This window comes from Dermacentor albipictus, chromosome 8 (assembly GCF_038994185.2).
Source record: "Dermacentor albipictus isolate Rhodes 1998 colony chromosome 8, USDA_Dalb.pri_finalv2, whole genome shotgun sequence".
NCBI lineage: Eukaryota > Metazoa > Arthropoda > Arachnida > Ixodida > Ixodidae > Dermacentor > Dermacentor albipictus.
Genome location: NC_091828.1, coordinates 112,954,318 through 113,026,406, shown reverse-complemented (window position 1 = coordinate 113,026,406; position 72,089 = coordinate 112,954,318). Strand labels below are relative to the sequence as shown.

Here is a 72,089-nt window from a genome sequence, read left to right as displayed (position 1 = left end):
ACGCCACGCCGCCAGGCGCCGCCAAACGCAATCGCGGCAGGTTGAATGAGTGCCCGCTCGCTGGCTGCTCACAGCAGGTGTTCGTAGTAAAACGGCCGGCTTCATTCACGAAAAAAAGGCCCCACGGAGCCGGTCCGCATCCCTCGGCAGGCACCCCTCCCCCCACAAAACCCCACCGCCGCCGTGCACCCCTCGGGCGTACAGCTGGCCGCAAGTGGATCGACCGGTGTGCGCGGCGCCGGGAAACGCGCGTGCGCGCACGTCAGCAAAACCTCTACAAGTCGTCTTCCCTCTCTCCTCTCGAAACCGCAGCGAGCGTTCTACTAGCTCCGTTCGTCCATGAATGGGCGTCAGTTGTGTGCGTGCGTTCGCGCACTCTCGCGTCATGGCCAGGTTTACATACTCGGCGCGCGTGTGCGTTTAATTGCGGCCGATCCGACGCTTACGCCGGGCGCGCTTGGCGCAACGCGTCGCGTCGTCGGGCGTCTCTCTCGCGTCTGTGCGTGTGTGTGCGCGCTCAAGACGCCGTCTGCAGAGACTGCGGCCGTCTGCTTCTTTTACAGTGTATAACACATTATGCTAAAGTGCTGCGCTTCGCGTGGGCCATGCGGAACAAAGGCCCTTTAGCAGACACGGTGACGGCAGAAATAAAGATGGAGTGCTTCTTCGTTCCGCGAGAATCCCTCGGCCATAGTATACGGACGTGCTCAAAATGCAGTGCGAAACAACGAATAGCCAGTGTAACGGACGGCTGTCTGCACGTCCTTTGTTCGCCTCGTACATCGATCATCTCTGGCATTCACGCTGTTGCAAGCGCGCAAGGCTCGAGCAGCGCGTTGTCGCCTACGGACAAAATTGCGACCCGGCGATTAGGGTTAAGCTTGCAGACGACAACGACGTCGCTGGTGCCAGTTGTTCCAGTATTCCTTACTATGTTTCTAACGTGCAAGAACAGACGAAACAGAAATCGCCGTGCGGAACGCATCTGTGATTAGGGTCAAGCTTGCAGACGACGCACTAATACGGGACAGGTGTCTGTTCCGGTTGTCTGTTATCCGAGTAGGTACAAAAAAGGGGGGAGGGGTGGGCTTCAATGTTACCCAGCCTTGAAAGGGCCGGGAAAGAAAGCATCCCATTCGCAGCGATTCGCTGCGCCTTTCAAGTTGTGCGTTGTTCGTCGCCGACGTGCGGCGCGTAGCAGACGACGCCACCAGGATGTCCCGCGGAGGCGTTCGAAACTAGCGAGCAGACGATGCAAGGCGTTGTCGTCTGCTTCTCTCCTATTCGGCTAATAAAAGTAATAACGAAAAAGAAGTATGCCCGTCTCTCCCCGATGGCCCCGCTGGTGCGTGGAAGCAAAGCCCACGCGTTACTTGGGGCTCTCCTGCACACAACCGACGGTTGTAAGAAACTACGCAGGAATGGAGTGAGTATACGTGCTACTACGCACGCGGTCGCATAATACACGCTCTCCGCCATTCCCCCTTTGGCGGCCATAAAAGAGAGAATCGCCCGTTCGCTGTCTGTGTGGGAATCGTATCGAAAACAACGTCGCCGCGCCATGCCGTCGACGTTTTTGAAGGAAACCCGGCTTGCGCGGTCTTTTCTGAAGTGCGTTCTTGTGTAGGTGTGTCCCCGAAAAAATGAAAGAATGTGCGCAAGAGATGCCACAACCGATGTGGAAATCCGAAAGTCGCGCGAATCGATGATCCCTCGCGGAACCGCTTTAATTCGAAAGGAACTGGAAAAAAAAAGAAATCGGCGGATCCCAAGCACTGTGGGAATCGATGTAAGCGAAGCTCTGTATGCCGTCTGCTTTGATTGACGATAATTAGCGGTGATGTTGGTGGCGAATGTGTAATTTCTTCGGCGTTTAGTGGAAGACTCCGGAAATTTCGACCCCCTGTGGTTCTTTAACGTGCACCTAAATCTAAGTACACGGGTGTTTTCGCATTTCGCCCCCATCGAGATGCGGCCGCCTTGGCCGGGATTCGATCCCGCGGCCTCGTGCTCAGCAGCCCAACACCATAGCCACTGAGCAACCACGGCGTGTCTTACGGTGGTACGTGCCACCCTGCTCGTTCCCTCATTTTCCTTTCTATCTATTCGTTATATTATAACGAATAGATAGATAGATGGTTTGGAGACATATTATGTCTCCAAACCAAATACGAATTATTACTTAAGGCTATCGCCATCATGGCGCTATCGCTGAGTAGCTATTGCTATAAGTATCGGTACGATGCTATCGCTATGAATAGCTGCTTATTGTGACAGCTGTTATGAAGAAATCCTATTGTATACAGTGATAGCTGTATGTCGCTATCACTGTAAAAATGTGTTTTCGACGTGTATCGCTCTCTAGCTTGTCACAGTGATAGCACTCGTCTTAGGTTTGTTTACGGCACGCAGTAAAAGCTCTCAGCTAAGGACCGTTCTCATGGTTATGACGATGGTAAGGAAAATAGACGAAGTTTCACGAAAGATAGAAGTGACCCCTCAAACTGCATATGCTCTCAGAGAGGCAAACATAACGGCGAAAAATACGACAACTACGACCACAGCATTACAACGACAACCTCAATGACGACATGACGGCTCACGTGTCTTATACCATGGATTGAACAAATCATAGGTGAGAACAGACCAGAGGGATAGACAGTTTTTTAGCGAGCTAAGCTTCTATTCAAGGAAAAAAGATTAAGATAAGCCAGATGATAGCGCAAGCAATATACACCACAAAAATGGGCTTAAGTATCCTTAACAGCTATCGCTGTAGCGTTGATCTTGCGGCTGTGGAAAAAGATGGCATCCGCAGGAGAAGCGCGTGTGGCTAGAGACCGGATCCAGCAGACAGCTACAATGATGTTAATAGCGACAGAGATCAGGATAAGTGGATTAAGTACCCTTAGCAGCTATCGCTGTAGCATTGACCATGAGGCTGCGACAAAAAGTGGTCGAAGAAAAGGCGCACGTGGTCAGTAACCAAACAAAACGAGCAACTCGGCCGACTCGGCAGGTTGACGCAAAACGAAATCCGATCCCGTTTCATTTGCTCGCAAGTTCTCGAGAGAATCGGAAGTGCCTCGCGGTACGCCATTGGCGAAAGATGGCGAAAATTCGGCTCGGACCGTCAAAGCTAGAAGTCACGTTCTGTCACGGGCACTCTTCTTGCGTAGCAAGAGCTGAGAGTGAATTCGGCAGACGTCGGCCAATCGCCTTCACCCCACTTGCGTGCGAGTGAAGTGGCGCCCTCTGGCCTGCTACGGCTCGCGCCTCCTCGACACCGCATAACGAACGACATGAATGGACGGGCCTTCTTTCTCGGTCAGAGGTTCTCGTGCCCGACGTCACTCTGCCGGGATCGCACTCTCACGAGAGAAGTGCTTCCGCTCTCCCCGTCCGAGCCGAAACGTCGCCGTCGTCAGGCAGGCTGTGGGTTGGAGGTCTGGCTCAGGCGTAAGCCCACGGAAGAGGTCATGCGCCGGTTATCCTCGCCGGGGTCTTCCTCCCAAGCAGGGCGGTGGAAGGAAGGGAGGGCGGTTGGGGTTATCCCGCTTATAACTTAAACTTCACTTTCTTTCTTTTCTTTTTTTTCTGCCTTCCACCGACCACGACGACTGTCACGGCCACGCTAGAGAGTGCCATTCGATGCCGTTGTAGCGTTCTGAGGGCGTGTCCAGCCTGCTGCTGCTTCTTGCTTCGGTTCAAGAAGCGAATGAGGTAGGGGGGGGGGGGGGAGGGGGAGGAGTAGACGGCGACGAAGACGAAGCCAGTTCTGTTGCCGACGTTAGTACGCACGCCGGCGAGCCGAAGAAAGAGGGCGAGTCAGTCGTCGAGCCGCCGCTCCGAGCCGAGCGCACACTAGGGTCCCCGGCGCGAGCGTTGTGCGTGCGTGCGTACGTACGCGTACAAAAAAGAAAACGGCGGTCGCCGTAAGGTGGGGTCGGCGCTGTTGGGAAGCCGTTGCTGCAGTGGCGGCGGCGGCGGCGGAGACTGCGTGGGCGTCCGGGGTGCCGTGTCCGCCGTCACCACGGCGCCGGGGCTGCCCACACGCTGCTGTGGCGACCGACGACGCCACAACAGCGAAGAGCCCTCCCCCCCCCCCCCCCCTGAAACCAGCTCCTTTCCCTCGGCAAAAAACGGCGTCTCCCGCTCGCTCGAAAGAAAGAAGACCCCGTCGACTCCCTTATCAACGCTGGCCGCTGGCCCCCCTCCCTGGTATACCTAGCTGCCTGCTGCCCTTACGATCGAGCGACTATACAAACGGAAGGGGGGTCAGGTGGGGGGGGGGGGGTAGGCGGGGCTCTGGGTGGCTGGAGCCTAGGAGGAGGAGGAGGCCCTTCCTTCCTTCGAAGAGTCGAAGGGTCCGGCAGGTCGACAGCACGAGGGCGGACTCGTTCGTTTTCGAGCGCTGACGAAGCGGTTCAGCTAAAACAGCTCCGTGATCAGTAACGACGATGATGACATCGCTAAAGTACAGCTGGGCGCGTTGAAGCGATGATATCGTGAAACAGCACGAACGGCGAACGCGGAAGGGGAGCCAACGACAGGACAAAGCGCTGACTCTCAATTGAAATTATTGAAAACACACGCGCGCACGCAGGAAAGGAAAAGAAGAAGAAGAAAAAAATAGTTTGGGCAGTTGCTCCGGTTTTGAACTCATTTACGGCGACTGCATCAGGCTCACAGAGCGGACGCCGTCACAGGAACAGACTTTTCGTCAAGACGCGCACAACGTCGTCCTTGTCTGTCACGTGAACAGAGTACTGAAGCTGTGTCCTCCAAGGTATATGCGCTGACATCCCCAATTTCGGCGCCTGCGCGAAGCCGCAAAAACCCAACACAAAGGGTCAAGTGCCAAAGTTGCCGGGATGGGTGAGTGTAGCCGAGGATAGCTCAAACTGAACAATCTTGTTTTTCAATGGTTAGTTGCTCTTATCACAATGTTTGACGTTCGCAAAAGAAGGAATATAACAGTTGTAAGTAAAAAGCCCGAAAGAACAGCATTCCGCTCCATGAAAATAAATTATACTTGTACTATTGGATTCTGAACCAAACGAATTGAAAAGAATACGGGGAAGCGCTCTGTATAAGGATTGCACATCGCACTGCCACAGCAGTGCGATGTGCAATCCTTATACAACGGTGGCGACGCGCGAAAGCGTCATTTCACCGCCATTTCAGTCACTAATTACGACACACCGTCAGCAAATGTGGTAAAGTGGCAAGGTTTCATTCCAAGGTGTTGCAGAGTTTCTTGAAAGAAAGCAGTGACAGTAAAAACGTCATTTCCGCAATTTTAGTATGTCATCGTAATTAAGGAATAATTCAAGTTTGACTTACAGTACAGTCAGTAATGTCGCAATTTTTTAAATGAACATAGTTGAGTCACCAGTCCTAACCGCACGTACAAGTTAATTACTGGCTGCCCACATAACGAGGAACGAAAAACTACTGCTTCACCGTTGCTGACTGAATGCGGCACGTCGAACATCCTTTCAGACGTGGTTGCTGCCTTTGGTAAAGTGATCATCATTACCGGCAATACTCTGCAGTTTGAATTGAACTGCAGTAATTCAATTGAAAAAGTAGAGGGATATCAGTTGGTCCACAATATATTTTCCGTGGTTTCTTTGCTTTACACCAGCGCCTGCTGCTACCACTGCTGCTGCACATTTACAACTTACATGTTCTTATTGCACATTCACTCACGCAACTTTACGCAATCATATGAATTTGTAGCACACACTTTTCAAAATATTTGTCTCTGTAAGCATATTACATTCCTGTGCCATCACGTGCAACACTACGCTATTTTACAACATTTGTAACTCACTCTTTGTAACTCATTTTCTTCATTAATCTTTTCTTTATCCAGTACGGTATAACTTGCATTTCAAGTCTGCCTTCCCTTATCTTGAAAAAAAAAAAGAAAGATGTCTGCCAGTGCAGTAGGAAGAGCGCTTCCCCGTATTCTTTTTAATTCGTTTGGTATAGAATCCAATAGTACAAGTATAATTTATTTTCGTGGTGCGGAATGCCGCTCTTTCGGGATTTTTACTTAATACTGTTATATTCCTTCTTTCCCGAACGTCAAACATTGTGATAAGAGCAACTAACCATTGGAAAAAAAAATATTTTTTTACTTAAGTATCTGATGTTGGAGCGTACGTTAAAGATCTTTAGCAAGAGAGAGAGGGATATAAGGAAGAACACTTTCGTGTTAAAAAGTAGCGTAGAAACCTGCGAGTAATTAGCCTAGTCTTGGGGCCGTTGTTTGATTCGCGTTAGATAATGTTTCTTTTATCTCCGTTGTGTCGCTAACGGCGTGAGCAGTTGAGGACATATTGAAATGGGGTAGTAAGTTAGTTTGTGTTCGTAAATTGCGCCTCTGTGGTATAGCACAGTCTTCGTTTTGACTGCGGCAGGCGGGCTGCTTATTCAAGAAGTGGCCTCCGAGATCGCAATGGCACAAGATGCGCTCGGCGCAGTCTCGGAGGCGACGGGACAGATGAAACGCAGAAATGAATATGCGGCCTGTCGACTCCACCCGGAAGTTCCCCGCGCTTTCTTTTCTGTGCTAGTTTTATAAAGAAAACTGGAAATTCCAATATAGTGAAAGCGAATACATAAAAAAATTGGCAGTGGCTTGGCTCGGCTATGCCAGGATATACGTAGCGAAAGCTAAGGCATAGCATGGTTAGCCTCGGTTAATCTTGATTGCGAGTCCAGGTTAGTCTGGTTGTCTGGCTATGCTGCGGCGTTTAGCCAGTCGTTCGGCGCGCTGTTCGTCTGTTTCCTGGGCGATTCGTTTCCTCTTCATCTCGTTCCGATGTCGACTCCAGGCCTCCTCCTGCTTATCAGAATTGTCGCCATCCATACTGCCGCCTCAACTGTGGTTGTGGCGCGCACGAGCTCTCCTTTTCGATCCTCCGACATGTTATCAGGCATGCGACGCAGCTGGCGAAGCGAGCGGAGGAGAGCGCAACGATGAGGAACGCGGTGTGACGTCATGTGCCTCCTCGGAGCACGGCCACGGCGAAATCGCAAGTTCGCGGTCGGTAAAGCTTTCGCTTTAATAACCTAATATCCCTGTTCAAAGACTCCTCAACTGCTTAAGCCTTCGAGGTTAGCTCACACGCGCCCCTTTCGCACAACTTCGGGAGAATCTAAATGTCACAGGGCAATCTAACTGAAGTTGCGCGCTATGTAAGTATATCTTTCATTACCTCACTAGCTACTCTGGTGATCTTTGTCTCACGCCTGGTACTTTTGCACCAATTTTAAGGAAAAACGCGCATTGAAAGCGACATGACACAGCTTTTCGTTGGGGTCGTAAGTCTGTTAACTTAGTGTATCTATAACGCGAGACGCCGAACAGGCGAAACAGGGAATTCGTCATTGATGCCGTCACCTGTTGCTGTTGTAACTGGTTTCAATTGCTTCGTTTTTGTTTTTAAGCGACGAGATCCAATTGGACTTATTTTTTTTTCTATCCGACTTCCTGCGCGGCTTCGCTCGGAGTCGGCGCGCCCATAGGCAGAAACTCCGAGCACGCCCGAGGCTGGAGAAGCGTATTTGCATATGGGACGCATTTCCGACGCGGCGTGCACAGCACGTCGTAGACTGTAAGATATTTTACACCCCTTAAAGTGAAAAAGGGTGTAAATGTGTCTACAACTCACACCCACAGGGTGTTATTTACATAAAGGACACCCTATTGGTGGGAGTAATTAGCACATTTACACCCTCTTTACCTTTAGGGTGTAAATTATTTTACAGTGTAGGGGGCATTGACCTGCCGTCGCACAGTGATCGCGCTGTCGCAACGACTCAAAATACGTACCACGGCGTTTGCAATGCCACCTGTAACGTTATAGTATACGCTATAGTATACGCTATAGTATACAAGTCGGGTCATCGCCGAGCGTAAAATGAAGGAAGCCAGCGTGCAAGCATTTGCATGGAAAGGCTTACTTTCTGCCGCAATGGATGGGAAAAGCTCTATATATCGTATACGAAGGCAAAGCACTCCAGAGGAAAAAAAAGAGTCCCTCGTTCTCATCCGCGTTAGCTTGTGCTGAAGGACAGAAAACACGAACGCCTCATTTACAACAGCATAATAATACAAAGACTGAGTGTCAAATTCTGGGTTTTGCAAAATTGAAACCCATGCGCGGGGAGGGGGGGGGGAGGAACCACACTGATTCATTGTCTCATCAAAGAAGCCTAAAACGCCTTCTAACTCTGCATGACTACTTGGCGCAGTAACACATGTTGAGAAGCGCCGCCCCCTGTGGCTTTCTCTTCGCTGCCGCAGGAACCTAATTGTCCGCCAGGGTATTGTAGGTGCCGCAGCGTCACGCCAGAAAGACGCCGCAAATGCGCGCCATGTGGTTAGTGCTCTGGCTCCGCGCGCTTTGTCCCTGCTCTAGTAGTGCCGCCAAGAATGTGTCTCACGTAATTACCGCTTTGAGAGAAGGCTTTAGGTCGATACTTCCTGTAGACCTAAGCAGGCCATCGTCATCGTCATCATCGTCATCATCATCAGCTTATATCGCATCCACGACAGGACTAAAGCTGCCTTTCTGTCATAGACTCCGTGGGATAAAAGTTGTAAAAACAGGGGTAAAGAGGGCCCTTTACTCCTGCTTATATAACATTGATACCAGGCTGTACCCATCTCCATGGCGACTTGTACTAGTCGGTCCATCTGTCTGCCCCCACCTTGTCAAAGACAGGTATAATTTTTTTTCGTCAATTTCATCCTTCGTTGCGCGGTCCTCGACTTCTTCTCAAGCTTCCATGTTACCCTCCAAGTATCTGTCCCTTAGGTTAGTACAGTCGACTCCCGTTAACTCGATACTTGCGGGATCACAAGATTTGGAAGAGTTATCCGAAAGGTCGAATTAACGAACGACCTCAATGAGTGAATTCAAACCTTTTCCATTGCTCGAAGTAGCCTGCCGGCGGGGACAGATTTCTTCAATATTACAATTACTATACATGTCATGTCTTTAGTCAGTGGCGTAGCTAGGTCGTCTGGCACCCCGGGCCCATAGGTCTTCTGTCAGCCCCCTCCCCCCCTCCGGGTGTAGACCGCGGAAAGAGGGGTGTCTTCAGACGTATATGACACCTCCCCCCCCCCTACTGGCTCCCTGCACCCGGGGCCCACGGCCCCCCGGCCCGGGCCCCTTGGTTGCTACGCCACTGTCTTCGGTCAGTAGCCCACAGACCTCAACACTGTCGCTGGTGCTGACAAAATCCTGGGGAACAGACATCAGCCCGGGTGCAGCGCAGGTTGTTATGATCATCGCAGGACAGGTTGCTGCCGTAACCGACATCGCTTAGAAAAGATATAGCACCATCTGAAGAATGTCTTGTGCTTTTAAGCTTTTAGTAGCCGCTGCACATATGTGGGGACCCCCCCCGGTGGGGGTCGAAATAACCAGAGATTAGATTTAGAATTAGATTAGATTAGATAAAAGAGTTAGATTAGATTTGATTGGAAATAAATGAGTTTTTCATCCATAGTGATGTAGGGTTTCTGGCAGAGACCTTCCAGTGCGTTCGTATTAAGCGAAACGTTGAATTAAGAGATGTCAAATTAGCGCGAGTCGACTGTATCGCTGGATTGCAATGGCTGCGAGCTTTTCTTCTCAAAGATAACGGTATAAGCTACCGGTCATGACTCGGCAATGCTTGCCGTGTGCGCTTCAATACATCTTTTATTTTTCCGCAGATCTGAACAGGTGTGGGCGGACAATTAGTTTTACTCAGAATACGCCGAACCGGAATTTCAATTATGTTTGTGGTCTTGTACAAACCGAACTCTGCGTGAGACTAACTATAAGTAATGCGCAGGTCCGTTGCAAGCCAGTACGAATATTAGATACCTTTGGCATTTTCGTAAACGTACGTAAACCAAAACTGCTTGAAAACGTCACACTCGCAATTTATTGGCATGCGTTTCGCGTGAGGGAATAACAACGTTAAAACTACACTTACCGCCATGCAAAGAAACAGCTAGCAATGCTTTTACAGCGAACGTATGTAATTCTACATCGCATGTAATGAATGGTACGTCCAACAATTTACTCTACAGTGGCTGTAGCCCTATAACAACAGTTCGGTGTGATTTAATACCACTCCTATTTAAAAGAAAAGAAGAGCTCCGGTATAGCCAAGTGTAAAACAAAAGCAATTCGTTGTTGCAAACAGCGGCGGAAAACATGCCATCTAGAAGTGATCAGCTAGTTAAGTTCATAGCTGTTTGTGATACGATGTATATGCCACTTTTAAGCCCCTCCATGACGTTTTCCGGCGACCAGTTAAATAATAAAGTAGAAAAAGATAGAAAAGATTTTAAAAAGCCGGAGACGCGTCGATCAAGGGCCTTGAATTCATTAACCCTGTGTCAGATTTTTGGCAAATAATCGCCTCATACGCCATCACAAGCCATTGTTTCCGATTCGTACTGTCGCAGTTTTCGTTGAAACTTTGGCACGGCCGACCAACAAACTGTACAATAATTGAGTTAGGTGTCCCGGTTTTCCACTTCCGCATTGGGTTGGCTTAATTTTCGTCCACCCGCCGTGGTTGCTCAGTGGCTATGGTACGTGTTGGGCTGCTCAGCACGAGGTTGCGGGATCGAATCCCGGCCACGGCGGCCGCATTTCGACTGGGACGAAATGGGAAAACACCCGTGTACTTACTTTTAGGTGCACGTCAAAGAACCCCAGGTGGTTGAAATTTCCGGAGTCCTCCACTACGGCGTGCCTCATAATCAGGAAGTGGTTTTGGCACGTTAAACCCCATAATTTAACTTTAATTTTCGTCCTTCGATTGACGATTGAACAGTTTCGCGATTAACAGTGAGCTCCAGAAGAGTAATTTTGTGGGCTGTGGCAAGCGCAACTGCTTTCTCAGTGAAATTCCCACTGCGTCCGGCCTACAGATATATATTTTGCCTCCGTCATGATTGGTTTACTTCAAGTCGGCTAGAAGGCGATGAAACAACGAAAGGACTATACGAACACGACAGCGAACTCGAAGTCGGCGGTTACGAAGACCGATGTGCGTGTAATGAACAACGGGAGGTCCAAACCCAGTGCTCAATGGACCGAGGTCCCGAACGCTGGGAGGGCGGGACGGTCAACTTCATCACCGTCCTTATTTGCGCGATGACCGACCAAATTAATAACCGACGCCCCTGCTCGAGACGTACAGTACAAACGAAAACAAAACAAAAAAAAAATATCGTCAAGGCACGCCCCCAACGTGGATCACCGACAAATAACCGATCCGATGCCGAGTAGCTATCAGCTTCGTTCAGTCAGCGTCGTAATCACAAAAGAACTCCGACAAACAAAACTCCAGACGATACAAACAAAACTCCAGACGATCGGAGGGCCGAACGCAGCTCCTCTTTCTCATTGCAGCTCCTCTTTCTCATTGATTCTCCGCTTCTCGCAAACAATAGGGCCATCTAGCGACTGGAGGCGCAAGATTAATGTCGTCTCAGCTCGGGACTCTTCCGAGGGGCGGCGCTGCCTTCGCAAAGAACGGGAGTGACAAGGCGCCACGGTTGGGGCGTTCTTCAAATAGCCGCGTCGTTCGAACCCGCCCAGCGAAGTGATGCGCTATGGGATCACGAGCGAGTGGTACGCGGGACGACCGGGGCAATGTACATCAAATGAAGTCTGACGGGTATTTGTGTTGCGTTGTGTTTGTGTCTTGCCAGAAGGGAAAGAGAAGGGCCACACTGTCGGCGCCCGTTTATGTATCTGTGGTAAAGAAAAGAAACATTTCCAAACAAAGGGCAAGTGCAATCACTCGACGAGCCCCAATAATATAGTGTGGCCAGACGGGAGGCATGCGATGAAGTAATGTGATTTCACAGATGGATGGTGATCTTCGTACGGCGTCACGCGGTCCACCGTTCAGATGAAACGAGAGAAAGAGAGAAGGGGGAACTGGCTTTCTAACTTCAGACGTGTTATCCGACATTCCGAGAAATCAGAAACGAAAAGAAAACAAGAACAAAAAGGGGGCATTAAGTGCGTGCACTCATTTATTCTGAGCGGATGAGCGCAAGTGCATAGCTGCGTCGTATTCGTGATTGAGTTTCGCAGCAAATCTCTTTCATTTTCAGCGCTCTGTAGAACGTGGGCGTGTCGGTGAAAGGCAATTGACCTTTGTTTAGAAGTTGTGGCGAATAAAGAGGCGGGAAGTGCGCTTCGAGAGAGCAGTGAGCAAACACACGAAAAGCACGTTCATCCATGTAGGAGTGCAACGTGATAGTTCATGGCTGGTGCAACTCCTTCATTCCGCATGTCGGAGTCAAAGCAGCGCGAAAACAAGGGACCGGGGAAAAGAGGTTGTAGATGGCCCGGGCTAGGGAAACAGACGACGCAGCACTGAGCTGGAACTAACGTTTTTCTTTCTTTCACTGTACGCGCTCTGCGAAGAATATAAATATATTGGAAAGGCGAGAAAAATCTGGACAACATGATTACGCGTGAATATGCAGTGACAATATTATTGTTACTGCGGTATTGCAAGGAATGTAATTAAAATACTGCTTATTCTAGCAACACAATCATTCGAAGAAAAAAGATATAGTCGCAATTTCGCCCGAACTGCGAAGCAATGGACAGCGATAGCGAAGCATTAGACAATTACGCGAAGTAAGGTTCGTAGTCGCGCCGGTCGTACGAATTGCAGTGAAAATTCGCCCACTAATCAGCAAGCGCGGTATCACACGCGCAGAGACAAACATAAACAAACCTCTCTCAATGATCGCGAACACACACGCTGACACACTGCTGGCGTGGTGAAGAGCGATGGCAGCGTGAAGCGGACGTTTGGCGCAGCTGCTCGTTTCACCAAAGCTAGGCGCTCGGTGGAAAAACAAAAAGCTCGCATGACGCCACCAGCCATCTAGGCCCGGCCCGTAAGCATTGCACCCGCCGTAGATCACCTACATGATACAGCGCGCTGGCCACGTATGCCATCTAGGCCGGTCCCGAACCATTGCACCCGCCGTAGATCACCTACATGATACAGCGCGCTGGCCACGTATGCCATCTAGGCCGGTCCCGAACCATTGCACCCGCCGTAGATCACCTACATGATACAGCGCGCTGGCCACGTATGCCATCTAGGCCGGTCCCGAACCATTGCACCCGCCGTAAATCACCTACATGATACAGCGCGCTGGCCATGTATGCCATGCTCAGCCGCGTGACAAGCCACGTGAAGCCACGGCCGGGCTAGAAGAGGAGACGCGCTCTCTCCTCCCCTTGAGCACACTTGGTCACGTGACCTCTAACATGGACGCGCGGGAACATGGCGCGCGTCAAGACACCGTCCTCGGCTCACTCTCGCACGTCCTTCCTTGCGCGGGCCGCTCATTCTTATCACATTTGGACTTTATACGAAACATCACGGCGACGGCGACGGCGACGGCGAAAATTCGTCTGAAGTGTCCACATAATTGCTACAGCAACCAATGTAATAAAAATATTACTGCCCATGCGCCTCGTACAGATGGTAAAGCAGCGAAGCTGAAATGTGCTGGCCCGGTGTATATCGCTGGGCTAATTCCGACGGTTCATTAAAGTCTTTCTCAACTACTGGTGCATCATCATCATCAGCCTGGTTACGCCCAATGCAGGGCAAAGGCCTCTCCCATACTTCTCCAGCTACCCCGGTCATGTACTAATTGTGGCCATGTTGCCTCTGCAAACTTCTTAACCTCATCCGCCCACCTAACTTTCTGCCGCCCCCCGCTACGCTTCACTTCCCTTGGAATCCAGTCCGTAACCCTTAATGATCATCGGTTGTCTTCCCTCCTAATTACATGTCCTGCCCAGGCCTATTTCTTTTTCTTGATTTCAACTAAGATGTCATTAACTCGCGTTTGTTCCCTCACCCAACTATTGGTTAAGCCGTTGTGTTTCTTAAAAAGGTTACGCGCACGTCTGGCTTGGGCTTATCGCATTCTTTATTTGAGATGCCGCCCACTGCACTTCGCATAACCAACGCCATGGAGGGGTGTAGTGGGCGATTCACTGTGTTAATCCAGCGGGTTCACCAGAGTATTTCTGAATTATGTTACGCATTTGTGTTTCCCAATGCGTTAATCATAGCGTTTATGACTCGGTTAGGCGCTGTAGTTATCCCGCACTTGGGCCGCACATTTCATTTAATTAAAGACAGAGACACATTTTTGAGCGTATTGCGAAGTCGGAGAGAGACTGCTGCGAGAGAGGAACGACGTCACTATCGGCGTAGCCAATGGTGCGCCACACCGTTGCTGCGAGATAACTATATCATGATATTGTCTTAACCCCGTCCCCCTCTGTGTCCCTTCCGTGCAATAATACGCAGATAAATGTACATGTTATAAATGCGTTTTAAATCTATTTTATAACCTAAGCCATGAGAATTATTAGCATTGCATTGTTGGATCGGTTCCACGAAGTTAGCAGAGAGGGTGGGGGTCGCATTTAAACTGATACGACGTGCTGAACAAGATGTACCACTTCTGAAGTCCTGCTCATGTGAATGGGGGGTAAAGCTAGGCAAACAAACGTGTCCGCATACATAAAGCTTTTCTTTTCTTTATCTTTTTTTTTGTATTAGTGGTAGTGTTGTACATAGCAGCAGAAGCCCACGTGTCATCAGTCCTGTTTCATTGAAACACGTCCCTTGCTTTCTCCAAAGCAGCGATTCAACAGCGTAATCAGTGCCCACGCTATCCGTCTGCACAATGTCGACTAGCGATCTTCGCACCTAACCATTTATTTATACCCCAATACAAAAAAACACGCGACAGCCGGACTCGACGCCAAAAGCTTCCTTTTTTTTCTGAATTGCGGCTGGAAGACTAGAATAGCAGTTTGGGGCTTGTTGGTCTTCCATCCTGGCGTTAACAGCGCAAAACGTAGACCTGGACACGAGACGGAAGTGGTGTCGTCTTCTCGTCTCGGTGTCCCGTCTACGTTTTGCGCTGTTAAGGCCGGGGTGGAAGAGTGCAGCAGACAAGTGTATACGTTCTTCTCGACGATTCGATCGCTTGCAAATAACAGCCGTGCCGACCAAGACGTGTGACGTCATGAGCATCGTGACGGCTTGCGTCGGCTTTTCGTGTATAAACGCGTCCGCCGCCGAACAGGCGCGGGATTGCATAGCAGCAATTTAACCTCGTGTTCGACGCATTATAACCTCTCAGGGTCGCGCGTCACTAAACCGCCGCTTACCACTGCTGCTGCTACAACTACTACTGCGCTTCTGCTGCAACGACTCGGCGGTGTATACATTTAAGAGCGAGACAAGGCCCAAGTAATTCCGCCACGCGCGAAATGAATGTCACGTATGCGGCGTATACGCGCGCTTTCGCAAACCGTGTGTTAACGGCAGTGCCTGTTTTCTATCTTTTTTTCCCGCATTGCTCCGAGGTCTCTCAGTATGTACGGAAGCAGTGAAAACGGCCGTGACGGCGATTTCATGGTCGTTCTTTTGTGCGCTTTCCTCGAGACCCCCGTTTCTTTTTTTTTTTCGAGAACGAATGCTGACTCGCGGCAGTATAACTTTGCTTAGAGTTAGCGTACATCAGGGAATCAGGGTGTAGACGAGCCGTATGTAAAAATACTGAGAGACATCGATAGCGGCTCCACAGCCACCGTATTCCTCCATAAAGAAAGCAACAAAATCCCGGTAAAGAAAGAAAGAAAGAAAGAAAGATAGATAGATAGATAGATAGATAGATAGATAGATAGATAGATAGATAGATAGATAGATAGATAGATAGATAGATAGATAGATAGATAGATAGATAGATAGATAGATAGATAGATAGATAGATAGATAGATAGATAGATAGATAGATAGATAGATAGATAGATAGATAGATAGATATATAGATAGATAGATAGATAGATAGATAAGACAGACAGACAGGCCGGCAGCTGGACATATATATATATATATATATATTAGGAATGCACAAATACCAGTGACGATTACACTAGTACACGGTACAGAAAAAAATGTGACCGATTACAATTACCATTACTTCATGCAAAAATGTAATTGATTACGGTCATCGATTGAGCTCCGCGAATGCAATTAAGCAATTACATTAAAGTAATCGATTACTTTAACGCTACTTCTCTCCCTGTTTTCCGCAGTATTGCGCTAACGAGAGAAAGAGAGATATAGAGAGAAAGGCAAATGAAAGACAAGGGGGTTAACCAGAGACCATCTCCGGTGGGCTAATCTGCACCGGAGGAGGGGCAAAGGGATGCGATAGGTGAGACAGAGAAAAAAAATTTAAAAAGACGACCCCCCCCCCCCCTCCACACATGCACACACGATACAGAACTGTTTCTGTGGGCACTGTCACGCAGTCTGCGGAGGCGTTCCTAGTGTTACGCAGTGGGCCCGGCATATTCAGTGCGTCTGCTGCAACGCTTGACACGTTGCTTACCTTCGCTAAGAATTGCTGCCCAAAATTTCCTTCGGTAACGTTTCCTCGTTTATATACCAGCAAAGCCGTCTGCTGTGACACTGAAAGTCGCTCAGTATGCGCGCTGGAGAGAGAAGAGTTGTGTTGTAACGTATACGAACGCCTTGCTTACATGTAATGCTGCGGTTACTCAATGCTGCGATGTCATCTGGGTCCCATGTGAAGCAACGCGCCTGACTGTAACTGGGGCGCCGGAAAGACGCCTCCGATATAGGGCCAGTGCAAAACGGAAAAGAAAGCGTCCATATTTGATTCTCCGCCATCAACGCCCGAAGTGGTAACCGCGATATATAGAAGCGCCATTTCCATTTGTCGGCCACATTTGGTGGATCTCCGGCCGGTGTCCATTACTTGTCGGCCATTTATAGACTTATGCGAGTAAACTTCAAGGACGAGAGGCTCGCGACCTACCACGAGGTCATAGAGCACTACAGATTAGGACGCCGGAAATATCCACTCCCGGATAGGTGCCTCACGGCCGCAGAGGCAGTCACCTAGCAAGCGCCACCTGCAAGCCAAGAACAAGACGTCTTACAGATGGAGGTACCTCACGCAAACGGGAAATCCGGGGGACCAATTCTGCAGATTCTGCGATAAAATAGGAACTCTAAGACATATCCTAGGGGAGTGCAGCTACTGCCCGGGATATAATTTATTCAAGGACGATGAAGCATGGGGGACCGCGCTTCGCAGCGAAGACCCGGCGGCACAGGCCAACATTGTCCGTCTGTCAGCCGAAGCGGCAAACCGCTTCGTCTACTAACCCCTGTCCCTTAGGGTGACATCGCGCTCCCTGGACGCCTACGAGCGGTACCGGAACCCCGGTGTCACCCCTTACGGACAATGAAGGTTTACACACACACACGCACACACACACACACACACACACACACACACACACACACACACACACACACACACACACACACACACACGCACACGCACACGCACACACACACACACACACACACACACGCACACACACACACACACGCACGCACACGCACGCACACAGACAGACGGACACACACACACGCACACACATACACACACACAGACGCACATGCGCACACACACAGACACACACACTTCCTTCAAATGGTGGGAAAATGTATAGCTGTAATGTAATTTGACATAAAGCTGCTAATATTCAGCAATAGAACACTGTTCGTGTGCTACAAAAGCAAAAAAAAACTTGGTGTATGCGAGTCACGTTCTTACCGGGTCATTACTTAAAATTTTTTCTAGACGGAATCTTTAAGAATCAATCGTAGCATATGTAGCACGATTCGGATTCCTCAGATGGAATACCCTCACTGGTGCACATTGTTCACTCAATAAATAAAAATTAATATATGACTAATTATCTTTCTTTTGCTAATTAACTTTATCCAGTTACCCTATGCACATATTGCAATTTATGAATTGCAGCTGGTGACTTAGAAAGTCATATCCGCTTGGACCGAATTCTGAAACTGACAGCAGTTTCTAGATAAGCATTCCCAATAGATGAAGCGCCAACAGTAACGGCACACTAGGAAGGAACAAAGACCGGACAAAGCGCTTCCTGTCTTTGTTCCTTCCTAGTGTGCCGTCACTATTGGCGCTTCATGTATTGAAAGCTATGCCCCAACTAGCTCCACAATGTGTTTTACAGCATTCCTAAATTTTGCGATGAAATGCATTAATGTTCTCCAAACTTTTGAGCTTCCATACATAAAAGAAATGAAAGTTTTGTTAAAGTACGTAAAACGACAGTGCATTCTTACTCTGTCTTTTAAACTGGTACTGGTTACATAATTCGTTTCGAGTGGGGGTGTCCCGTGAAATCGCTGGCTTCAATTCGTGCATTGCAATACAGGTCCCAAAGTATTTAGTTGAAAAGTTTATTAGTCAGATCTTCACAATTAGCCAATCGTACATTTTGATATTTTAGTCTGAGTGAAGTCCTCCTCTTTGAGCGAACCATATTAGTAAACAGATTTGAGATATGTGCCACAGGCGATTAAAAAACAAACAAACATTGTTAACGCTTAAATAGAACCCCCTGGTTTAAACTGATTGAAACGTATGCGTTTAACGTCCTAGGGCTTCTGTCTATATTAGAGAAGTCATAGACTGCCCTCAGCGAAGAATTGAGTAGCAGCTCTTACTGCATACGAAAGCCGCACAAAACCACTCTGCGAGCCCGCCATGTTCAGGTGGTCGAGGCAAAACTGCAGGACGCTGATGGTGCGAAGGAGGTAACACACGTAATTGTTTTCATCTCTTTGGACGCTGTCGTTCTCGCCAAATTAAAGTATTTAAATATGCGTCGCCTGTTACAGCTTGTTTCGTCAGAACATGTAACTGGTCACATGCAATTGGTTGATAAAGAAAGTAAGTGAGTCAAGCCGAGCGCTGTATAATTATACAACCGACAAATTACAAAGTTACCAGAAAACGTGATTGATTACAGTGTAATAATATTACACGTAATTCGTTACACGCAAGTCTGGTGACTATATACATTGACGTACGAACACCAAGAGTAGCGCGGGACTTTGCTAGTCCTAGCAGTCTGTTCATATTGTTTCCGTCTCTGTAATAGAAAGGAATGAACATCAAACATCCAATTTTTATAGATACATCTGTGCACGATTATCGCTGAATGCGCGATTTCGTTAGTAAAGCTGCGACCTCAAGCGACAGTTCTTCGTCTGTACTGTTCTCATTATCCCGTTCCTCATTCGACGAAACAGCTAGCTATTTAACTACGTTTTAATTTTTACTGCTTTAAGAGTAATGAGAGCGGTGGGCATAGATAACCAAGATACAACCGATTTATGACACATAAATTGCTGCGAGAAAATAACAAAAACAAATATCATGACCACGGCTTAGGCGTCGATCGCACTATATTTAGGCCTGTCATTCGCCAACATTTGCATGATAATTTATTGATTAGAAAGCCCCCCTCTAATTGTACGCCACACGAACTGTTGTTAGTGCATGTCGCTCAAGCCGCTTAATTATTGCTCTTCAACGCAGCATCCGATGATATCAAGGAATTTTTTTTTTGTTACGGCGACTTTGTCAGAAACAATCACGCACACACGGGGTTCAGTGTCCCTGTCAGACACAATCACATATTTTGAAGCGATAAGATAGCGCATAACACAACTTCAGGTGCGACATACATGCAATGAACCTGTAGCAAATATGCCGCATATGCCGAGCTGCAATTTGCGACAAAGATAGCAAAGCTAGAGGCTGCCGCAATTAAGCTTTCATTTGATTACAGCCCGAAGCATTCGTGAACAATATATACGTATATACGCACAAAATGCGAGTGTATCCGGTCGCATGCACTAAATTATAAGGAGGAATTTCGATGCAGGTGCTCAAAAAAAAAAAAGGACAGAAAGAACGAAACAAAGTTACGCTGGTCTTTGTATTCGTAGCGTAAACGAAGACTGACGCAATAGCCAAGGTGTTCGAAGAAACTGGGCCGACAGTGTTGCAATTGTCGACGCGTATACGCTACGTAAATATTAGGCATAATTGTGACTTCGAAAATTGTCGTTCCCTGTCATTGTCACACTTTATGCTCTGTTGAGTTATTCCGCTCACATGTTTGATTTTACTGTCTCTATGTTCTCTGTAATGAACGTATACCCGCATTGAGGACCCTATCGGTCCTCAATGTATGTATTGAGGACGTAAGCCCACATTTGCGGGCTTACTTTAGGCCTTACAACGTACTGACAATGTTTCCAAATAAGTTAACGCATTATAGTACGAGATTCACCTGTTATACGATGTTTTCAGGTGTTTCCAGCACCCTCATTTTCTCGAATTGTGCCCGCTAGTGCAAGCGAGGAGGAGTAGATTTTAATGAAGAGAAAAGAGGAGAGGTCGGCCTGGAGAGCGTGTCTCTAGCCTGCTACTCCTCACTGGAGAAAGGGGAAGTGGGAAACACAGGGAAAGGTAGGTGGCGGGTGATTATGTTATGGTACAATGAGATACTACATACACGTTGTCCAATATGCGGATGCGCACTGTATACGCATATACACGTGAGAGTAATCTTGTCCACGCAAGCGAATATGCTGACACGGTGCTGATACGCGGTGCTATGATGCGGAATTTCACCGAGAAATACGTCGAAGACGTCGGCACGTATCAGTTCGACGGAATGACTAACCCTCGTATGCAGAAATGCAACTTACGTTGAAGCCCATGCTTGACTTGATCCGAGTGACGCCTATCGGGAACGCGCCGAAGGAAACGCAGTGAGCGTCTTTGGGCACGTTAACGCCAGGCGTCGTCTAAATCAAGTCAAGCATGTGCTTCGACTTAAGTTGCATTTCTGCATACGGGGGTAAGTGATCCTTTCGTCAAACGATCGCAACGGCGCACTTCTCCGTCGTTAATTACCCGTGGCTCGCGTCACGTTGCACCTTTTGTCAACAAGGTCAACGCGCTACGTCAGATACGATTACGTTCACGCACCAGTGGATGCTATCGGGGCAAGATTAGCGTCCCCGCGCTGACCCGGCCAAACGTCCGCAGGCCGGACCGCTCACTCAACAATGGATCCCCCGGTAATACGAAACTAAGCGCAGTGACCGCCGGCACGCGGGTGTGTTTCCCGCACGACTTGCCCCCGTGAAATTGCTTGCAAGAAAAACTTGCCTTGCACTGGTAAACCAAGACCGGCTCATCCAACGCCTCCGATTGTTCACTGGCCTTTGGGGTCGATCAGCTCTATTTTGCGTCGACACCAACAACGAAGGCTCAGGTGAGTGTTTGTGCATAATGCTATTGCATAAAAAAAAAATTAAGGGCGTACGCGGCTTCGGAGTTTCTTTTTGTCGAAAGAAGAAGTATACTGCACATGGATTATACGCCTGCTTACTCGCTGACAGCCACGGATTGAAGTTTCTTCGACATAACAACGCAGCTCCGTCGGCATCAGCGACATGAAATGTACGAAATGGCTGCCTCCTAAAAAATAAGAAATAGAGAAAAAAAGGGAAACCACACATCGATGAGTTAAGGTGCTTTCCCTCTAGTATTTCTTTATTATCCGTTGCGGAAGTGTTTATGCATAAAAAGAACAGAAAGAACAAAACATTGCGATTGCGCGACCAGGAATTTTTAGTGCCCACAAAGATAGAACGACACGACGACAGAAAGAGGACAAGGTCCCCCCCTCTTTCGAAACTACTTCATCGAAGGACGACCGCCTAAGGTAACTGCGTGTTTACCCCTTGCGGAGACCACCATTCGCGATGTCTCTTCAAAAGTGGTAACGCGGCGTAAGCCCACACGGTATACTCTGTATGCGGTCCTTCGCGTGAGAAGCGGCTACGCATTCTCTCGCACCTTTTGTCAAGCGAGGGATGCCCGAAGAACGCAATTTTCTCGTCAAGACGCCACAGTCCGTAGTAAATATGCTAGAAGAAAGAAAGAAAGAAAGAAAGAAAGAAAGAAAGAAAGAAAGAAAGAAAGAAAGAAAGAAAGAAAGAAAGAAAGAAAGACGTTGAAGTTAAGAAATAAAGGACAGTGCAGCGTCCATCAGCTCTCTCACGTCACGCCACAGAAAGACGGCGAGGCACGGATTCGCGGTCGTCATCATCACCCTCACACCTTCTTGGCAGGCTCCTGGCCGGCGGGGTGTTTCTCCAGGGGCGTCCAGCTGGCTTTATTTTTGCTGGGCTCGGGTTTTTGTTGCAACTCGCGCGTTTGCGTCTGTGCGAGCGCTGCGTCGAACGTGAGGACGCCGTTCCAGCGAGCGAAGACCACCAGCACGACAACGTGAGCGAGGAGAGAGAGAGAGAGACGTAAAAGAGAGAGAGAGGGAGCAGCTGCACAAGTCAAGACTGCGACGCCGTCGCCGTCAACCCAGGGGAAGGCCCGACCCTCGGCGCTTCGAAGGGGAAAAGGAAGCTACCGCCGGGGCGACGACGTGCCCCTCTCCCCGGACCGCTCCCCCCCCCCCCGCCGCCAACCACCCATGGGCGAGGCAAGCGCCCGCGGGGCCACAGAGCAGGCGGCGACGCAGCGGACGACAAAGAAGAAAGGGTCGCGCCGCAGAGCTTGTGGGGGCGACCGGTGCGGACGGTCGAGATCCAGACGTGCCCCAGGCGTGTGATGCGAGGTGACGGCTTGCCCAGAACCCGCTAACAGTTCGCCTCCCTCCCCGCTCGAAACAGACGTGCAACACTGGCAAGGCGCGCTGTCTCTAAACTCCTTCTTCCTGGACTTCACTACCCCCGCGCATCTGGACGCTTCGAAGGACTTTTGTGAGTTCTTATTGGCGAGCGTGACTTCTTCGAACACTACTGCAAGATAGACGACCGCGACTACTCTCTGGGAGTTTTCCCGGCTGACCACGCACCGCATGACCGAAAGAAACGAGACTGTCTATTGGGAACCGACTGCTTGTGCACTTCAGAAGCGGCTGACGCGTCATAACCGGCGGTGAAAGTTAGTCTTTACTAAGCAGACGGCAGAGCCTCGTGACGCTGGAAAAGCCCTACTTCCTCAAGGCCGCCTGAAGATACGTCAGGGCTGAGGCAGACGACAGAGTCTTGCAACCTCTGCAAGCTTCTCGGCCTCCTCAAGACTGCCTCAAGCTTCTTCACGATTCAAGACTGGTGCGGACGACAGAGTCTTGCAACCTCTGCAAGCGCCTCGGCCTCCTCAAGACTGCCTCAAGCTTCTTCAAGATTCAAGACTGGTGCAGACGACAGGGACTTGAAATCGTGGCAATGTTCAGAGATTCCTTCATCGTCTACACAGCGGCCTCAGATGTTCTCACAACTTAAGCTTTCTCAAGGCTGAACCCGATGGCAGAGTGCTGAAGCATTGGTGAAGTATTTTGGTACGTCAAGCTTGCCTCAAGCTTTCCGAAGGTTCAAGCTTACTCAAGACTAAAGACGACGGTGCCTTGCAGCCTTGGCAAAGACCTTAGCTTCCTAAGCTTACTACAAAAGAAAAGGCTCAGCGGCGACGCCTGGAGCGTGGAACTTCCTTCTTCTGGACGAAGATCCGAGGCCAACGCTCGACTCCTGACCAACCTGCAACGGAAGTTCCCGTTCGAGTAGCTTACCTAGCGCTGCGTTTACGGATGAAGAGCTTGCAGCGTGGGACCGGAATTCCGACTGAGATAACTGAGCGCGTCTCTTGATCTAATCATCGACGCCAATGCAACTACACAGTGCTGCTCGTCGCATGTTCCAGAGACTTTTGTATAGCGATCGAGTGTGAAGTTGCCGCTCCGAAAGAAAAAAAGGCTGTTTCGCTTCCCGTTGTCCAGTTGGCCACTTCGTTAAGACCACTGCGCGCACTTCCCTTGTTGTCGGTGTGACCGGCACGTCACAGATACAAAGCGGGGTGCATACAAACGCGGAACTTTTCGGGCATTGAGTGCACCGTATGAGCAGACGACGCGAACTTCCGCCACTGACATTGTGAGGCCTCTGTCTTTCCCCCTTCGCTTCGACAGGCCGATGGAGTGACCAGCTTCTCGACTGTCCACCTCTTGAACCGAACTTTCCAACTCCGCCGCTGCCATGGTCGCAGAAGAGAACGGCAAGCCTTCGCCCGGCAAGAACGGCTCCACGAAGAAAAGCAACAAAGCACACACCAAAGATGGGGCCAAGAAAGCCGTCTTCATTACGGGTGAGTTCCAGGGTTGCATGGACATATGCAAAATTATGCCTTCGGGGCCCGAATTCGCAAAACTTTTCGTTCGTAAGTGTTCTGACATGTCCGGCATCGGGACTGCAGCTTAAAATTTTATCTTACGAACAATTCATGCGTGAGACGTTCTTGTGAGTAGACGGGCCCCATGTGTAGAGAAGTTCAGAAATTTACATATTTATTTTGCCTCGCTGTCACAAAGCAATGTTTCTGCTTAGTTTTGGAGTAGTCGTGCGCGAAAACACTCGTAGGATTATCTTTTATCTTTTCTTTTTTTTTCTTTTCCAACTCAGTTTATGTGTATTAATATTTTCCCAGAAGAGCCCGAATAATGCGCACTTCTGGGTGGCATCTATGCAACAGCGAAATCTTTCTCGCTTGTCTTATATTACTCATATTTAAGTTTAGACACTTGAAGATGCAAAAAAATAAGAAGGCCTATTGGCCTCAGCCTGCGCACGATTATAGGACGATGTCTATAGCGATATTTCTGACACGCATTTCCCCAAGGAATGTCTGCATGCGTCTCTTCTCGCAAAAACCGTCGTTCTAAAAAAAAAAAAGGCAGGCTTTCGTGAAGAGAAGCCTGCAGGTGTTCTTTTCCTTTATTTTTTTTGGCGTCTTTTAGCACGCACACAAAACTCTTGGCATGATTGAATACGAACCTCTAGTGCCCCCTTTAACGATGCAAGTGAGTGCTCTCCCCATCGAAAACTTCTAATACTCTCTTCCCTACCTAATAGTTTCTAAGAATGATTAATAATGTCTGAAACAGCACTTCAACACTAGTCTGGCAGATAAATCTCCTTTCACGACGGTACTACCGATTTTCTCCGAAGTTGGGTATTTCTGACACCCAGTCAAAATGAGATTTTAGTAGTGCAGCATCCGCTGCCTATGCTGTCGTTGCGACCTGCAAAAACAGAAATTGGCGGCACGCGTAGGCCTATGGAAGGTTACAACGCAAATTCCGGCGAAAATCGCGTAAATTTATTTGTTTATTTATTCACCGCAGTCGCCGTGGTAGCCTGGCGGCTACACTGCAACATAATGTACACCCTTGAAAGCGAGAAAGGGCATAAATGTCATAACTCTCGCCCTTATAGTGTCTGAGTTATATAACTCAACACCCTAAGGGTGTGAGTTTACACCATTTCACACATTTACACCCTTTTCACACGTCTACACCCTTTCACACGTTTACACCCTTTTCACACGTCTACACCCTTTCACACGTTTACACCGTTTCTCGCTTTTAGGGGTGTAAATTCTTTTATAGTGTATAGCGCTGCGTTGTTGAGTTTTAGGTTGTGGGTTCGATTGCTAGCGGTCGCATTCGCGTGGCGGCGGCGGAATGCAGAAAACGCTGTGTACCGTGCATTGAGTGTACGCGTTAAAGAGCCCTACACTCTAAAAACTAGGAAGGGTATCGCAGGAGTGAAGCGGCCGGTTCACTCTTCAAAGCGTCGTTTTACTCTCGCAAAATGTCGAGGAGAGTGAAATGCATTGTTCACTCTCTCACCAAGGAGAGAGTGAAATGTGCTTTTCACTCTCCCCCTTCAGTGAGAGAGAGTAGTTCTACTCTTGCGGCAATAGAGAACAAAACGTAGCGTGATCTTCTGCTTCAACTGTAGGTGGCTGGCCTCGAACATGGCAATGTATCATTCATGCACGCTGAGCAAAGAACACATCGTTTTGCTTCTAAGAGAACAGACCGCCGCAGTTCAAAGGAATGCGTAGCGAGCGCTCTACTTTTTCACTCAGAGTTCTCCACCGCGCGCGCGCGCGCTCAAGATCGCGGAACAACACAGCACCGGAGAAAGGTGATCTTTTATTGTGTCTGTAGCTCTCAATTTACTCATCACGGCTTTTCTTTGAATGCCTCAAACCGTTGAGCTTCCTGCTTCTGCTCCTCCAAGTACATTTGTCGCCGGTTCCATGTGCCTAAAACGGGTATCTGCAGCTCCTTTGTAATTTGAACTTTAAGGATGTCGCTTTCCTTCTATTACCTCCACAGACAATTCTCTGTGACATGCGAAGAATGTCACAGAAGGGAAAAATAAACACTTGGCAATGTCTGCTATGTCTAGCCAAGTGTACAAATTTAAGAACTTTCCAGTACTTCTAAACATTCCAGGCTTTTCAATGCCTTGAAAATGGCATTTTAGAAATAAAGGGTTTTCAAGGATCGCTACAAACCCTGGTTTCTAGCAGCTAAATAATTTTACAAGCTTATTTTGGCATGGAGTTCGGAAATTCATGCTTTTTAGCTAACGCTGCATCATCTCTGTACATTGAAACCACGAGAGCGCAACCATTTTGGAGTAAAGAAAAATATTGAAAGCTTTTAATACCACTCTTTTTCTATGGAGCTTCGTATTGCCTAGTTAGGTTTACGAATGTGCCTGGTTTTGGTGGGCGTTTCTTCGACATTTTCTGTGAGAAGTAGATGACTAACCCCCGTATTCAGAAATGTATATTAATACAAAGTCCATGCTTGACTTTATATAAACGACGCCTGGTGCGAACGTCCCCCAGACGTTCACTGCCTTTCTTTTGGTGCGTTCACGACTTGCGTCATTTAGATCAAGTCAAGCATGGGCTTCAAGTTATGATGCATTTCTGAATATGGGGGTAAGCGTGCGCTATTTCGGGCAACGCATTGTGCCATTGACACTGAGAGGAAACAGGGAAAACAAAGTTAACGCCCTATACTCCTAAACTTTCGCGTACCTGTGGTGTGCGTGTATCGTGGAAGAAGAAACAGCGCTAACACCAGGACGAAAAAAAGCATCGACCACACCAGCGCTTCGTGGTGTTGTCCATGTTTTTGCGTCGTCCTTGTGTTGCGCTGTTTCTTCTAAAATGCTCAACCAACTAGCCGGCAAGTCTATCCTGTGCATATATATTGAACACACGTATGAATGTAGATGGTCTTCGAAGCTTTTATAACGAGCACTGCCACAGGATACGAGCAGTGCACGCGTAACAAGTGGACACATTACTCATTTAAACATGCGTGCCAATGCATGTGACGCGGCTATCGGCATAAGCAGTCTCCAAATGCTGGAGTGCGTGCTCTTCAAAACGCTAACGATCCGCTGCTAATGCAGGACAACAGCTCACAGCGGACTGAACCAAACTCTAAACTAATGCACTTGAAAAGAACGCCTACACGGCAGCGTGAGGCACGTCGAAATGCCTGGTACTGGCATCGCAGTTGACCACATACGAATGGAACTGGCGGAAAAAATAAACAGAAATGCTCACCAGTATACGCGCGACTTAAATTCACATACGTGGATGGTTGGCACGATACTTTGTATCCGCGTATTTTCGGAGAACATATAATGCATGGACTGGAAAAGCACTCGATCGTGAGCTGAACGGCACATTTGTTATTTTCCTGGGGTGACGACAAGCCGTGAATAGTTCTCAAGTCGTCGTCTACGTTGTATTCCTCCGTTAGTCGTAGCAAGGAATGGAAATGATGCAAACGCAAACGTATTCCAGTACACAACAGCACAGCACACTGCAGAGAAACTCCAACCACCGCAGCCGATTCCTCAAATACATTTGTTATATATATAAGCTCTAAAACAACACGACTGAGCGTGGTGGCTTTGTGGTGTAATGGTTAGGATGTGTGCTTTGAATTGTATAGATGCGAGTGTACGCGGGTTCGAATCCACGTGATGTATAGAGCAATGTGGTTCTCCATAAGTGTGTGATTCCCTCGACTATTGTGTTCTAATTAGACTATGTGTCTCCTGATTGTGAAATATGCGAAGATATTTGCGGATTAAATGTGAATTAACTTTTTTTTCTCCGCAGTGGCGTTCGGGACACATACGCATAGGCCGATTACGAGCCGTCACGACTCATGGTAGGCAGCAAATAGCCAGGAAAAATGACTTTAAAATCCTGCATAACATTGCTCACGCCTATTCTGAAGGCCGCTTGGAATCGGGCCACTGAGTCTGAGGAGCCGCCTAGAGAACGGTGTATCAGCGACCCTAATTTGATCTGATTTCCTGCCTGCATGCGTGGCCAGGACTTCGCTAAGAGGGTATTGGGAAGAGTAGTTGCACTCTGTTTGGGGGAGTAGAAGTACTCGGTCTGGTGGAGTGCCATTACCCCTACGGTGAGAGTATTACCACTCTGCGGAAGAGTACTAGCACTCCCTGTGGGAAGAGTATTATCACTCTGCAGAAGAGTACTAGCAATCCCTTGCGGCGGAGTAACAAAACTCTGTCAACAGGAGTTGACCTACTCTCTCTCAAAGAGGGTCGATCTACTCTCGAAAAGAGAGTGAAATATGGGACAAGCCGCTACTCCCTCAAAGGGAGTGCCCGGCACTCTCTTAGTTTTTAGAGTGTACAGGCGATCAAAACTACGTTCCTCAAAATGAGATTGTGGTTTTGGCACGCTAAACACGAGAATTTTTTTCTTATTCATTCAATACGTACCACAAACTCGTGGTCTCTGCCGAGACGGTGTAAATTCATACTAACGCACGAGCACGAGAAGACAAAGACAACAACAAATTATGAAGACTTCTAGTGAATTATCTCTCACTGTGTAGCACACTGTACTCGAACTTTTCATCTGTACCACTCAGCAACGGTTCGCGTGGGAGAAAAAAAAACGAGTAATTATGTGCATCAGTTCGAGCGGAGTAATTGGTAAAGGTAATTTAATTATAATGTCTCGCGCGTCTCGCTAATAGTGGTCTTGTACAGTGAAAGCGGTCAAGTGGACAGTCGTTACTAAGAAGCTGAAAAACGAAACCCCGGTCGTAAGTTCTTTCTGCGTAGTTCGGGCAATGAAACACTGGCATTTCATTAATTCCATCGGGGATACATACTTAGATCCTTTTTTCTTCTTGGTATTTTTTTGTAAGTTCTTTTCGTACATGTTATTTGTAGTACGCGAAATTAATCGCCTCGGCTTGTAGCAACGCCGACAAGTCCGCTGATAAAACCCCGGTTTCGCAAGATGACCGTAGGCGATACTTTGCACCGTTACGAGAGCAATTACGATAATTAACTCATTACCATGGAGATGAGATACAGAGCTCTTGCAAGCAATCCTGCTGCCGCACATGGAGCGGATAACCCACCATATAGTGTTGCAATAAGTGTCTACGAGCCGCTGACGTAATTCGAAATGGCGGGAGATCTGTATCATGCCGGCCCTTTCCAAATACTGCTGCCGCTATATTTAGCCACTGCGCGCATGCCATGATTTTTCATGAACGCTACAGGTTGTGTATTCTGCGTGGCCCAGACTTTACGAAGTGTTCTTCATGTTAGCTACAATGTGCCATTTAACAAAAACTGACTTATGCAGGTCAATATCTCTGCAAATAAACGTCTTGTAGACGTTTGCGAGCTCGCACGGCCTTTATTGTTTGATTTCGAACGGATAAAATAAAGACATTTTTGGCGTATAGCACCACTTGGCCTCTTCAGCAAGTAGAAAAAAATCCGAATAAGCGAATATTACTTTAACGAGAAACTGTATTGCTCGCGGACAGGTAATTAACACAACTGAGCGCTGGACTTGCTCATTTATTAACCTTACGCCACAGACTGACATTACGAGAATCGAACCCGGGAAGTGCTTAATTCACGTCTGTATTCACGTCTTAATTCACGTCTGCAGTAATTCTGAGGCTGGCACTGTCGAGATACATGCGCCCTACAAATGTTCTACAAAACGTCTAATCTCTGCTTCAGTTATTAAGTGCCGGATCGATTTCGTCTTGTACTGAGGGAGGAAGTTAACTGGAACATCTACCAATTATTTTATGACACTCTTCGCGGAAACGTATTTAGAAACTAGCGCTATAGATTCTGAAATGCAGTTAAGTGACTATGACTATTTTGACACCAAAAGTGCCAGCCGCAAATTGCCTCACATTGCGAAGTATGCGCGGCTGTGCGCCTGAGTTCAGCCAGACTCACGTTGTCGACGGGCATCGTTGCCAGGCAACCAGGGCGATAATCGAAGCACGGCACATATACCTTACAAAAAAAAAAGATGCATTTATCAGTTTTCCTTCAATTGCGATGCGTTATAAAGAACTTTCGTTTTCGAGTGGCTAAGTTATCACTTTGTTTACCCACGTGTTGTTATAAGAGGGGTAATAAATTTTTTAGAGTTTACCGGAATTTAGTTTAAAAATTGCCTGCGGCTGATAACGTAATTCTTGGCCGTAAGCTGTATCATTCGGCGAGGCGCACATCATTAGCACGAGAACTCGACACGCATATTCATATAATTAAAGAAAATGAACTAATTAAACTCGTAATTAATTACTTCACGTCACATATTGCCATTTACGAATCGTAGCCAGTGAGTATGCGTATCCACTTGAAATCAATCTCCAAGATGACATCAGTTTCGAGATATTATTTCTCAAAGTGTGGAACGAAATGCCTGGGCGTTCCAGTTACCTTAGTGCTTCAATGCATAAAAGCGCGTTTTCTGTTAAAAATTCAAGTGGAACAACAGCATATTTTAGCGGCAATTTTAAAGGCACATATCTCTCAGGTTGCTGTCATTCTGGAAATTCATTCTAACTGAATACGCCTTGCAAGCTCACCTGCTACAATCCGTAAATTGCAACATGTGCCGTAAGGTTATTATTTCAGAAGTTAATTACTTTTTTAATTAGACGAATATGCACGTGTTTCGATTTTTTGTGAAAGTAAAAGCTGCCTGTGTGAATAAACCAGCTCAACGACTACAACTACGTTGCATGCGACAGGTGATTTTTAAAAAAATTCGGAAAGCTTGCAAATTATCACCCTGTATATTACGCAGTTCGTCGCGAATAATCCTTGAGTTGGAAGTGGCTGCATGAGTGGCTAAATGACTGCATTATTACCCAGCTTCTTTTCAAGCAATCTCAACGTGCACCTATAAGGCCAGGAGCTAAACAGCCAAATCGTGCAAGTTTTATAATTGCATGCTTGAACGTAGTGGAGTGAAAATTGTCAAACGTGTAAGCTTCTGCAACTGTCAAAAATAACTATATATATGAATGAATGCATAGTCAAGTAAAAAGTTAGAATATTGCAATGAACGTCACACATCTATAATAACATAATAATAACGCACAATGTGATATACAAGATCATACAGCATTATGCAAGGTTTACACATGTTTTTTTATATCTTTTCTAATTTCGTCAAAATTAATCCAGACAAACTTACTACTGCATCTCTAACAGTTACATTGTGTTGAACTGGGACGTTAAACCTCATAAATAAAATGACAGTTATCTAAGTCACTGTTCAACTCGAGTAACACCTTTTTCATGGCCTAGTGTGTTAGACAGACTTGGAAGTGAAGGTAACACAATAAAGAAAAACAAAGAGGTAGAAAACGCCTTCACAAGGGAGGGCAGTAGGTATAGGGAGAGCGTAGTTTCACGAATCACGGCTTATTGTCTGAAGGTGTCGTGCCCGTTAAAAACATTTTTGAAATGCATCGTCTACCGTATTCTCGCGCATCGTATTAGTGTGGGTTGTAGAATAGTTTAAAAAACTATCAACGTATCTAGAAACCTTAAGAACCACAGTCCCGTCGAATCCCTGATCAAGTTCACTGTCAGTAAAGACCATAGGGATGTGCGAATCAGCATTCGAAACTTTCGAATGACGAATCGAATAGTGCCCGCTTCGATTTCGTCATCGAATAGAAAAGTCACTATTCGAAAATGCGAATATTTTTTGAAGACTTCTCGAATATTTCAAAATGTCAACTGCGCCGAAATAAACGTAGAATTGGAGCAAAAGCAACGTAAATTTTTGCACCCCCGTGGGCATAGTATATATAAACATAAAATACGAGGCCTTTCGTAGTGCAGCTGGCTACGTCACTCAGGTAGCAATACTTTACAGGCTGCACGGCGATTATTCGCACTCTCTGAAGAGCACTGTGCCTGCGAATAAACTACTTGCTTGCTCCTAATGGTCCATTAGTGATTTTAATTAACAACGCTTCCTAGCGTGCAGTGTAATGACAGAAACACTACTAACTTTAGGAATACTGGGATGTGAACATCGTTTTATATCAATTTTGAAACGGCTATTCGTTATTCGAAAACTGTGTGAAAACTATTCAATATTCGATCCGATTTGACTCGCTTCTGGCACTATTCGATTCGTATTCGATTCGGTCTCAAAAATCACTATTCGCACACCCCTAAATTAAAGGCTAAGAAAATGTCGCAGAGAACAGGAGCTACCGTAGTACTAATACAAACGCCCTTTTCTTTGCAGAAACATGTCGTTCTCAAATGAGATGAACGCGGATTCGAGATAAAATTTTATTAAAGTCATAAAACTATCGACAGTGATCGACGCTTTGTGAACAAAGGCAATGTTGCCGTCCTTTTCGATGCCTGCTCTGACCGTCTTGAACAGTTCGTCGTCCGGGATCCAATAGAAAAAACCCTAAACGTCAACAGAAAACCCAAGCCGTATACACTCTATTAGTAATTAGCAAGAAACTAATCACTTCATCGTAGTTCTTCACTCGAAAGGGGTTTTTTAAATATTTCAAGTGGCAAAAAAAAAATAACTTGCTAATCTGGAACTACCAGGTGACCACTCCACTAAATATAGCACCGCGGGGGGTGTCGACCTTGTGCGTGTTGACGGTGAAGAAAACGCTGAGAGACGTTTCTTTGCTCTTTTTCACGCGCTTGGCCCCACACACCTCCCTCGTGAAGGTACGCCCCAAGGCAACCCAACCGAATCAACAAAGAAAATAAAGTATGTGTCTTCTTTCTCGCGCTGCCTTTAGTTCCAAGTGTCACTGTTCGACTGTTTCTCTATTTCGTGACTTCTAAAACTGAGCATTGGGTTTTGGTTAAAAACAAAAACAAATGAACGAATGTGGTGGAAATCAATGCCTCGTAGCACTGGTGTTTTATTTGGGACATTAAACCCCGTACACTGAACTGAACTGCTTTATTTTCCGTTGCTTATACATCTTTCGCGAATTCCGAACACCCAGATAAACTTCGCGGAGAGTGTCGCTCCGTTGGGGCTCTTATCGCAAGAAAGGCTTAGAATCGGCCAGCGCCCCACGGAAACTGAAACGCTTTTCTCGGCAAAAAAAAAAAGTATCGTTGTTTGGCCCGCGTTGCCTATCTCGGACATCCCGCGGTATTCCGCTGTCGGTCCGCGAAATGTCGAAGGACTTTCTGAGTCGATCGAGATTCGACCCTGCGCGGAGTAAGGCGGAAACTATATGGAACGTTGAGGCGCAGTTCTCGGAGCTTGTATCAAAACAGGAGCGAAGGTGAGAGCGACGAGAAAACGAGGAAGAACTAACTTTTAAGAATATGCAGACAACGCGACGCGAGCCTTCCTTCGTTCCACTGCACACCGCAAGATGCGCCACGTTGAAGAGGAGGAATAATAAGCAAAGAGACAAAGAGACAAGGTTAGCGGATGCTTCGCGGCAGAAGCGTGCCGACGCTTCCGGCGCTAATATCTGCGGGCCGGCGACGGATGGGCGAGGAAAAAGGGGCCGGAACGGAATTCCAAACAGGATGCTTCAAGGTGTCATGTATGCGCAGGACATGTTGCGAGGCGTGCAACTTGATCACGTCGCTTTTTTTTTTTTTTGAGGAACAAAAAGGAGACGGCAGATTGCGGTTGCACTTCGATGCGTCAACATCGAAGCTTGCGCTGCACATGGTTCAATGCTCATGCAGTTTCACTGCGCAGCACGCAGCCACAACAAAAAAAAATATTTCGACTCATAAGAGGGTCTGTAGACGTTTTTCGAGGAAGTCTAGCGTTTGTCTACGAAAAACAACCTGTAGACGTATTGACTTCGACTTCATTGTTCGACTTTGTTCGATCTCGTGCACTTCGATGAGAAGATCGGAGCTTTTGCTGCATATGGTTCAATGACCATGAGGTTCCATTGTGCAGCCCGCAGTCACAGAAAAAAAATATTTGGGCACTATTAAGAGAATCTGTAGACGTTTTTCGACGAAGTCTATTGTTTGACTTCAAAAAACAGCCTGTAGACATGTTGACTTCGACTTTGTTCGATCTCGTGCACTTCGATGAGTCAAGATCGAAGCTTTTGCCGCGTATGATTTAATGACCATAGAGTTCCACTGTGCAGCGCGCAGCCACAGAATAATATATTTGGGCACTCACAAAATAGAGTGCAGACGTTTTTCGAAAAAGTATACTGTTTGGCTACGAAAAACAGCATGTAGACGTATTGACTTCGACTTTATTGTCGAGTAACTCTTCTAGACTTTCTTTAAACAACCCGCTCGGATGTCCTTGGTCTCGTGGCGTTCTGTTGCTATGCACTACCCACACACAAATTAGCTGAGACAGTGAAGAAAATTTTATAGAAATTTTTATAAGCAAAAGATATACAAGTTTTGATTGTGGTGTACTGATTTTCAATAAACAATAGCATGTGAACCTGCCCGAAGCAAAAATCATGCATGACATCCAGTTGTACCTCAACAAGAAGTGTACTGAAGCCAACAAAATGTGAACAAACGGGCACCACATTGACCATAAAGGGTTCTGTAAGTTACCGATTTCCACGATTTCCAACTAATGCGCCTATAAGCATTGTTCGAATAACATGCTCGGTAGTATCTAGACTATACAAGAGACCGACGAAACTCGACCTTTGCTAGTGACTTTTGTCGACGGAGAGTATGACTTTTACATCCAAACGAACAAGTCCTCAAAATACCACGAAAAGGCTAATTTAAGCAGTCTGAAAGAAGTCCGTTGACAGTCTATAGACCACCCCAAGTTTTGCGTTCGACTCCTGGCTGCGGCGACCGCACACCGATAGGGTCAACGGAATTAATGCGCAGTCATTCGTGCATTACGACAGATGTTCGTTAAGGGGCTACAATTAGCCAAAATTAAGCCGGCTTGATAGCCTACTGCGCCAGACTCGGAAAATAAACTGCCCCGAGTGTATAAATCGACACTTGGCCTGAGCAACGACGTGATTGGAATGCATCATGTAACCGCACAAAAACAAGGGACAAAGAAGGAACACACACGACAGGCGCGGAACTTCAACACCTGTGTGTTCCTTTTTTGTCCCTTGTTTTTGTGCGGTTACATGATGCATTCCAATAACGACCACCAACTAGCCCGCTTGTCCCTGTTAAATATGCAACGACGTGAACATATATATCACACAAACGAAAAGTGTGTAATACGAAATCACCTCCTGCTTTATTTAGCCGTGTTCTGAACGAAACAGTTAAAAAATCGCGCTCACGTGGTGCCACCCTGCAAAATGAGCAAGCCTCTGGTAACAAACTTTATTAGCGCATAAATTCATACTCTCGAAGAAACGAAGTTTAGACAGCTAAAATACAGTACACAATTGCACACATGTGCTAATTATATGCTAGTCTTAATCCCTTTTACAAATACCTTTAATTATACATTATATTTATATGTTTAACGTTCGTTTCGTTGATTGATTGATTGATTGATTGATTGATTGATTGATTGATTGATTGATTGATTGATTGACGTTATAAGTGCAACAAGGGCTACGAAAGATGCCACATAGTGCTGGTCTCCGTATTCTGACCACCGGCAGTACAGCTTTTCATGCATCAAAAGCTCGGTACCCGAACTTTGCTTTCTTTTTTCTTATTGCTTTTACGCCTAACCCCCCATCAAAATCTGACTGCCGCAAGATAGTTTACTCGAAAGGCCCCACCTCTGCGACGAATGCCCACCACAGGGCATAATTATTGTCCAACCAGAGAAAAACAACTCGCTATCTGGCTACCGATTAGACGTCATTACGCGATGGCAAACGCTTTGTTCCGGAAAACAAAAGAATTAAGACAGTCCGTCACACTTTATTGTTAGTTTCAACCTTAACCACAATTCCGTTGTAGTGATGACGCGGTGTCCTTGAAAGAAAGAAGTGACCCTGACGTTGCCGTCGCGAGACTTTGCCGATAGCGCAACTTCACGGGATCCATCATCTCGGCGTTATTACTACGCGTTACGCATTGCTAATGCGGCTCGACCGAGCGCAGAATCCCAGGCTTTCCAGCCACAAGCCTTCCTATGTACCGACTCCCTCTTTGCGTGCAAACCGCTACACCCATGGCGATAAGGGCCTCAAACCACGCTACCGGGATTTCCCAAATGTGAGAAACAGAAGCAAGATACCTTCGTCTCGTAAAACGTATGCGGGAAATCCGTCCGCACGTTGTTTCGTCTGGTAAGCTTAGGTTAGCCAGAGGCTATAGTGAAGAGTTAGGCTTGAAAGGAGAGCGCGAGAAAAGCGGTAACTGTCCGCGTTGTTACGTCTAGTAAGCTTAGGTTAGGCAGAGGCTATAACATAGACTGAAATAAGCAGAAGAATAAGAATGGGCTGGGGGGCGTTTGGCAGGCATTCTCATATCATGAACAGCAGGTTGCCACTATCCCTCAAGAGAAAAGTGTATAACAACTGTGTGTTACAAGTACTCACGTATGGGGCAGAAATCTGGAGGCTTACGAAAAGGGTTCTGCTGAAATTGAGGACGACGCGACGAGCTATGGAAAGAAGAATGATGGGTGTAACGTTAACGGATAAGAAGAGAGCAGATTGGTTGAGGGAACAAACGCGGGTAAATGACATCTTAGTTGAAATCAAGAAAAAGAAATGGGCATGGGCCGGACACGTAATGAGGAGGGAAGATAACCGATGGTCATTAAGGGTTACGGACTGGATTCCAAAGGAAAGGGAGCGTAGCAGGGGACGGCAGAAAGTTAGGTGGGCGGGTGACATTAAGTCGTTTGCAGGGACGACATGGCCACAATTAGTACATGACCGGAGTAGTTGGAGAAGTATGGGAGAGGCCTTTGCCCTGCAGTGGGCGTGACTAGGCTGATGATGATAATAATAATATAGAGTTAGGCTCAAAAGCAGAGCACGAGAAAAGCGCGAAGCTTTACTCGAAGCACTCGTTAAGGCGTAACGATTTGTAGCACCGTAAGACAGGAAATTATTCAAATTGACGAACGTCACGATGTGTCCCGTCATGCGCCAAGCCATGCACTCGTTCCGAGAACGAGAAATGTCAGGGCTGCTGATGAACGCGAGGCTGTATGCAAAAATGCGTGTATTCCGATAGCAGGTGAAGCTTGCTGTAAGAGCAATATTAGTTGTAATGAAAAAGAAAGCACAGATACAAAACGAGTCTTGCAATATCCCTTGATTAGAAGGTATCGTGGCATCTCATATTTTTTTTATGCAGAACATTCCGGCGTTCTTTCATGTTGCTATTAGGTCGGTATTGTTTTTCCTTTTTTTGCTTTTTATTTTTCTGAGCTGTCGTTCACTTATGCTGCTGAGCCAGTGAATTGGCTAAATTTGCCTTGCAGCGAGTATTCGACATTTATTGAAAAAACTCCGTATTCCGCATACCTACTATATTAAATAACATCTTATTAAATACGAAAAACAAACGGGCTTTTATATGAAATCCTATATGTTTCACATCGGATTATTGGATATTGGAGTTACGTGGCATATGGGTTTTCTTAATAGAAGTGGGGGGGAGGGGGAGGTGTTGTGTAACACTCGTTGTGTTCATATTACCCCGACACAGAGCGTCCGCGCGACCACAGATGCAAGATAACGCTCTTTCACATCACTGAGAGAAAAACAAATTCGCTCGGGAATGAGCGGTAAATGCGCGAGAAATGCGTTACGTCGCGCCTCTTTGAGTTCCCGTATCCACGTGTTCAACCACGTTCACCACATACATTGCAAAACGTTGTTCAAGAGTTCACTCCACACACGTCTGGCCTCTTCGAGGCCAGACGATATATATACATACATATACTTATATATAATTTGAGCTGGTGCGAACAGTAGTACAAATCCTTTATGAAGACTTTCCCACAGAGGTTGAAAGTTTGGTCAACACAGCAGATATCCCTAAATTTATTGATCGGGTCATTGGCTTACGGGCAGATCGACACCGGTTGACTGCGTGTATACGTCCCAATAGAAGCAGCTGTGCCATCACAAACGCCGTAAAAAATTAATTAAAATAAATTACGTGGTTTTAATGGGCAAGGCTACGATCTGCCGGATTATTTTTCCCACCCCGCTCGCTGTAAAGTATATACGGAGATTCCTGTGCATTCCTCTAAATTTATATATCACCGCTTCGGCATAGGTCGCCTTTTGTTTCTTTTTTGTTTGTTTTTTATACGCCCAATATAACCGAGTGAGGCTAGCTACAGAGTGGCAGAGCTGACACTCGCGTAAGGATCTTCCGTTTACGAAACAACCACGTTCAAAATCTCCGCGCTCCGTCACTTTTTTGACGAGACGCACAATAACAGCTCACCGCGGTGGCGGAGAATAAATAGCTCCGACTTCAGCGCGTCGTTCATTTATTGTTTATCGTATTTTGTCTTTCGATCCTCCCTTGCCGTGATCCCTTTCAACCGCATCGTTATTCTTCGAGCGAGACCGGCGTCTTTGCAACGACGCACTTCCTTCTCGAGCGTGTATTCCGTTCGCCCGGAAGACCGGTTCCCTGCGCCTCCGGCATCAACTATTCCTGACTAAAGAAAAGAAAAAAAGCTAGCACGCCGTCAACACATTGTTTCTCCGACGGACGACAGCCAAGGTTATAAAGCGCTCTATTCTTAATTCGTTTATTGGCGCCGTCGCGTGCTTGCCTTATTTCTCTCTCTTTCTCTCTCTCTTTCTTTCAATCTTATTTAATTCAATACTTTCTTGTCGAATATTCCAGCCCTTCTCGCACTTTTGTTCCCATTTCGATCGTTCTCCTTTCTTTAAATCTTTCTTTCTTTCCTCGTTTAATTCTTTCTTGAGTTAGTTGCATCTTTTTTTTCTTTCTTCCTTTATGTTTTTACGTCTTCCCAGATTTAATTCTGTCGAAAGACCAAACGAAACATTTAACAGTTTTTCCCCCTTTATTTCTTAAACGGTTCTCTCATTTCTTTCTTTTTCACTTCTCTTGTTTTTCTTACATTCCTTTCTGCTTGCATTCTTGACCTTCTCCCCCCCTCTCCCTTTCTTTACTATATTTTTTTATTTACCTGCCGGAAAACAACATTGGACGACCGAGGCTTTTAGACGCAACACCTAGTCAGAAGCTATTACTCGTCTTTTTTTTCTGTATGCACTTAACGTCACTTCCCACCATCGCACCTCGCGTAAACTCAGACGCGTCACTCAAGCGAATGCGCCATGTCCATCCCGACACGATGCCGCCCACAGTTAGACAGGCCGCAAGCCTTTGACGGAAGGGTCAGTCACGCGAATAAAGGATTTCGCCGGGCCTTTCCCTTCCCGGTGCAACTATGGCGGAGCTGAAAAGGGGGGAACAAAAAGTAGAAGTAAACAAACGAACAGTGGCCGATTGACCTAGAGAGCGCTTTTAGTTTAATGCATCTCGAGTTTCTCTTCTTCCTTTTTATTTCTTTCTTTTCTTTTCTTTCTTCGTTTCTACGAGGTAAAATCCGTCGGTTCTGATCCTGCGCGCCACTCGTTGGCCACCGAGAAGGCGAGGTTTTACCCACGACCGATGCGGAAGAACCTGTCGTCCCGTGTTTAGCGCCCCTCGGCTTGTGTCACGCATATTTTACTTTCGCTTTCTTTTTTCGTCCATTGTGGTTTCTCGCCATGCGCAGTGAACTAAAAAAGTTTGCGGGACACGGTGCTCGTGGTAAACGTGAATTCCTGTTCTGTTACCGGGAAGGTTCAAGCTCGGTGCCACCCCCCCCCCCCCCGTTCAGATAGGCGTGAAAAGCAGAAATTCTCTCGCGAGACAATCAGTAGAACGATTTGCGCGAAATTTCGTTGCATTTGAGAGAGATAACTTTACGGCAAATGTATAGGAAACTTCCTTTCCATCTCTACGACCCTCTACCTTTCTCCCTCCTACCATCTCTCTCTCCTTTAACCCCATCCCCTCCACCCTGCTGGCGCTGAGCCGTGCTCCCGCATGCGTTGCAGAAGATAGCGCTAGCCTTTTCACCTTCCCCACAAGAACCACTTCTCTATAGTAAACGCAGCTATTACTTAAGACGTCGTATCTTTTTTTTTTCTTTTTTTTTTTACAGAAGCATGAGACGCTATCTTTACACATCCGTATAACGCCGCACTACAATACGACGTTTCTTGAGGATGCACTTCTCGAGGTCCACCAGCTTATGTAACCGATGTGGAAATCCCGCATATGTACATACACACAGCTTAGCCGTTGAGATAGTTTGTCGCCTACGGCATTTGGTAATAAGAGGCACCGGACAAACGCGCCAATAATCGCGAGCTTCAAAGCGACGCATCGAACTTCAAGGCTGGGCCTAGGTTACGGCGTCAATGGCGCTGAGCTTTGGTACCATGGTCACTAAGGCCTACTGCAAAACAAACAGGCTTGGTCATATGCGCATACGCGTCAAGCACCACGATCTTGACACTATGAAGCGATAAAGAGACAAAAGCGAGTCCGGATGATAAAAGACATTCTGCGGTTGAGTCACTGCACTGCTCATTCCGTCGAGGTAATCACCACGATAGATAACAACAAAACCGGAAGTCGATAAGATATAACGCGCGACACAATAGGTTATATTATTAGCAGCTGCGGTTTTGGGACAATGTCAGAAGGAAAATAAAATGTCGGGGGAAAAATAAAACTGGCACAGGGGAGGGAAGAGATAGTGCAATTAACACTGGCGCACGCGTAAAACCACCGCAAGAAAATTAAATATTTTGCTGAGCCCAATGGCTATCGGAAGTCCACTGTCCGATAGCTACTTGCGATATATGTCCAATCAACCGCGGTCGCCCTACCGACTGACTGACTGAATGTGGGCAACTGGCTTCATGCTTCTTGTTGGCTAGTGCCCGCAGAACGTCTACAAACGTGGCGTTCGGAGAAGTCTGCAAACACTTGTCTGACAGAAATGAACTTTCCTAACTGTTGCCCACAGCTCCTCGTCCAAATCTTGCACACAATAACTCATAACCTCATAACGTCTGCCTGTACCTAAAACAGCCCGTGGGGCAACGACGCGGGAGAAACCGCAAAAACCACGGCGCCTGCAGCTTCGGCTTCTCCTCAAGGCAGCACCCTCACTCTCGAACAAAGTGCTTTCGCGTGACGCTGTGCGCGCCCCGGTCGTTGCCACTTGCGACGACAGCTCATCGAGGTCGGCTGTGCTGCGGGGAAGCCTGCACGACGCTCCTTCAACAAAGCATGGCTTCCGTGTCGTTTTTACGTATTAGTATTTGTTTTTCTTCTTTTTTTTCTTCGAGTCGCAGGCATGCGTGAATCCATCTAGGGGGGAGAAAACGCTTGCGAGTGAGCCGACGCAAAGCATTCCACGGTCGGTCATTTACGTGCGAGCGCCCCATTTCGCTCTCATTCAATTTTCCCTTTTTTTTTCCTTGTACGATACCGAGCTCGAAACTTACATCGTTGTGCCGCAGTAATCCCACCGTCGAGTCAGCTATCGCAGCTTCGACTTGTAGTTAAGCGTTTCCTTTAGGGTCCCTTTACAAATTTTGCCAGCTGTGTATTATATCGGCTCCAAACTCCGTTTTTGTGCTGTCAATATCACCTTTCTTGTCGCTGTCGTTTCAGCTATCGCCGTTTAGAGTGGTACTGCACGTTTTCCGTTGTGTGTCTCTCTACAATTTTTTCAAACTGTATCTGCTATAGGCTCCATACTGAGTCTGTGTGCCGTCAATATCGTCTTTCGTGTGGTTGTCGTTTCAGCTATCGCTGTTTGGAGTGGTACTGCAACTTTCCCGTTAAGTGTCCCTCTACAAATGTTTCCAGCTCTTTCTGCTATAGGCTCCATATGAGTCTGTGTACCATCAATATCGTCTTTCGTGTGGTTGTCGTTTCAGCTATCGCTGTTTATGTGGTACTGCAAGTTTTCCGTTAAGTGTCCCTCTACGAATTTTTCCAGCTGTTTCTGCTATAGGCTCCATACTGAGTCTGTGTGTCGTCAATATCACCTTTGGTGTGGTTGTCGTTTCAGCTATCGCCGTTTACAGTTGTACTGCAAGTTTTCCGTTAAGTGTCCCTCTACAAATGTTTCCAGCTCTTTCTGCTATAGGCTCCATATGAGTCTGTGTACCGTCAATATCGTCTTTCGTGTGGTTGTCGTTTCAGCTATCGCTGTTTAGAGTGGTACTGCAAGTTTTCCGTTAACTGCCCCTCCGAATTTTTTCAGCTGTATCTGCTATAGCCTCCATACTGAGTCTGTGTGTCGTCAATATCATATTTGGTGTGGTTGTCGTTTTAGCTATCGCTGTTTAGAGTGGTACTGCAAGTTTCCCGTTAAGTGTCCCTCTACGAATTTTTCCAGCTGTATCTGCTATAGGCTCCATATGAGTCTGTGCGCCGTCAATATCGTCGTCATATCGTCGTCGGCGTTCGTAGTAGTTCTCCTCGTACCGCTGTCGTTCCAGCTATCGCTGTTTTGAGCGATATTTTAAGGGTTCCTCTACGTGATCCTCTGCAAACGTCTTTCCCGCTAATATAAAGGGTGTTCCAACTATCACGCACCAAGATTTAAAAATGTGGAAATGCCACGTAGCTGGACAGAACCAAGGTAACGTTGTTTGCCGTCGCTTGGAGACATTATTTTGTTTGCATTCCACCTGATTGCATAATTAGTCTTAATTACTTAACCCACTTCTCAAATATTATAATTTGATCAAAAGTGTCAGTGAGAAAATCGTAGAGCGACATGAAAAACTCCCAATACAGCTTCCTGTTGCTCAATACGTGCTACATAAAAGTGTTTTTCCGAGCGTGAAAGAAGACCGCAAATGCACGCAAAATTGCCGTGCGACTGGCCGCTCGAGGCATTTCCCTTCTCGAGGCATCCAGAAGGGAACAAGCTTCAAAGTCCCACACATACTTAGTTGTGTCTTTTTCCCTTCAGCCGCTATGCATTTTGCATTTAAGCGGTTCCTGACGTAGAGTGGCATAGCTCCAGATTTGTAACTGCTCTGCGTGCCTTCTCCGCTCGCAGGTTGCGACACGGGTTTTGGCCACGAGCTGGCCAAGCGGCTGGACGCCGCGGGGTTCCAGGTGCTCGCGGGCTGCCTCAACCCGTCCTCAGAGGGCGCCACCATGCTCAGAGACTTCTGCTCGGCCTCACTGCGCGTCCTACACCTGGACGTGACGCGCGAGGAGCACTTCCGGCGCGCCTCCAAGACCCTGACCGCCGAGCTCGGACCCAGGGGTGAGTGTTAGGCTAGCGCGAAGGGAAAGGCGTGGCCCTCATTGTCACCGCTTGGAGTATCAGTACTGCAAAGATCTATCTATCTATCTATCTATCTATCTATCTATCTATCTATCTATCTATCTATCTATCTATCTATCTATCTATCTATCTATCTATCTATCTATCTATCTATCTATCTATCTATCTATCTATCTATCTATCTATCTATCTATCTATCTATCTATCTATCTATCTATCTATCTATCTATCTATCTATCTATCTATCTATCTATCTATCTATCTATCTATCTATCTATCTATGTCCGTCTGCGCTTGCAAGGGACACAGATGAATGAATGAATAAAGCCTTTATTTTAAGGAAGGGGACGGCTCTAGGCCGCTGATGGGGATTAGGAGGGAAGGGAATATGGGTACCCAGACTGTTGGCTGAAACACTTCTTCATCTCAGTCTGGGATCTTCCGCTTTATGCAGGCTCAGGCGCATGTTCAGTTCCGCCGCTCTCACATGGGCTGATCGACCCCTTCTACACTACTCGAAACAGGCCACTTTGTCTGCCATATGTCGCAATGGCTTTCTGTGTTTCACGGTTAGTTTGTATTGCAATTCCTAGTGTTCTAATGTCTCCGTGTAGTAGATGCTGAATGTTGCATCTCCCTTGTGAAAAAGCTGCACAGCTCCAAATGAGGTGTTGCAAGTCTGCTCTGCATGACTCCTGGCAATGTGTACATCGGGTGTAAGTCTTCGCAATCGTGGCTTGTCTGGGTTGGTGCCATTTCTCAAGTATGTGTGGTGTGTATGCAGCGTTGGCCATAACCTTATTCAAGAAAACCTCTTCCGTGCGGGTAAGCCCGCCCTTGTCGTCAAACACATGTAGCTTCTAATAGTCTCCGTTTACTGTCTGCTTTTATTTTAGTACGAATGTAATGCATGAGTGCTCTGCTAGGAGAGCCTGCAGCCAGTATCTTTAGGTATGGATTTTGGTCCGCGGGGTTTGGCGAGGAAATGGAGTGTGGGGAGCTGTACGAGTAATCAAGCCCACCCGCTTGCGCGGCAGCTGCGTGAGCGGCTGCGTTTCCCCCATCCGCGCCGGTGTGCCCCGGTGTCCACAGGATTTCAACATTTGTCCCAATGTCCTGTATTCTCTTTAGCTTTTTTCTGGTGTCGTTGGCCACCGCATCATCTGTCGAAGGCCCCGTTAATTCGGCCACTGCTTCGTACGAATCAGTAAGGATCCGATAATTTTTTCGCACACTCTGCTCTGCAATGTCTCCCATGTCAATGGGAATGGTGTTGACCGCTCCCCATATAGCTAAGAGCTCAGCGTGCAAGGTTGCACCCCCAGGAAGCTGACATGTGTGATAGCCATTGTGTTGGGGTGCAGATGTGCTAACCCAGGCCATGCTTGCTATGTCGTTTGTGATTGCAGCGTCCGTGTAGATGTCAGTGGTGTGCTGCGGCGTGCTTAATCCCAATCTCTTTTCAAATATTTTTCTAGCTTCCGCGTTTCGTCTGGCGATAGGGCGTTGTTGCCTCCGTATGCCCAGTGGTGTTTCCCATGGTGGCGTTATGGTAGCTTCCGCGGGCTCTGGCTTCGCATGGACTTGTTTATCCCATGCCATGATCTGTTTTCCTTGGGTCGTGTTTTCCAACCGGGATCGCATTCGAATTCGTGCTTCACTGATTATGTCCCGTATGGGTGGAATCGCTACGAGCTTGAGCAGGTCCTCGTTCCTCGTGTGCTTTGGTAGCCCAGTAATCGTACGGAGGGTGGCCCTGTGTAACTTTTCGATGTCGCCGAGGTCTCGTTCAGAGAATTCGTAGAAGGGTGCCCCGTAAAGAATCCTTCCAACCGCGACCGCTTTTGCAAGCGTTTGGCACGCTTTCTGACGCGCTCCGCCATACTTGCTCGATATTCGTCTAACCATGTGCAACAGCGGTCTCCATTTTTGCTTTAGTGTGCAAATCCATAGCTGGGGGCTGTTGCAGCTAGCAATCTGTGCTCCAAGAATCCTAATTTGTCCATTGGCCGACGTAATATCGCTTTGGCCGATGTGTAAAGTGATCTGCTTGTTTACATTGGTTGCTTTCTTTCCGTCTACGCTGATCAATTCTGTCTTCTCTGGCGAGAGTTGCAGTCCGAGGTTATCTAAAGTGTTGCTAAGGCTCAGGATCGCTGCTTGCAGCTCAGTTTGCATGCTTTGTTTGTCGGAATAATCCGCCGCTTCCGTCCATATTGTTATATCGTCGGCGTAAATAGTAAAACGGGCTGAAGTGTCTCGCTCAAGACTTTCAGCCACACGTGTCATGGCCAGATTGAATAGCATAGGTCCGAGGATGGAGCCCTGGGGCACTCCCCTATCCAAGTAATAGGTCTTCGGACTCCATCCCGGTGCCTTGCCATGGAGCTGAATTGGTCTGCTTTGGAGGAAGCTACGTATCCAATTGTATGTTCTTTGGCTAGGGTACCTGTTTGCCAGTTCCTGTAAGATAGCCTCTTGTTTCACGTTATCGAATGCTTTACGCATATCGACGGCAAGAATATAGTCGGGCATCTGTTTGCGAGACTTACGGTTGATCACTCTGCGGAGCAACCAGAGGCAGTCATGCGTGCCCATGTTCGGCCGAAAACCTGCCTGGGCAGGATGCAAACCCGGTTGTACATATTCGATGTAGTGCTGCATTCTTGTGTGTAGCATTCTTTCTATCAATTTGCAGACAGTTGACGTTAGAGCTATGGGGCGTAGGTTAGCTGGGTTCGTGTGGTCTTTGCCCGGCTTCGGTATGGGGTAGATGAGAGAAAGCTTTAGTGAATCTGACACTAGTCCGGATTCCCAGGATTCATTGATAATTGTTAAGAGCTGTTCTTGAGCTTCATTGCTGAGGTTTCGAAGTTCTTGCCAAGTCACTCCATCGTGCCCGGGAGCTGATTTCGTTTTGCCTCGTGCAAGGGCTGCTACGAGTTCACCCAGCGTAAAGGGCGTGTCTAGCTCCTCTTTCGCGTTGTCTATCGTTGCAGAAGGCAGCGGTGCAGGAGGCGCCTCGGCAGCATGTGGAAAGAAAGTGTGGATGACGCGGTCCTCCAGCACGGCAGGCTCTTCTCGCAAAAAGAGCTCCTCGAGAGGAGGCGCGCCTTTCTTGCTCCCAAGCAGGCTCCTTAAAATCTGCCATAGCTTTTTTAGGCCGGGTTCCCGGCCAAGCTTCGCGCACGTATTGTGCCACGTGTCTGCTTCGAGTTGTTGTTGGTATTCCTTGATGAGTCGGTATTGATGTTTAAGGCGCATTAGATCTTTGTGACGCTTTCCTTTATACCGGTATTGCTGTGTGAGGCGGTTGACCTTCCGCCATAGATTTGCAAGGTGCATATCCATGTGAGTTGCAGTGTCATCGCATGGGATAGTTTCCCTGGCCTCCGGCCGTGCTTCCGCTATCATAGCGCTGAATTGTTCAAAGTCCACAAAAGAGTCCCCGGTAGCCATTCTAAATTTTTTCCAGTCAAAAAGCACCGTTTCTCTCCTCTCTCGGATCTTTTTGCGATTGAGCGTGATAATTATTGGTAAATGGTCGCTTCCCCATGTCGTCGATTCTACGTTCCATTGCCTTATGAGCCCTGGAGTGGCTAGTGTCAGATCGGGCGTTGTGTCCTGTTGTCGCGCGTGTAGCCCTATGCGGGTTGGTGTTTCTGGTGTGTTGCATATGTCCAGAGTTGACATTTCTATTGCATCGTGCAGTATGCGTCCTCTCGGGTCAGCTTTGGTGTAGCCCCATGTTTGGTGCTTGGCGTTAAAATCTCCCCCCACTAGAATGGGAAGGCCTCCGGCTTGTGCCTGCACCTTACTGAGCCATTGGTAGGAGTCATTCCGGTGCTTGCCCGTTAGGGGTCTGTAGTACGTGGAGACTGCAACCATTGGCCGGTGGCCGCGTGGACATAGTTTTACTGCCACAATTTCTCTAAAATCATTACACAAATCTGGTATCTGCAGTTGGGTTGCGGTGCAGTCATGTCTTACTAAAAGAGCAGCTTGGCCTTGCGCTTGTTGGTTTCCTTTGCCCTGGTGTCGTATCGTAGCCTGCTGGAAGGTTCGGTAACCTCGAATAGTGCATTGTCCCCTTGTCTCCTGTAGAAGCACGACAAGGGGTTTGAATTTTTTTATTTGCTGTCTTAGTGTGGATCCATTCTGCGTAAAACTTCGACAGTTCCATTGGACGCATATAGGCCGTGCCGTCATCTTTCATCTGCTGGCTTGCGCCGTTTAGGTTCGTCATTTTGCTTCTGAATATTTCTCTGAATTTCCGTGAATATTGCCTGCATCTGAGTTTGTATTGCATTCGTTACTGTCTGAAATTCCTCCCGTAGGTTCTTTTCGAGGCGCTGGGTCTCAGTGTGGGACACAGATAAAGCGGCGCATATAATTACTGCGAGGACACACACACACGTGTGTGTGTGTGTGCATGTGCGTGCGTGCATGGTTAGCATTCTTATGGCACTTAGTGTACTTTCCAGGGGCTATGTATGTATCTAACCATCTTCCGGCATATCTGGGTCACTGGATAGTCTGTGGTCGAATGGGTAGCGCATCGGACTGCTGTGTTGACCGAACAAGGTTTGAAGCCGACCGTCGGACCAACTTGGGTCACTGAATATATGTCGATGTGCACATATATGTGTTGCTCATCATCGAACCTCTTTCACGCCAACATGACTCAGTGTAGGTGCGAGACTGGAATTGGCATCGCTGTTCAATGAAACTCTTTGACGCCGACACGAAGCACTGCGTATGTGTGCCACTCGGTCTGTGCATGGTCTTCAGTGAACCTCTTTGACGTCAATTTGAGTCACTGGATATGTACCAGTAGGTGTGTGCCGTTATTTAATGAACGCCTTTAACGCCGATTTGGGTAATTAACTAGGCATGTGGCCATTGGAAATGCGCCGCTCTACAATGACGAAAAAGAGCGCTTAAAATTTATCCGATGCTAAACGCAATCGAACCCACGTCACAAGAGTTCCTCAAGGACAGTAACCCGACGCTTCAGCAAGCTGCGCCACAAATGTACTGGACATGTGCAGCTTTTCAATGAACGCCCTTTCACGCCAGCGCTTTAGTGAGCTGCGCCACGATTACACTTGCTATGTGCCGCTCTTCAATGAACCTCTCGCCAACTTGGGCAGCTTGAGTATGTGCCACTGCGTGTGCGGCAAAGCGAGGCAGCAATTCTCGGCGTTCGCAGGAACCGGCGCTCCACGCTTCTGGTCTCGGAGGCCACGCACGGACTTCTCGGCGGCGCCTCCAGATGGCGCGGCGTGTCCGGAAAGACGCGCGAAAGTAGGATCCCGGTTGCCGCATGACGCGTGCCTAAGCGTTCGCACCACCCTCACTTGCCCAACTCAGGTTTCTCTGTTCAAATGCGTGCAAACCGCAAAACTGCTTCCGTTAGACAACTGCAGGACTTGCTTCAATTGTATGTTTGTTGCATTTCAGAGGGAAAGTTAAATTGTAGCTACTGTAGGAATTAGGATATTGACTTAGAGCCTCGAAATCTTTTACGAAAATGTTGAAAATTGTTAAGCTATAGAAAAAAAAGACAAGCACGAAGTCTACTACGCATCCTTAACTCTGCACTAAAGATGGATATCGAAGTTCTGTAGATCGCATATGTTACAGCATCTCTGGCGCACAAATGTGATATACATTTACAGATTAAGTGGAATCGTTGCAATGTGGTCAAAATTAATCTGGAGTCCCGCACTACGGCGTGCCTCATAATGAAATCGTGGTTTTAGCTCATAAAACCACAATATTCAATTGAATTGTTGCAATGCATACAGGAGTTTTGTGAGTCCTACTCACAAATTATTAATACATTCTACAACGGCATAATATACATCACTTTTGTCCACTCGACATGTCCCAATAGGCGCACTTTACAGAATTGTGACACCGTTTTTACTGCTGAGTCACAGGGTTCCGCACGTGGTGTTCGGACTTCTATAGGGTTCATAGGAAGAAAATTTAAATCGTGGTAACCATCGTTTCTCGATCATTTATAGCTCTCATTGACTCTCGAGGAGAGTTGACTGTTGGGCTAGTTGGTCGTCCATATTTGAAGTAGTAGTTTAGCGCGAATAAAACCACGGACACGAGGAAAACAGACTAGGACAAGCGCTTGTCCTAGTCTGTCTTCCTTGTGTCCGTGGTTTTATGTGCGCTACCCTACTACTTCAAATAAAGACTCTCGAGGAGGTGGCGACTCTTGTGGCGTCAACCCCCTCTCTCTCTCCCTTCCTCCCAACCCAATTGTAAGGAGTGCGGTCGTGATCCAGTCTTCAATGACGTTTCAATCTTGGCGAAGGCGAAGACTCAGCAAGAAAGAGAACTGATTGAAGCCTATCGCATCTATAAACTTGGCCCCGAGAAGTGTGTAAGCGCCCCATCTGTGTTCCTAACCAAGAAAGAGCTTTTATTTCTTGATAACTGTAGACGTGTATAGATAAGGTGCTGACCGTGTTTTTTTGTTTTGTTGTGCCTGCGCATGTTCAGTACGGACTTGGGGGACGTCATTTTCTTGAATAAAGTTCAGTTGTTAGTCCAGCCACCTTCCTGTCTCTTTGTCTATGTCTGCCTCTCGATTTTTTCCTACTCTAAAGTTTGCTGGCATTCTCCTAGCATCCCTTCCTCCCCCTTTCCTTCCTTCGTCACGCTCACGCATCGCACGCTCGCAGGGCTGTGGGCGGTGGTGGCCAACGCGGGGATGATGAGCGCCGGCGAACTGGAGTGGGGCAGCTCGGACGCGGCCCGCTACCTGTTCGAGGTGAACGTGTTCGGCGTCGTGAACACGGTGCGAACCGCGCTGCCGTTCCTGCGCCGACAGCCAGGATCCAGGGCCGTCATCGTGGCCAGCGTAGCCGGTGAGTGCTAAATCTCGCCCCCCCCCCTCCCGGTTATACCTGCCTGCCTGCTCCATACGCATCACGTGACCTGGCCGACTCAGTTTTTACGGGCTCCTCTGCGACGTGTGCCGTGACAGTGGCGTGCGCCGCCATTCAATTTCGTGCGCCGATTTCCATCTTGACGTGCTCGCGCATGCTTCTCCCTTGCTAACTCTTCAGGTCTCTGTGCACCCCCGGGCAGGGTAGCAAACCAAACTATTCTGGTTAGTCTCCCTGCCTTTCTTTTGTTTCTCTCTCTCTGGTCCTCTTAATACATGTCAACTTGAATATTGGTCCTACCCCCGTTATCTCTCTCAATCACACCGCTGTCTTCCTCTCTCTTGACGTTACACTTAACGAGTTTCGTTCCATCGCTCGTGGTGCGGTCCTTAAGTTCTTCTCGAGCTTCTTTTGTTAACCTCCAAGTTCTTGCCCCATGTGTTAGTACCGGCAGAATGCAATGATCGTGCGCTTTTTCTTTTCAAGGATAGTGCTAATTGCTGCCGATACGATTCCTGCCGTATGCGCTCCAAGCCATTTTTCTTCTTCTGTAAGTTTCCTGAAAGTCGTCATCAGGGTACCCCGTGATAATTGGCCTAGACAAACGCACTCTTCCACCTATTCTAGCAGTCGACTGCCAGTCGCAAATGCTCGTGATCTTGCCCTACCATTGAATAATGTCTTCCGCGTATTAATATGCAACCCAACTCGATCTTACACTTTGTCGGCTAAGGTAATAAATGGTTTGTTGCAAGCCATCCCCAGCGTTGCTGAATGGGGCTATGTAATCTGCAGTTACCACTGGTTTATGACAACTTTGTTACTGATCCTCACATCCTAATCCTTCGCAGCCTAATAGATAGCTTGCACATGACGCCAACGGACGCAACTCCTCACCGCGCGAATTCTCGCATGTACCCCGAGACATATCCGACAGATATGTGCAGAGTCTGCCGGAGGGAGACCGCAGACTACACGCACATCTTGTGGGACTGCATTAAATATCCAGAAGACGCTAAATAAAGAACACTCCCACCGCGGCTCGAGGCAGCCGCGAAGAGCTACGACCGAGACGATCAGCTCTGGGCCGTCCAGCAGGTCCTCGAGGCACTCGAAAGGCACGGACCCAGCGAGCCGGCAACGGCGGGCGGAGACCCCGCGCCGAGTAACGGCAACTTCGAGGATGACGTAGGCCCTCGTCGGGGCGCGCGAGCGCCCAACTGCAGGCATAAATAAGGTTTCTCCAATCCAATCCAATCCGACATCGCGCCCAGGATGACGTCCGTGCTATCCATCTAGCTTGAATACTTCTTCCAAGCATCTCTAAAGCTCCTCTAAAGCTTTGATGCTTTAGAGGAGCTTAGAGGAGCTTTAGAGGAGTTAGATCCTGTAGAGGATCTAACACATTGTGCACTGGTATGAGGATCGACCCACCAAGTCGCCATCTTTAATTACGCGGTTTCCGGGATTGGCCCAGTGCACTAGGTCAGACAACCACCCGCGCAATGTGGTGGTGGTGGTGGAGGTGGGGGGTAGGGTGCAAGAAAATATGGCTTCGCTTTAAAAGAAGCGTATCAAACGCACCCTTTTGTTTTGCACTGTCCTTCCGCCAGGGCGCGTGACGTACCCGGGCCTGGCCTTCTACTGCATGTCCAAGCACGCCGTGGTCTCCTTCGCCGACGGCCTGCGACGCGAAATGCGCAAGTGGGACATCCTCGTCTCCACCATCGAGCCCGTACTCTACAGGTAGGCTTCCCGGCACGGCATCCCTCGTGAGTGCGCGTTCCACGAAGCGACGTAAGAGTCAATGACTTCTGTGGAACGAAAAAGATGTGTACGAGTCGGAAAGTGTTAACCTCGAAACAAAACCACGAAACAGAAGAAAAAAAAAAGCAATGCGGGACAACGAAGTGCTTCGAGAACAACGGGACACGTTATGCTTCGTCCTGTTGTTATCGCTTTGTTGTCACCGCTCTTTTTTCCTTTGTGCTTTTTTTCTCTCTCTCCAAAACCAATGCCTTACTGGGGGTGAGCTGGCGATCCCAGCAAAGCAGCTGCGAACACATTCTGGTAATTTAGGGGTGTGCGAAAATTCGAAATTTCTAATAAGAGTCGGATATATACTTTTGTTTCAGATCGTAGTAACCGATTCGAGAAATCCATATTCGACTTCCTTCAACGCTCAGTTATAGACAAATACGTACGTGGGGTAACTACAATTGCTGGAGCCTTCGCTATGGTACAGATGCGCCTTGGCGAAGCTTGTATATTTGCTGGGGTGCAGTATTAATGCGCCATCTGGCACATACTCGGTGAATGATAACTGTTGCGTTCCAGATTCCGGTGCACACCTCTGCATCTTTCTTTGAAGCTATCTTTTTTACTTCTTTGCGTTATAAGACATATGGCACTCAAGAGACTTCAGACAAAATGTCATGCACCAATGTAAACACTAAGTAATTTTTGCCGTGACAACTAATATGATATACTGACTGACTACTAACATCTCGAAGGCACATATGACAGACAATATGCTGCATGCAGTAGGCTTCAGCAGCCAGTACCTACATTAAGTATATCCTGCTATAACCTGTAAAATCGAAGTTTCGATTTCCTTTTCTTCAGTAATAGCTCTGACACCCCCTCCCCCCAAAATTTCAACTTTACCAATTACAACTAACTTAATGCTGGTACTTTGGGTCCCTTCGAAAAAGAAGCCAAACTGATTCCCCCACCGGCATATAACTTCTTAACCATACTTTGTTTTTCTTCCGAGTTTCATCTACATGCTTTAGAATTTAATTTCAATAATGTATTTTGCCTGCGCCGCCCGATTGTTGGCCAAATGAATGAATGAATGAAAACTTTATTGTTCCACCGAGCTGGGGTGCCCGCCTCTTAACCTACACGTAGGTAGGGGAGGAGGACGAAGCAGTCCCCGCGCGTTGAGGACGGTGAGTCTTCACGGCCTCAACGGCCAGGCGGATTGCTCGACGCTGGTCGTCTTCAGCCTCGCTCTGGAGCAAGGCCTCCCAGGCTTCTCTACTGACAATGTTTTCCTTGGCCCCTGGGGAGCCAGCACACTCCCATATTATATGGTCTAGCGTACCTTTTTGCTTACAAATTTTGCAGAGGGCGTCGTTATAGTCCCTCGTCTGTGTTAAGTAGATCCAATGTGGTGGTGTGTAATTGTTTCCCTGGAGGCGTCGCCAAATGCGAGCGTCCTCCAGAGAGAGAGACCGATGCGGAGGCGGAAAGATTCTTCTTTCGGCTTTGTAGTGATCGACAATTTCCCTGTACGTGATCAGGCTATCTTTTATCCCTGGAACTGGCTGCTCTAGAGTTGACCAATCCCTAGGATTGCTCTAGGATTGTTGGCCAATCCCTCTTAATGGGTATGCACCACAGACTTTGAGATCGTCGTCATCATCATCATCATCGTGATTATTACTGTTTCGCCCTCCAGGACCAAGATGGCGATGCCCGAGCACATCCAGTGCACGGTCGACCAGTCGTGGCAGGACACCCCGGCGGCCGTGCGCGAGGTGTACGGCAAGACGTACTTCGAGCACTTCCGCTCGCGCTGCCTCGACTTCCTGTCGCGGCGCTGCCGGGAGGACCTCTACGAGGTCGTCGACAACATGGTGCACGCCGTCAGCTCCCGCCGCCCCCGCCGCTCCTACTTCTGCGGCGGCCCCACCGACAAGTTCCGGGTGGCCCTGCTTCGCGTCCTCTCCGCGAACACGGTGGACCGCCTGCTGTGCACCATCAACCAGAGTCACGTGGGCCGCTCGATATCCGACGGCTAAAAACCACCGTCCACCGCCCGACCACCGCACAAGACCTATACCGATCGAGTTCGTTTCCGCGAGGGCAGGTTTGAGTGCATCTCTCAACCGCAGTCGCCTTTCGTATGCGCCTTAAGTGCAGACCGAGGTGTGTAGTTTAACCCTCTCGAGGTGAAGTTTGTCCAGCGCTGCTCTTTGCTAGCGGTACTGTTCCAGCTGCTTGGTTCAAAGACAAAAAGAAAGAAGACACACTGAAACGAACGTTTTGTGCAAGAAAGGTTAAAGTTCCTCATAGATAGATATTTACGGGTTGTATTCCCTTGTGTCGGCTTCGTAACAATCTTCAACCATCTTTTAAGCGGCTGAAGACCGTTACGGCGTTGATCTTTTGAAGATTGTCAACTTTTTCTTCGTGAATAATCTTGTCCATCGTCATCTTCCAGAAATTAATCAGTTCCCTTTAATTGTCCCTCGTTACTGAAGGATAAGAATAGTACATGTTGATTCATCCTTAGCGAACTGGACAACAGTTGTGCAGTTAGCGTACTAGGCAACCACAGTCGCCGAGCTGGGCACCTCGCAAGGTCCACCGAAATGTGCGAAATCTCTGAGAAATTATGGAGCGGTCAAACGTGTTGTTTAAACGGGAGAAACGCTTATACCTGCTTTCATCTGAAATGACACGCTGGGTATATATTTACAAAAACCCAGGCAACAGTTCATTCAGAATGAAAGTGTTGCACATGCATCGGAAGTTTTAAAGCGTGCAATAAACATATATAGTGTCTTCTCCATGAATTCCTGAGGACATGTTATGCTACTGCGACGAACGGCGTGGAAGCGATAGAACCGTTCGTACGAAACTGCAAAGTCGGGACCCATCACTACTCATTTGCCACGACGGTCCGGAAAACTGAGAGCACGTTACTGACGACATCGCGGACTTAGTCGAGAGTGCCGAGATCGAAGTGAAAGCGGAACACTTCGTCGTCATTCAACGTCGTGGACCACGGTTTCCACACATTTCATGATCAAGTGAATACCCACTTAAGCACTTCACGCGGCGAGTGTCAGAGTTTTAGCCTCGTCGAAAACAATCCTCAAAACAGGAGTACCAATGCGCATAACTTATAATGACGACGAAACGACTCGAAAGGGGGGGGGGGTGCATCCTCTGCTGAAACTACGTGGTGTGTAGTATACAAGGGATGGGGGGGGGTAGTGAAAGGGTGAGGGGTGACAAAGAAACGTGGGCAACACGAGAGGCACGATGGGTCGTCGAAGTTGGCCTCTGGTGCCAGAAGACATATATGTCCTCGCAAATTTATTGTGTAAGTTGTCTTTGTGAATAAACATGTAATCGAAACGCTGTTTCTCGTGGCAAGTCACTCGGGGAATTATAGCTGTCGTAAACGTACTGCTGTTTACGGATACCGGGACACTGGAGTCACGGATAAGCTCAGCATGTACCGGTGGCGCCGTCTGGAGTCAGCCACGTCAACTGGAGCACAGAGAACTATAATTGCAACGACCATGTCCACCCCAACTGTTGGTTTAAAGGCGTCGGCAGCAACTATCACTACTGGGATGCGGATTCCTTTTTTTTTTCTTTTCGTCCCCTGCCACAACAATCACACAACACAGAAACGCTCGTAGTTCGCCGTGGTTGAAAAAATGTACTTTAGTAGGACGTTGTTGAGGGCTAGTCGGTTCGTACTTGAAGGTAGGTTATAACTGCGCGAAAAAACGAGGACAGCGAAAGAAACGCACAACACTCCACGAGCACAGTGGCGTGTTGTGTGTTTCTTTCGCTGTCCTCGTTTTTCGCGCAGTTTTAACCTACCTTCCAGGTTGAAGAGACTGCCACAACGTGGCAGCACTAGCGCCGATGTCGCTGCCGCTGACCTCTTCGGTGCTGCCGTACTACTTCAAGTGTAAAAGGTTGACGGAGAGACTGAAAGCTTCTATTCAGTGATTCCGCATGTACGTATAAACTGTGGACGATAAACCCCAAGCAATGTATTGCCTTTCGGATTGCGCATTCGCCGTTTCGATTCACGCCTGAGCCATCCAAGACTGCATATTATAACTCATTTGGGCTTTCAACAGCTTACGCTTCTAACCCTCGTGGGAGACATGTTTCGCAGGTGACATCCTGTATCAGGGCGCGAACCACAAAAAACCCCGTCCACGAACGCAAACCAAGAACGTCTGGCAAAGCCGACTTCCCCGCACTATGAGAGCTTTCGGGGAGAAGCCTGTTTTACAGGCGATAGCTTGCGCACGGGAAGCGCTATCGAGCGAGGAAAGCCTATGGCGCATGCATATGTGCGCATTTGTAATATCTAATGTCCGACCCAGGGCGATGTTAGCATAACAATGGTAAGCGTCATCGCACGCGGATAATAAATGAACTGCGACACCCCCAGCTTTGTCAAATGAACCGGTGCGGAGGGGAAGCTTTACGGGTGACGCCTTGTATAAAGGGAATGCTGTGTTCAAACGCATCGCTTATGCGCGCGTAACCTAGAAGGTTCGGCGAAGCTGACTTCCGCACACTAAGGTGTCTCGTGCAAAAGTTGGCAGTTTCGCCCGAAGGGCGACGCGTCGACAGCGATAGCTTCGACAGCGATAGCATCGACAGCGATAGCAAGGTTCTGGCGCTGCGCTTGAACTGGTCGAGTGGTATTGTAATTATACGCAGTTGCGACATAGCTGGAAGCAGCACGTAGTGTAACTACTGTTTGTCAGGAGGCACGGCGCCCTGGCATCTGCCAGGCGTACGCGACAAAGCTACCGTCACGAGTGCCGCCAGCGGCGTTGCACGCGTCGCACCTCGACGCTGCCCGAGATGAGACTGACGGGCATCAGTCGGCCCAGCAGTGAAATATTAGATCCCTAAAGAGCACTGGCGCCGGCCGGTACAACCGAAATCGCATCCCTTTCAGATTTCCCTAACGCTGTTCTGTAACTTTTTATGCGAATTATTATAAAAGGCACACACTGCGTGTGAAGTGTTTGATGTCTGTTCTTCGTGCTCTGCAAGTGCAAGATTCTGACGAATAAATCAGTAAAGCCCATAAAACTTGGTCAGTACACCATCATCGTAAAACTTGGTCAGAGCAACTTTGGCATGTCAAATATTATAGCGTCTATCCTGTATATCGAAGAATTCATACGGACCAACACCACACGTCGACTACGGCGGAATTGCTATCGCAATAAAAAGACCCGTTTCACAGGCGATAGCGTATATGTATACTTTTGTGCAGGACGTTACCATGGCAACGGTAGGTGTCGTTGCAAACAAATAATAAATGAACTGCACCACCGCAGCTGGCTTGGAACCTTTGAGAAGTGGGGATGGAATAGGGTGCCAATTACACGCGTCCAAGGATGGACAGCGGTCATGCGGTCAGTGGCTTTTTTTCCTTCTTTTGCGACAGGGGCTGCTATGTCAACATTAAAATTATGTACACCACAGTGTAACGTATGCTTTTCTAATCGACGTTGGCTTCCAATACAGTCAAAGCTTCTGAAGCGTTCTGTGGATGAAGGTGTTGAAACAGCCCATCACAGAGACCCTGGTTTAACCCTGGCGACCGATTTCAAGTTAAGGTGACTGTGCTATAGTGGCTGGTTCTTATAATAAGTTGACGGGAGAACGGAAATGTCAGATATAGCACACACCACCCTTACGGTAAAGTTAAAAACTTGAAAATACCGCTAAACATCGATACGAAAATGCAAGCCTATAGACATCGGGCGCACGTCTCCAATGTGGCCCGAACGCTGCGTCGCACTCACGGGCACGACGCAGATGGCTCTATTACCATGCAACAACAAAACACAAGGTCCAGTCACTTACGCGTCTCACATTATAATGTTTTTTACAACAACAACACGGTTATATGTTCCGGCATGCTGTGCAATATTAATGAACACCTAATGAACAACGGACGCGGACGCATATATACCGTGACTCGAACGTCTCTGACGTACGCGAACACCGAGACTGATGATTCACGCGCGAGCGCTTACAACATTCAAAGCTGTAGGTCAGGGTCCATTCTAGACCGTACTTCGACGTCCCCGCCGCTGTAGACAAATTGCCACCCGCGCAAAGAGAAAAGTGGCAAAACATCGCTTCCTATTGATTACCACTGCCAGACGAGACGATCTATACGCTTTTACGTTCAGTGTAAGTAAAGCTCGCGTGCGGGCACTATCCTGTCATACCTGTCCTTCTGCAACCGCCCACATACCTGTCACTTCTGCAAGGTCATTTACGCAGAGAATAAGACAGCGTGGTGTTCAATTAGCTTGGTGTCTAACGTTTAGCTTACCCGCATCTAATCATCAACTGACTTTCGAAGAGGCGTTGCGGGAGGCGAGAATAGGCCACTGAAAAAGTTTGAGGCAGGAAAAGAAAGGTATATACCTCGAGTCATTTAGGATAAGCCGACTTTCCAGTGCGTTCAAAAAGCGTGTTCGGTAGCCATTTTCTTATCAGCAGCTAATCAACGGCTGTCACCCGGAGGGCCGTTGCAGGAGGCAAGAAGAGGTCCAGACAGGGAAAAACGGGGCACCTCAAGAGACCGAAGTCTGGACGGAAACTCCTACGCCGTAAATTATCAACGACAAGACATTCAACGATTTGTTCATAACTGCCACGCATATAGTCCAGAAAGGTTTCTAGGCAGTTGCTAAGGGTAGTGAACGATCGCTTGTGAAATACCTGTCCGCCAGACGGATGAGAAGATAGGGAAGCCACGGACAAATGTCCACAGCATCGCGTGACTGACTGTGACCGCAAGACAATCGAAAAAAAGAAACGCGTCGAGCGCTGTGACAGACACGCCGCCCACTGCTGGCAGATTCGACGTCGTGTCGAAGCGAGGTGTCATCCTCCCCGAGACATGCAGAACTTCTCGAGGCCACCGAGAAAGATCTTCGTGCTTGACAGCGACTCCGGCTTCGCCGCGAGACAGCGGCAACGAACCGGCCGCAGAGGCACCGAAGACGGTCCGAGCAACGTCTTTCAGCAGCTGCGGCCAGTGCTGTTCTCGCTTCGAGTTCTCGGCCTTTACAGCGGTAAGCAAGAGAACGCAGACGCAATGTTTTGCAGCACACAGGCAGTCGCACTCGCGGCCTCGCGTTCGGTAGCATTATGTCAGAGCCACAGAGCCAATGCTGCAAGCTGTTTACTATAAACAGGAGGCGCACGCGCAATCCTCCCAAGTTCATATGCTGTCCCCACTTTATTTATGGACTACCCATCAACCACGTACGTTCGTTTTTTACGCGTTGCACATTGCAATCACTCAGTTCAGCCCTTGGGCGCGGCCGGGCAGCCACCATTGAGGGTATGAGGAATTGTTCATTGCTGCGCGTCTCATATGTGGGTCTATTTTCTTTTAAGTTTGCTATGTTTGTTATTAAGTTGCTTCTATTTTTATGCGTTGCATATTGCAATCACTCAGTTCAGCCCTTGGGCGCGGCCGGGCAGCCACCATTGAGGGTATGAGGAATTGTTCATTGCTGCGCGTCTCATATGTGGGTCTATTTTCTTTTAAGTTTGCTATGTTTGTTATTAAGTTGCTTCTATTTTTATGCGTTGCATATTGCAATCACTCAGTTCAGCCCTTGGGCGCGGCCGGGCAGCCACCATTGAGGGTATGAGGAATTGTTCATTGCTGCGCGTCTCATATGTGGGTCTATTTTCTTTTAAGTTTGCTATGTTTGTTATTAAGTTGCTTCTATTTTTATGCGTTGCATATTGCAATCACTCAGTTCAGCCCTTGGGCGCGGCCGGGCAGCCACCATTGAGGGTATGAGGAATTGTTCATTGCTGCGCGTCTCATATGTGGGTCTATTTTCTTTTAAGTTTGCTATGTTTGTTATTAAGTTGCTTCTATTTTTATGCGTTGCATATTGCAATCACTCAGTTCAGCCCTTGGGCGCGGCCGGGCAGCCACCATTGAGGGTATGAGGAATTGTTCATTGCTGCGCGTCTCATATGTGGGTCTATTTTCTTTTAAGTTTGCTATGTTTGTTATTAAGTTGCTTCTATTTTTATGCGTTGCATATTGCAATCACTCAGTTCAGCCCTTGGGCGCGGCCGGGCAGCCACCATTGACCTTTAGCGCAACCACGTGACGTGACGTCACGAAAGCCGGAGGAAAAGCTGGGCCCCAACTCGCGCAATATGCAACGCATTCTTGGCTTAACCAAGCTAAGCCTGGCCATTTTTTCATAGCAATTAACGAAGGCTGGAGACACCCTGCAGACTACCAATGAGAGTGCGGGACCATAATGGCTACACTGTCAACAGACAATGCGTGGATTTATGATTATATATATATTTTTTGTAAATGAGCCTATGGAATACCCAAAGGAAGTCTGTCGGCAGACAGTCTACGGAATACACCTACAAAAATGTATTCGAATAGTCCATAAAAGTCTGCAAATACGTAGAATTCTACAGATTGCGCAAATGTCTGTTAGTTTTTCCCTTGACAAAACCAACAACTCGATAGTGTCGCCAGCTGACACTCCTGCAAAGTCTGCCAAGAGCCGCTGTCCTTGACTGAGGACATGCGGAGGACGTGCCAAGACAGACAACTATGCACGATGATTTACACATCGACCTCCGTAGAGAGGTAATTGAGAAAGGCAATGAAGGACAGCGACAACCTCACGTGATTTTATCACCTGTCGCCCTGGACTTGCATCGTCCCTGGAATCCCGTGACAGGGTCAATTTCGTAATGGTTGCACTAAATCTAGAACTCCCAACACTCCTTGGCGAAACTAACAGCTATAGTCTCGCCAGTTGACACTGTTGCCAAGTCTGCCAAGAGCCGTTGTCCGCGAGTAGACCAAGAAGTCGTGAAAGGCGCACCGAGAAGCAACAGATCTGTACCACGCTTTACACGTCGGGCTCTATATGCGCAGGTAAGCAAGAAGCGCAAAGCGAGAGCCATGCGTCCTGGTACGACCACGTGTCACCCTGGACCTGCGTTGTCCTGGGCATCCTGTGTGCCCACGTCGTGGCCTCGCTGGCTGCGTGCCTGCGGGGCCAGTTCTGGGCCTCGGCCTTCTCCTTCCTCAAGACGGCCATCGCGCTGGCTTCGGGCCAAGCCCTGATCCGCAAGGAAGGCCAGGTCTGTCGCCTAGCTCGGCGGCTTGGCGAGATCCCTCCGGCGACGACCGTCAGCCTGAGGACCACGGCGACCATCATGGCGGCCTCCGTCTGGACTTTCGTGCTCCTGAGGACCTTCGTAGAGTGCGCCGTGCTCGTGGCGTACACGCCGCAAGGTTTGTTGCTCTTTTGTTAATGCGATAGCTTCCTAGGCGTAAACCCACCTGCTTTCCCAGAATCTGGCTCTCTGTATGCCTGGTCTCGTTGCGGTGTCTTCACCTGTACTTAATAGATGGCGCTGCAATGACGCATGCGCTTTGAGAATAATACAGGAAAGGGTAATGATTCTGCGGTGGAGAATAATGCATGACAACTCGCGTATTCGTGACGTAAAATGGAGTGAACACGCAGAATATAAAAAAGACATGGGTGTTAAGGCAATAACTATATGTCAGGTTCAATGGTTAACATGAGACATGGGTACTAAAGGGGCTCTGGACTAACCCTCGGGCTTGGTGAAAAAAACGCTTTCCACGAGTATCATACGCTAGGTGTGAACATCTCAGCCAAAATTTGCAGTATTGCAAGACGCGTGAAGCTCACAAGTGGAGCATGAAGTCACCTTTTTATCAAACATCCTCTTTTCAAACAGAGCCCTCCTCCTCGTCCGTTTCGAAGCTGTCGGTAGCTTGCCTATGTCGTCGTACGAAAGACTCTCACAGACGGCTGCCATTGGCCAATAGCTAACATATCGGTCAAGAAGGCTGTTTAGATAACTATTTGCCACAGTCAATTATTAGATGAATCGATCGAGTGGCGGCGATCAGAATGTTTCCCCGATATACCGACATACATGCAGAGCTGTCCGAGCGCGCTGCTTCCTCCTGGTTCGGCATTGATAGCCAGCTACCGACGGAGATACTGCTTCCACTCAACATAGTGGACAGGGCACTGGCCAGCGTTCTGGTGGACGGCAGCCTGTTCTTCAGCGTGGCCCTCTATCTGTCGTTCGCCGTGGCACTCAGGCACAGGTAAGTTCCTTGAAGCCCGTTCAAGAATTAACAAAGTGTCTGCAAGATGTCCAGTGGACAATCCCCTATGCACTGCCATATAACCCACAACACATCCCTGGACATATACCATATATATTGAACACGTCCCTGGACACATACCAGGGATGTGTTTAATATACCGGTTCCTGCACATTTCGCTTAGCGAGTTCGAAAAAAAAAACAGATTTTGCGCTCACCGCTGCACTGTCTTGTTGAAATTTCGCAGAAGGACCGCATTTTGGAGCCTTAACTTATGGTGGTGGTGGTGATAAACTTTATTGAAAGGGGGAAGGGTAAAGGGGGACGTGGTTGAGGGATTGGGCTCAAGTAAGGCCCTGGGCCTGCTTGGCCTTCTCCGCCCAGTCCACCAGTTCAAGCTGTCGGTCGACGGCCCCCGAATTGAGCCAGGCTGTCCAGTCAGTCTCGCTGCTGACGGGGGGATGAAAAAAGGGGAGGGAGGTGCATTCCCACATTATGCGTGTGAGTGTTCCTGTTTCTGAACAGAGCCTACATTGGTCGCTTATGGGGATGCGAGCTGCTGCCGCGACGGCGCAAGCATAAACTTGTGTCGACGCCTGCCGGCAGTTACAGAAAGCAGCGTTTCAGCGAGGGCTGCCGCGTGTTCCATTGAGCGGGAAACACGCGGTAGCCCTCCCCGAGCGGCTGCTTTCTGTAGCACGCGATACACTGGAACGAAGTGCTGCCAAGTGAAGAAGTGTCACCAATGTCTATGATTTGCTACCTTGGAGAATTATCAGTCTTCATTTTCATTTCATTTTATTTGTGCCCATTTACAAGCAAATGGAGGGGGCCAAGGTAAAAGCTGCTTATTGGCAGCTTGAGTGCTCCCTGGCCCCCTTTACATATTGGCAGACCGGTGGCAAAGAACACTTTCAGAAATGAAAAAAAGAACAGTGGGTTACATCAAATAAATTACATTTCTTTCAATGAATACATATGGTTTTACGGAACCATGGCGATTTAAATGGTAGTTTTCACCAGACAGATGAGCTCCGATGGTGTCAAGGCATGAATGTCAATGCCGGTTTCTAGGTAAGAATTTAGTAGCCGTGGCAAGGTATTTACGACCATTTGATGGCCGTAATTTGTCCTCGAAAAGGGTATGAGCCATTTTTCATGGCTGCGCGTCTCATATGTGGGTGTATTCTCTTTTTTAGTTTGCTATATCTATAATTATTTGTAATTTCGACTTAGCTTCCGCATAAGTTTCGCTAGAACTCCCCTAACTTTTCGGTGGCCGCGCACGCAGGTACATGTCGTTCAACGCCGTCATCGGACGACACGCCCTCCGCGGCGTCCCCCTGGACGCGGCCGAGCTGCGACGGCTAATGCTGGCGCACACCGACCTGGGGTCGGCGGTGCGCGGCCTGGACGCCCACTTCTCGCCGTCCGCTTTCCTGTGGGTCTGCCTGTTCGTCCTCGGCGTGTGCGTCGAAGTGAGCCACTTCCTGGGACACAGGCGCGCCGGGGACCGCTACGAGCTCGTCATCTTCGGTGAGATCCGAACCGCGGACGGTCGAGCGCCGCGCTACAACGAAATGACCCGTATAACGAAGGAATGAATTGTACCATCTTCGGTGAGATCCGAACCGCGTACGGTCGAGCGCCACTACAACGAAATGACCCGTATAACGAAGGAATGAATTGTACCATCTTCGGTGAGATCCGAACCGCGTACGGTCGAGCGCCGCGCTACAACGAAATGACCCGTATAACGAAGGAATGATTACGTCCCGGTTCCATTGCGAGTTGTGCGGTGCACGACCTTTACAGCGCAGCGACCTGCATGACGAACGATTTCGCAGGCTCCCCCTAGCTCTTCGTTATAGATGCGTTTCGACTGTACGTCACTCACACACTTTAAAGCGAAGGTTTCTGGGCGAACCGTCCCAGACTTTGCTGTCCGTGGTTGCTCCTACTGTCTTGATCGATTAGCTCACATACAGAATGACATACATCCAACGAATCAGCTTTATGTGTATATATGCCGTAGGCCGGCTCTGTTCTGTACGAAACTACGCAGTGAAACAACCTTCAAGCGTGCAATTGCTTTACTAAAGCGAATAGCATTCTACGCCTTTTGTCCCAGTTTGGCACGTCTGCTCGGTCGGCTGCTTGCCGCGTAAGCTGCGCCGGTCTTACGGAAGTACTGTGACAGTGAAGTGGGCTGATCCCGGAGATGGCGTTTTGCGGTCGTGTGCATCACGTGGGTCGCGTGGTAGGGGTTTCCGCGTCTTGCCGATTTGCCGGGCCGGCACGTGATCACTACGATGCAAAACGTGTTGCAGAAGACAAACAGTTTCACATCTTTTAATGAACTGTTTCAGGAACGCTTTGCGTCAGATATATTCTAAAATGTGCGTTACATCTACTCATTCTTTTTCTAGCCGCTATCTGGACACATATCTGAAAAAAAAAATCCAGAAGCTGTTGACAGATGGCATGTCAAAAACTCGTCGACGTGTCCCGGTTTGTGCGAAATGTCGCTTAATACGCCCGTGCGAGTGTGTCACTTTTTAGAGGTTGGCTAGCATAAAAAAAATTGAATAACGGTTCGAACGTTTAGTTGTACGATTCATTAGTTGGAACAGGAATCTTTCAGTTTTCTTAATCAAATAGCCGAGCATTTATGTGCCTGTACTTCGGCTCTCTATACAAGAACATTGCAAGGCACAGTTTTAAAGCCGAGAAACGTGCGGAAATCACAGACAGACATCACCCTTACAATTATATGCTTATGAAGGTAGCGACAAATCGCTCCCGAGACGCAATAAATTTTCAAAATTTCTAGCTCTGGACCGTCCGGCAAGCCGAAGATGCCGGACGGCCGGAACCAAGGACTTCGAGCGGCCACCTGAGGAAATCACAATCTTATTTGTAACAGTAAAACATTAAAGAACGAAGCGTCCGAACGTCACACATAACACATCACCGTTATTTTGTTCTGTCATGCTTGCGAAAGGCTGCTGGGAAAATAATACATAGGAAGGCGATGCTTTTCGGCATAATTTTGAGACGGATATATATCTCGAACCTTAAAGCGAATATTTCTTTGCGAGCTCTCCCAGAATGATGCGGACCGTGGCGGCTGCTGCCGCTATCTTGAGGAATAAAGTACACCCGGCCACAAAATATTACGGACCATGAAATTTGAGAAAAACCTGAATATCTCCACGACCTCACCACGCAACCTGGGATTTGCATTTCGGGCATCGGCTAGAATACGTTAAGAACATTTTAGCACACTGTTCTACTGGCTACTGCTACAGGCTGCTTGGAAATTGAACGTTTTCTGCGATCCCGTGGTCCGTAAACTTTTGTACATCGGCTGTGCTCCAATACTCGCCACAAGCGGCTAAATAGACAGCTAAGCGGACAGCTGCCATCTTAAGTCTCGTTTCAGAGAGAGAGAGAGAAAACATTTACTTCAACCATCGACGTCATTGCTCCCAAGGCCGAGTTCCAATTCTGACGAAGCCAGCAAAAGGGACAACTTCGCGAAAACACCATCGAAGCAAAGAAAAAAAAAAGACGATGCAGGCTACTGTACTGTCAAAACAAGATGGCGACTGAGCAAAAGAAAAAAAAAGCTGGGGAACTAGACGAGAACGTGTCGTCTGCTCGCAGGACAACGCAGTTGCTGCCAAAACAAGATGGCGACCGAGAAAAAAAAAGCTGGGGAACTAGACGAGAACGTGTCGTCTGCTCGCAGGACAAAGCACTCACGCTTTCTTACGCGTTTAAGAGGAAGCTTTAGCTCGGACCGAAGTCGGACGCGGCCTATTCAAACACATGTAAAACGCAAAAACGTTTTTCTGAGATAACCCTTGGATCGAGTTTAATGAAATTTGTTGCATTTGAGAGAGAAAGTTAAATTCCAGTGACTGTTGGAAGCGGAATATTGATTTAGGGTCTGAATTCTGTTAAGTTTTTTCAAAAATTCAGTAGTTTGAAAGAAATAGAAGCACGCAGTTTACAAATAGCTCTGCATCAAGAACAGATATTGCGGTTCTGTAAACGGCATCCATTAAATCATTCAAAGCGGACAAATTTGATATGTCAATTTATATCTTATGTGAATTAGTTACGATGTGTACAAAGGTTCTGCAAAAGCTATATTTCCATATTACTATATATGTTTTAGATTGATGTGTAACATGTCAAATTTATCTGCTTTAGATGCACTATCAGATACAATTCACATAATTGCGATATCATTTTTCCTTGCCGAGTTATGGAGTTGTAAACTTGATAGTTTCGTTTTCTGAAAATTTGCGATTTTTGCCAATGCTTTTATAAGAAATTGGCAACCTACATCGAAGATTCGAAACCAACAGTCACTAGATATTATGGTTTTCTTTTAAATGCAACAAACACAGTCAAATTTGGGGCAGTGGTTGCCGAGAAAAACGAATTCTCCTTTTACGTGTATTTATATAGGAGTACCCGAGCTAAAGCTTCCTCTTAATGTAAGCTACACGTTGTGCTTATCGTAGGTTTTCAAACACGAAATTAAGTCCCGAGATTTAAAGCAAGCTCAACTCCAGTCGAACATCTACGTAAAGCGAAGCACGCGTGGTTTGGTACGGAATACTTCTACTGAATTGTATACATAACTGTTTTGCAGAGAACGGGTAATGCTCTTGCGACCTGTTAATTGCGAATTGATACGGAATGCAAGGCACGGTGCTTGTTGTTGCAATGCCTAGTGACCACAACTTGACGCCAAAAAGGCTAATTGATGAGCAGCACATATCCGGTGGCACATGTACTGACGGGAACGGCCCACAGTTTTAACTGCATTAGGCCTAACCATAGGCCTAACTGCCTAAACTTCGGCATCGGCACCAGAAGACGGCCTGTACACAGTTGCCAGACAGGCGTTACACAAAACTGGGTTGAACTCGCCAAGAATGTTTCGCATTATGATAGCGGCAACATATGCGCGCTTTTCTTGACTTTTTCTTCTTTCTTTTTCGAATCCGGTCGCAGCCCAAAACCTGGGCAGCGTGACCCTGGCGTTCTTCCTGCTCTCGGTGATCGCCTCGCGGCTCACCGAGGCTGCCCATGCCTCGAGCGTGCCTCTGCATCGGTGCCTGGGACACGCAACGGCGTCGCCGGACTCCGCTTCCACCACGGCTACCGCCGAAGTTGGCGCGACAATGGCTGCGCCGCTCCTGGAGGGCCGCCTCCTGGCGTCCCTGTTACGCGCTCCAGTGGTGGAGCTCACCGGCTGGGGCTTCTTCGCCTTCTCGAGGTCCTTCGTCCTGACGCTAGCCGGCGCTCTCATCTCATACGTGGTCATCATTCTGCAGCTCAACCCCGCCACCAGCGGGGGCGGCGGATCGGACCACTGAACACGGCGGCCGTTCAATCTAAAACCCCTCAAACTGCGTAAAGTAGCGACACTCTCCTCCTCCGCCTTCACTCCTCCTCGTTTCTTTTCTCTTCCACGCTCCCTCCTCGACCGTGGCGCCGCCTACAGCGCTCGAGCGTAGCAACGGCGCCAACATGCGCTCCTCGCCACTCCGCAGACGCTTCTCGAGCAAAAGTGGCGCTGATGCACGGCGCGAGGGCCCACGTGATGCTATTGGGCCAATAGCGACGCGGCCTCGGCCAGAGCGCGCGAGGAGGAGGAGGCATTCTTCAAAGCGTGGCACTACTTCACGAAGTTTAAAGGGGCTTTAGTTCAATCGCACCGATTTCGAAACTACGCCCGCGGAGGGGATTGGCGGGCACGCTCCAGAGACGGGACACGGTACCGATCTTCTGTAGTAAAAGCGGACAATTGTGCGAGTTCGTCAACGTTCAATGTTGAAATGGCGCGAAAGGACGTAGCAGACATGAATTGCGTAGCGGAAATCGTCCGGCAGGGCTGCCGTTTTTGACAGCGCATTAATAAGCAGCAATAAACAAGACAGGTTAAATATAATCGAAATCTCTTTTCATTTATCAGTAGGAGAAAGGTTAACTTGCACCGGTCGAATGTACAAGGGCAAAGTACGCAGTCACGGCTAACTGACTAAGGGCAATAACCATCTCCTAGAATCATAACTATGGGGCGCTATTCTGGACATTCCGCCATTTTCTTTGATGCGTGACGTAGGCGCGACGCAAACAAAATGGCGCTGGTGGCCCAGTTTTGCTTACGTAACGTGACGCCAACTTGACGCTTCGCCTAAGAAATTGAAATGAAGGCACTGAATATAGCGTTATCGGTAAAGCAAAACAGTTTTCCTCCGCAGTAAAAATAAAGCAGCTATCTCAAAGCGTATAATTATTCCGTCGAAAACGCTTCTCGCTTCCGTCGTCTGCTGCGTACAAGCCATCGTCTGCTTCAATAGCTAGGATGCGTGTCCCCGGAAAACGGAATGAGTCATCGCATGTTGGCGCCAACGCGCTTGTTTTCTTGCTTAAGACAACATACGCGACCTACCAGTGGTGATGCGCGCACGCTCTAGGCGTCGTTATCGCTATCTCGTGAAACGCGTGACTCAGCCCGACTCGGCTGGCTGAGAAACGGCCGCATATCACCGATAGCGCTGCGCACGCCAGAGATATCCACTAGAGCGACGCAAGCGCCGGCGTTGCCATCTCTTGTTCATTTCGCTAGTTACTCGCACCGACGGAGGAAACTTCAAGGCGCCGCCTTGCGTACATTTCTTTTTGTAAATTAGAAAGAGACCGTTGTCATAACTTTTGATTGTGCGAAAAGGCATTAATCTTGATTACAATAGAAATGCAGCAGTGAAAAGTGGACAACATTGCCGAAAGTTTGCTATGTTCAACCAATATTATTTCGTATAAACGCGTTCTTTTAAAAAATGATGGCTCCAAACACAAATGCCAACGCCACCCGAGAGCGATGCAAATACTATGAGCACGTGGTATGAACAAAACATTTTCGTAGTGCCAAACGACGGGGAAAATGTGGCGATACGCATTCCTCTCAGCTGCCATTGCATATGGCTGCCCATTAGCATAATTCGCGCGGCTCGTCGCAGCAAAAATTATGGCGGAAAATCTCAACAATGGCGGCCCAGCGCAACGTCACGCATCGTCAAAATGACGTTTACGAAACAGCCCTTCCTGTGACGCTCCTCATGAGATATTCCTTCAGCCAATCAGCAAGCTGGCATGGCGCATATCTTGAATCGCCACCATATACGCGCAATTGCAGATGCATTGCACTGGCTTCTGCACGCTACCGCTCACATTCTTTTTGAAGCGCTAACATCACAATATATCTGCCAAGGACAAAAAAAATGTATTAGTCCATAACATTTGCAGCTTCACGTCACGTTTCGTCATCTTGATGAAAACGCAAAATGACATTTCGCAAAACTTCCGTTTCCCGGCAAAAATTTCAAGGCACGTGAGCTCGCCACAGCCAATAAGAGAGTAAACATGGCGGATAATGGCGGCTGTGCAGCCGCCATGCGTGTCCAGAATAGAGCCCATGATGTGGCACCGCATTGTTGACAGCCGACGATTTGTTATTGGCATTCCCTTTGGAACGGGGTGGCGATAAATTCACGTAGCCTGCATCATTGATTAAAGTTTCACTACACATATCACAGTCTAGCGTTTTGCCCATCTTTCCTTCATACTTTCTTTAATGCCTTTACCTCTATGCTGTAGTTACTTAGGCCTATAATGACTTAGATTCTATCAATCTCTTCCCTGCGTTTTTTTCCACCGGTACTTTAAACGTCTCTTATTTTGCTTGTCTTGATTGTTCATCGGTCAATTATTGCATCCATTCTTAGAATCACAGCGATTCCAATTTCTCTGAAGTGCTTCAGCTATTCTTCGAGCTGCATCAATCACGTCATTTGTCACTCGTACAGTAGACTTCAGTTTTCGTAGAAAATAGTTTATTGGTAGCTTACACACGCACTCACACACACCTTGTAAATAGCCACACATTCATAGATTTCAACAGCGATAGCAAACGCGACACTCTGCCAGAGAGTACATATACAGCGAGAACAGAAGGATTCAAGCATGTACAGCCGGTGTCCCAGTTAACATCAAGCCAAGATGTCATCACCAAACACAAGGAGAGCACAAGAAACTTGCACAATGTCAGGCATGAAGGTCAACAATGAGTTCACCACATGACAGGAATTCAAGCTGGTACGGGTCACATTTCGGGTTGAACAAAAAAAACAGCAACAGTAAGACAGTTTTTTTTTTAAATTCTTCACGAACCTCTGGGATCGACATGCAATAAATCAAACTTTGCCACAGAAATACAAATGAGAGGTTGACAGCTGACATATAGCAGCCCCCCTGCAACGACGATAAGCACAACCACTCACGCAAAGCACCCGGACTGTACCACCCACTCTACACAGCAAAGCCCAGACATTCTTCTGAGCCAGGTCAACTTGCTTCACACGTGCTCAAACACAAACAGGCTTTAACTAAACTTGTGACACACTGACCGTGCCTTTGCTTAATCCATGTGCGAAGACCTACGCTTTCTACACAAGCGTGATGAGGAATGTCAGTTCTGCACATCTTCACAATCTCTAAAATTGAATGTCCCGTGGTTTGGAAACTGTGCGGAACGTGCCCAGACACCTAGGGTTGGTCTACTTGTACCTCTGGGTCTCAGCGTAATTAAACAACCATTGACATTTTGCAAGTCACAACAGTTCCTAAATAAATTGTTGTGCAATGTATTCTGCCATTTCTATCTATAGTGCCTGGCCTGCACCTACCCATGTTGCCACAGTCCTAAAAGATGAGCCATGTAAGTACCAAACGCTCTGTAGGCTAACACGAAGGCTGAATTGTTTTTTTCTTTCTATTTTACAGGCACAACAGCGCAGTTAGCAGCAGCTAGAAAAATTGCTGAAGAAAAACAACTGTACTAGTAGCAGCGTGGGAACACCTTAGGTGATGGTCTGTGACAATGAATTTCACTTATGTCACAACTAGACCAAAAGACTTGACAGGCAATGTGATCATCTAGAAAACAGAATTAGTGAGCAGAATTCTAGGGCAGAATTCAAGTTCGTGTTCTTTTCACACTTTTACACTACAAGACAGCTACAACAAAACTGTTCGCTACCAAAATAATGGGAGCAGTAAAACAAACTTCCACTCAAAGACACATAGCTGCAACTACAGTTTTATAATGCTTACAATTAGTAAAGAAAGGAAAAGGAACTGCTGCCCTTTTTTGTCACAATGTGAAATCTGAAAAGCAACAGTGACGGCTGTGCATTCATTTCAATAAATATGCATCAAGTTTACTCCCTCGTCATACTTCTTGAACACAAACGGGCAATATTCTCCCACACCTACAGCTTCACTTGGCGAGAGAAGTGTTCTTTCGGCACAAACCTCACCGCGAGCTTTGTTTATCTGCATTAGAAAAAGCACACGTCTGTTTACACTACCTTAAGGATCACGACATATTGTAAAGGTCACGATAGTATCCATCATGCTGCTTCATCCAATAAAGTAAACGGCACCTATGCAAGGTTCATCCAGAAGCAAAAGTTTCATCCATAAAGTGAAGGACTAGAACCCCGTGAAACGGCTTTAAAACTGGCCTGACAGCTAAGGCTGAACATCATGACTAAAGGCACATGTAAACAGCAGCGAGAGAAAGGTAAGC

The 72,089-nt window shown here is 47.8% G+C and overlaps 1 protein-coding gene across 1 annotated transcript; it reads left to right on the top strand.

Annotated features, from left to right (window-relative positions):
- Window positions 1–22,034: 22,034 nt before the first annotated feature.
- On the top strand, window positions 22,035–55,394 carry LOC139049051 (17-beta-hydroxysteroid dehydrogenase type 6-like). Its single transcript, XM_070524176.1, has 5 exons — window positions 22,035–24,208; window positions 43,307–43,519; window positions 50,245–50,430; window positions 52,065–52,197; window positions 53,918–55,394. The coding sequence occupies exons 1-5, from the start codon at window positions 24,100–24,102 to the stop codon at window positions 54,258–54,260; spliced, it is 984 nt and encodes a 327-aa protein (XP_070380277.1). The 5' UTR covers window positions 22,035–24,099; the 3' UTR covers window positions 54,261–55,394.
- Window positions 55,395–72,089: the final 16,695 nt, after the last annotated feature.

What these genes read in the sequence shown, in the direction of transcription:
- LOC139049051 (XM_070524176.1), top strand. Translation starts at nt 24,100, where the DNA reads ATGGTCGCAGAAGAGAACGGCAAGCCTTCGCCCGGCAAGAACGGCTCC. An exon ending in GAAAGCCGTCTTCATTACGG is followed by an intron (nt 24,209 to 43,306) that starts GTGAGTTCCAGG and finishes CTCCGCTCGCAG; the next exon opens with GTTGCGACACGGGTTTTGGC. An exon ending in ATCGAGCCCGTACTCTACAG is followed by an intron (nt 52,198 to 53,917) that starts GTAGGCTTCCCG and finishes TTCGCCCTCCAG; the next exon opens with GACCAAGATGGCGATGCCCG.